This window comes from Capra hircus, chromosome 5 (assembly GCF_001704415.2).
Source record: "Capra hircus breed San Clemente chromosome 5, ASM170441v1, whole genome shotgun sequence".
Taxonomy (NCBI): Eukaryota; Metazoa; Chordata; class Mammalia; order Artiodactyla; family Bovidae; genus Capra; species Capra hircus.
The window spans coordinates 95,501,437-95,573,163 of NC_030812.1; the positions used below are offsets into that span (position 1 = coordinate 95,501,437).

Genomic DNA, 71,727 nt, shown 5'->3' on the forward strand with positions numbered 1-71,727 from the left:
AATAAAGTTAATATGTTACCATAAAACTGGAGACCATTAGTATCACCGTTATTGATTCCCACTGCCCTGCTCAGGTTCAAGGTCTTCCATCCCAAGATACAGGCACAGCAAGAGGTTCCTCAGTTTTGGTTCAGAAAAGCCTGCACAAAGGAGGCAAACAATCAGGCTGACAATCCCAGATGACAGTGTAACCAGTGGGCAAATATGCAAAAAGCATAATTATGTTGAACTTCGGGTTCGTCCTTTGTAAAATGACTATAAAAGACGTTTAGCGGTGTGATAAGGAGAGATAATGTTTGTAAAATATTTGATAGGGACAGCAGACACTCGATAAGTGGTAATAAAATTGGTTAGACTGTTTTGAATAGAAGTAAATCCGAAAAGCTGTGCTTTAGGAAATTAACGTAGAATCTGTGACTAAAATGGGTTGGATAAAGAAAATGATAAGTAGAAATCTAGTTAATATGCTTTTTCAATCGTGTGCATGGAAGGTGGAAGGGCAGGGGGCAGGTGAGGGGCAAACTAGGACCTCCATCGGTGGAGATGCGGCAGTCGGGGGTCCCTAGGGGCGAGGGCTACAAAGACTGCGAACCTGGTACAGTACCTGCCTGGGTACAGAGCCTGGTGGGTGGCGGCCCCGCAAAGCACGCGAGGAATCCGGGGGGTCTGCAGCCCAAGTACCAGAGGGAGGCCGCGGAGGGGGACAGATTGGGGGTGTGGGGAGAAGGTGTTCCCCACTGCTACCTAAGTCCCGCCCTGGGGCGCATCTGTATCCAGGAAAAGAAGTCTGTCAGTACTGGAGGCTTAGACTGGCAGAAACCGGTTCCCCTGCGGGATACTGGCGGGCAGCCGGGATACTGGCGGGCAGCCGGGCTGAGGCGGAGCCCGCAGTCCTTGCTACACTTCTCCGAGCGCGTTCCGAGGGGTGGAGGCTAAGACGCCCGCCCATCTTGGCCACTCCCACTAGTCGCGCCCCGCCCTCCCGCCACCCCGATTGCGTTCTGAGGGGCGGAGCCCAGTGCGCGACGCCTATAGGGGCCATGCCCATCCTCCGCGCCCCACCCTCCCTCGCTAGACCCGGAGCTCTGCTCGCGCCTGCTGCGCCAGCCCGTTTCCCCTACCCCGCGTTTCCCCGCGCGTCCTGCGCACCGCGGCGGCACCATGTTGGGCATGATCAAGAACTCGCTGTTCGGGAGCGTGGAGACTTGGCCTTGGCAGGTCCTGAGCAAAGGGGGCAAGGTAGGCCCACAGGGCTGTTGAGGACCGGAAAGGGGGCTCTGCTGGGAGGAGGGGGGACAGAGAGACAGGATGGGTTTGAGGGGAGAATCCCAGTTTAACGAGATGGGCTGCGCCTGTTGAATGCACTGGTCCATTTATACATTACAAACATTCTGAATATTCGTGTACTGCGAGGTCTTCGGTTGCAGGAAGGACTGAAAAAGTGCTTATCCTTAAGAAGCTCCCAAACCGTCCTCGGTGGAGAGCGGAGTTTAAAAGAACAAGATCCGCGCCGCGTGGAGGTAACTGTGGAAGGCCAGGAGCACCTGGCAAGGAGCAGTCCAGTTCTGCCAGTGGGTGACGGTGAGGCCTTCGCAGAGGAAGTGCCTTCAGCTGGGCCTCGGGAATATGCAGGAATGCTCAGAACCGAGAAGAGCCTGTGCAAAGGCTCAGAGCTGTGAAATGTCTTGTTGATCAATGGAACTCCCAGAACTGGGCGCCTAGAATACAGGATGAGTGAGGCATCATCGCAGTTTTCCCCCAAATTGACATCAGTGCTCACCCAGGCAGATTGGACTGCTCCCTGAAAACCAGGAATCTGCCACTGGGTGATAAGCTCCTTGCAGACAGGTACTTTGTGCTCCTCCTGGCTGGATACTCAGCTCCCCACTCAGTGCTTTTTTTGTTAAAAAACTGTGTTGCCTAGGCGGCCAAGGCCAGGTACCCATTACAACGATGATCACACAAAACCCTCAACTAGAGTCTGGACTGTTAAAGCAGCTAATAGCCAGAGGCCTGTGCCTTTGTTTTTATCTGTCTCCTTGCTCATATGTAGAATGAGCAGTTTAGATCTATCAAAGGTGACCTTTTCAGATGCCTACAGGCAGCCAGGCATGTGATGAAAATGGGTGACAGACTGAGGCAAGCTGAGGCTAACTGGAGTGAGAACTCAAGTGCTCATCTGCAAAGAGTGATTCCAAGCAGTTGTCATGCAGTGGTAAAGAATCTACCTGCCAGGGCAGGTGATGCAGGAGACGTGGGTTCGATCCCTGGGTCAGGAAGGTTCCCTGGAGGAGGAAATGGCAACCCACTCTAGCATTCTTGCCTGGAGAGAATCCCATGGACAGAAGAGCCTCGTGGGCTACAGTCCATGGGGCTGGAGAGTCGGACACAACTAAGTGACTGGGCACACACGTCATGCATTGATGTGAACCAGGGTTGCCAGGTTTTTAAGGAAAACCAGCAACACAGACTTTTGTGTGAAATCTCTAGATACACAATTCATTCATTCAACAAATAACTGTTAAGTGCCAAGTGAGGGTCAGGTACTCTTATAGGCAGTGGGGTAAAATAGTGAACAAAACTGGAAAAAAATCCCTGTCCTCGTGGAGCTTCCGTTTTAGTGACTAATGAACAATTAAATGTCAAATATTTCATGTATTGGGTGGTGATCAATACTGTGATTTAAAAAACAAAAAAAAGCAGGAAAGGGGAGTAAGGACCAGAGAGTGTTAGGCTGAGGCTGTAGTTGGAGTAGGGCAACTGTGTCAGTTTTAACTGTTAAAATGTTTGTAAACATTGCAGATCAGGTGGGCAGGAGGAAGTGTCTGTGATGGGATGTCGCCCGTGTGCACACCCATCTGTGGACTCAGCCCAGTGACTCGCCCGTGTGCACACCCATCTGTGGACTCAGCCCAGTGACCTCCAGGGTCTTTGTTGGCCTTGACACTGAATAATCCACCTGTTACTTAAACCTTGCAGAGATCTTTCCTTTCTGTAATAGAATTGGGCTCACTTTGTCTTTGGGGTACAGGATTATTTGCAATGCAGGTTGAGGGTTTGGTCTCCTAGGAGAAAGCACTAGATGGAGACAGGAGGATGGGAACAAGGGAGAGACCAGGGTATTTCTCATCTCCTTCTCCACCCTATGAGGTCTCTGGAACCGGGAGCTTCTCTGGGGCTCCAACTCTTGCTGGCCAGGTTACCATGGTTCTAGGTTTCACCACATGACCCAGGTATCTGAGCTCAGGTAGCAGATCACCCTCCCTCCATAGCCCTGTAGGGCTCTTGCAAACCTCTGGATTGCTTCACTCTTCCCTGGTGGGCTTCTCAGCTCTTTTGCTAAGTTGTTCAGTCGTGTCTGACACTGCAACCCCATGGACTGTAGCCCACCAGCCTCATCTTTCCGTGGGATTCTCCAGACAAGAATACTGGAGTGGGTTGCCATGCCCTCCTCCAGAGGATCTTCCCTATCCAGGGCTCGAACCTGCATCTTACATGTCCTGCATTGGCAGGCTGGTTTTCTTCACCACTAGCGCCACCTGGGAAGCCCCTTTCAGCTTTTTTAGTATCTGTGAAATCAATTCCTTGAGTCAAGGTGCCTCTGTTCAAAACTCTTTTTCCTTATTAGCCGCTCATCAGTACAGTCACCTACCACGGATTTGTGGTCTCCAGGCATAAGTGCACCTCCCTGATAAGCATCTTTCCTCAACATTTGGTAAGAATATGGGGCCAGTTTACAGCAACATGGGTGGACCTAGAGATTACCACATTGAGTGAAGTAAGTCAGACAGAGAAGGAGAAATATTCTATGACATCGCTTATATGTAGAATCTAAAACGATACAAATGAACTTACAAAACAGAAAGAGACTCACAGACTTAGAGAACAAACATGGTTGCCTGCGAGAAGGATGAGGAGGAGGAATAGTTAGTCCCTGATGGATATGTACAGACTGCCATATTTAAAATAGATAACCAACAAGGGCCTACTGTATAGCACGGGGAACTCTGCTCAATGTTACGTGGCAGCCTGGAGGGGAGTTTGGGGGAGAATGGATACATGTATATTGTTGGCTGAGTCCCTTCCCGTTCACCTGAAACTATCACAGTGTTGTTAATCTGCTATACCCCAATAGAAAATAAAAAGTTTAAATTAAAAAAACAAAAAAAAAAGAATATGGGGCCATACAGGGTGTTATTAACAAGCCAAAGCAAATCATTTAACCCGAATGAACCTCAGTTCGTGCAGCTTAGAAGGGGTATGAAAATATCTCCTCCATCCACTCCCAGAGTTGACAGAAATTTTACATTTGTTTGAGAAACATGAAAATGATTTATAAACTAAAACACCCTGCAAGTGTAGTGATATTGTTATGTCAGAATTCAGCTCAACTCCACTCTCACTAGCTTCATGGTCCTGGGTAGCTTAACCTCTCTGATGCTGTGAGGGGGGAAAAATACTTCACATCTTATAAGATTGTATTGAAATTTAAATGAGACCCAATTATAAATTGTGCGACAGAATACCTACCACTTGATTGTTAACTTTCCTTCTCTTACAGGTAATTTGGGGTAAGTTACTTAACCTCTCAGGCTCAGCTGGTAAAGAATCCATCTGCAATGCAGGAGACCTGTGTTCGATCCCTGGGTTGGGAAGATCCCCTGGAGAAGGGAAAGGCTACCCACTCCAGTGTTCCGGCCTGGAGAATTCCGTGGACTATATAGTCAATGGGGTTGCAAAGAGCTGGACATAGCTGAGCGACTTTCACTTCACTTTGCTTAACCTCTCAAACTCTCTGAACCCTGAAATTCCTCAACTGTAAGATGAGACAGTGCCTTGTGTGACAATTAAACATTCAAAGACTCTTATAACCCTTTTAAAAAATATATACACTTTCAGGGTGTTATCATTGTGAAGAGAATCTTTTTTTTGAAATGATCTCTCCTTAGAAAGAGTCTTAAGTCAGAAACTGTTGTCCACTGTCCTGGGTCAATGGATGGAGCACACGGTATGCCCCATGTAGCTTGAGGTTAGGTTCAACCAGATGTTCAGGGCTGATTCCAGGTACCTGCTGGGGGCCCAGGCTGCTGCAGACCTTATCAGGTGCCTTCTGCCTTGCCTGGAGGGGGAGAAGGGCATAGAGCTCTCTGTGTGGGTTTGGGCGGGACTTGTGGGTGCTCAGTGCAGGACTGATATTACTAACCGCACTACCTGGCTTGCAATCCTGGCTCCCCTTCTTGCCAGTGTATCTTGGGCATGTTGCTTAACCTTGTGTGTTCCAGCTTCATCTGAAAATGAAGATGAGAACGCTTCACTGGGTTGTTGGAGGGTTGAATGAATGGATCCACATAAAATGTTTAAAATAATACAGGACACATAGAAAGTACTCAGCTTGATCATCATTATTGTTATTCTCTTATAATGAGAAAGCTGTCTTCTAAAATCAGTGTGTGTACCCACCACATCAGGTGGTGTTGGGGTCCCTTAATGGACCGGAACCTGGTGGTCCAGAGTTGACGATAAGAAAGTGAAAGAGAGAGAGCCAGAGGGAGGGAGAGAGAGAAAGAGAGAGGAAGAAAGACAGACACGGGGACCCAAACTCTGATGGAGCAAAGATGCTTTAATGATCTTTCTGTGAGTGTATATAGGCTGTTGTTCAAGAAATTTCTTTCGACAATGATAAAGATCAGAAAACCAAACATATAGCAACCGTTACCAAGGGAATAAGGGATTAATAATGGTTACAAGGTCAGGAGACAATCCATATCTCAAGAAAGGGGATAGAGACTAAGCAGTTTTGTTGTAAAGTGAATGTTTACTGAAGGAGATTCAAGCCTGTCTCACATAATGACCTCAGTCCTGGGAGCAGCTTTCTGTTCCACTAGTATCTGACAACGGAAACTGATAGGGAGCAGAGGATTTATGAGAAACAGCACGTAGGAATCCTCCTGTTAAACATTCCCTGACAATTTCCCCTTATTTATTTATAATATTTCTAAAAAGGGTTCTGACCATTAGAGTTTGTTTAGTTTTAACAATTTTTGCATGAAGGCAATGGTAGATGACAAATATAATTGTTAAGACAATCACCAAAATTACAGTTCTAGACCTGATGTTGTGAGTAATGCTTTGAAACCATCCATGTGGGTCTAGCCCAGATGATTGATCAGCTAGTTCAGCTAAAGTTTTCAAATTAGTGAAAGAGGGCAGATTTTTAGAAAAGGTTTCAAAGATTTCTTTTTTTAATAATTGTACATTCAGAGAGGCATTATCATGTATGTTTTGTAAATGAAATTTGATTTGTTCCCAGTTGTAGGCCCTATTATTGAATTGAATAGGAGTAACACAAAATTGAGTAGAATTCCAATTACATTTTAGCATCACCTGTTTTTGTACATCTATTAATTGATCTCTAACCCATCTGATGGCTGTTTTTAGTTCCTGTATTTCATCTTGAATGTCCTCATCTATCTGAGCCTACTGCTAAGTCACTTCAGTCGTGTCCGACTCTGTATGACCCCATAGACGGCAGCCCACCAGGCTCCCCTGTCCCTGGGATTCTCCAGGCAAGAACACTGGAGTGGGTTGCCATTTCCTTCCCCAACGCATGCAAGTAAAAAGTGGAAGGGAGGTCGCTCAGTCGTGTCCAACTCTTTGCGACCCCACGGACTGCAGCCTACCAGGCTCCTGAGTCCATGGGATTTGCCAGGCAGGAGTACTGGAGTGGGGTGCCATCGTCTTCTCCGATCTGAACCTCAGTGGCCCACATATGAGGGCCACTTATATGAGCATCTTTAGTCCAATTTTGGATAAAATTATGTGTTTGAATTGAAGTTTGTAAAGTAACACCAGTGACGGCAGCAGTGGTGCAAATAACTATTAATCCCAAAATGCCAAAATTCAGCCATCCAATGAATTGCTTAGATTGCCAGAGCAATTTAGTAAGTAACCAGGAAGCAAGTCCAGCCATGGGATCTTCCCAGGCTTCCCAGGGCCGCTGGAGATTTATTGGTAACCACAGATTATGTTGAGATTAAAGAATCAAAAGGGATTCATTTCTTAAGGAAACAGAGGAGTTAAGACAAGTATATAATTTGCAATTTATACAAGTTACAGAATGTAAAGTCTTATTGAATTGTTAATTTTGTATAGCTGCAACAAAAGGGAGTGGAACATAGGCTTGTATGAAATATGATTGATTATACCAAAAGAAATAATTACTATGACTATGGTTGGTCCCTGTGAAATGTCCAGTCTAAGTCCTAAGTCCTTCGGTGCTCTCAGCAAGTTTCCAGATGTCCCATTGTTTAGGCCCAATCTGTTTATCGAGGACAATTTGAGGGCGAAAAGGTGTCATTTCGCCATCAAGCCAGCCAAGGAATCCTTTTCATGGAAGTGTTTCATTGAACTGTTGGTAATCTTCTATGCTACTTGAGTAGCATAGTCGCACATAGTGCTGTTAATATCATCTGAGCAGTTCAGTTCAGTTCAGTTCAGTCACTCAGTCGTGTCCGACTCTTTGTGACCCCATGAATCGCAGCACGCCAGGCCTCCCTGTCTATCACCAACTCCCGAAGTTCACCCAGACTCGCATCCATCGAGTCAGTGATGCCATCCAGCCATCTCATCCTCTGTCGTCCCCTTCTTCTCCTGCCCCCAATCCTTCCCAGCATCAAAGTCTTTTCCAATGAGTCAACTCTTCGCATGGGGTGGCCAAAGTACTGGAGTTTCAGCTTTAGCATCATTCCTTCCAAAGAAATCCCAGGGCTGATCTCCAGAATGGACTGGTTGGATCTCCTTGCAGTCCAGGGGCCTCTCAAGAGTCTTCTCCAACACCACAGTTCAAAAGCATCAATTCTTTGGTGCTCAGCCTTCTTCACAGTCCAACTCTCACATGCATACATGACCACTGGAAAAACCATAGCCTTGACTAGACAGACCTTAGTCGGCAAAGTAATGTCTCTGCTTTTGAATATGCTATCTAGGTTGGTCATAACTTTTCTTCCAAGGAGTAAGCGTCTTTTAATTTCATGGCTGCAGTCACCATCTGCAGTGATTTTGGAGTCCAAAAAAATAAAGTCTGGCACTGTTTCCACTGTTTCCCCATCTATTTCCCATGAAGTGATGGGACCGGATGCCATGATCTTCGTTTTCTGAATGTTGAGCTTTAAGCGAACTTTTTAACTCTCCTCTTTTACTTTCATCAAGAGGCTTTTTAGTTCCTCTTCACTTTTTGCCATAAGGGTGATGTCATCTGCATATCTGAGGCTATTGATACTTCTCCCGGCAATCTTGATTCCAGCTTGTGTTTCTTCCAGTACAGCGTTTCTCATGATGTACTCTGCAGAGAAGTTAAATAAGCAGGGTGACAATATACAGCCTTGACGTACTCCTTTTCCTATCTGGAACCCATCTGTTGTTCCACGTCCAGTTCTAACTGTTGCTTCCTGACCTGCATACAGATTTCTCAAGAGGCAGGTCAGGTGGTCTGGTATTCCCATCTCTTTCAGAATTTTCCACAGTTGATTGTGATCCACACAGTCAAAGGCTTTGGCATAGTCAAGAAAGCAGAAATAGATGTTTTTCTGGAACTCTCTTGCTTCTTCCATGATCCAGCGGATGTTGGCATTTGATCTCTGGTTCCTCTGCCTTTTCTAAAACCAACTTGAACATCTGGAAGTTCATGGTTCACGTATTGCTGAAGCCTGGCTTGGAGAATTTTGAGCATCACTTTACTAGCATGTGAGATGAGTGCAATTGTGCGGTAGTTTGAGCATTCTTTGGCATTGCCTTTCTTTGGGATTGGAATGAAAACTGACCTTTTCCAGCCCTGTGGCCACTACTGAGTTTTGCAAATTTGCTGGTATATTGAGTGCAGCACTTTCACAGCATCATCTTTCAAGATTTGAAATAGCCCAACTGGAATTCCATCACCTCCCCTAGTTTTGTTCGTAGTGATGCTTCCTAAGGCCCACTTGACTTCACATTCCAGGATGTCTGGCTCCAGATGAGTGATCACACCATCGTGATTATCTGGGTCATGAAGATCCTTTTTGTATAGTTCTTCTGTGTATTCTTGCCATCCGTTCTTAATATCCTCTGCTTCTGTTAGGTCCATACCATTTCTGTCCTTTATTGAGCCCATCTTTGCATGAAATGTTCCCTTGATATCTCTAATTTTCTTGAAGAGATTTCTAGTCTTTCCCATTCTGTTGTTTTCCTCTATTTCTTTGCATTGATCGCTGAAGAAGGCTTTCTCATCTCTTCTTGCTATTTTTTGGAACTCTGCATTCAGATGCTTTTATCTTTCCTTTTCTCCTTGGCTTTTCGCTTCTCTTCTTTTCACAGCTATTTGTAAGACCTCCCCAGACAGCCATTTTGCTTTTTTGCATTTCTTTTCCATGGGGATGGTCTTGATCCCTGTCTCCTGTACAATGTCACAAACCTCTGTCCATAGTTCATCCAGGCACTCTATCTATCAGATCTACGCCCTTGAATCTATTTCTCACTTCCACTGTATAATCATAAGGGATTTGATCGAGGTCATACCTGAATGGTCTAGCGGTTTTCCCTGCTTTCTTCAATTTCGGTCTGAATTTTTAGATACCCACATACCATGGGGTCCCCAATGAACAATGGTGTAATTGGCCATAAACATTAATTTCTCTGATTTAGCTTGACATTTACCTCAATAAACAGGAGTATATTTAAAGTCTTTATAAGTAAACCCCTTACATTTTAACTTTTGTCCTTTTCCTAGAGTTTTGGTAGTATTGACATGGTTTTTATAAAAGGATAGGGCAGTAAACAGTCCAAGCAATGTGTGGAAGTTCCTTTTTCGGAGGCAGGACAAAAGCCCATGTTTGTCAATTAACATTAATACATAATTTTATTGGGCCCATGCATAAAGGAAGGATTTCATAGCCTAGAGAAATGTTAATTAGTCTTCCTTCTTCCTCAGGATGAGAGGGCTCCTCCAAGCTCCAAGGAGGGGGCATATGTGTTGAGTCATTAGTGGACGGTTGGTCCCATGTCTGTCCATTCTATAACCTATAATAAAAGGGGGGGTTAGATATATAAGCCCAATAAGTGTGATCAATCAAGTCAGCCTGAGCGGGGGAAGCAAAAGCAAGCATAGCGACAAAAATATTTTCAGGATTCCGAGGCATTCCCTGTTGAGAAATCAGATTTTCAGTTTGATTAGGAAGGGGTTTTAGTCTGTCCCCAAGTAGGGAGATCATGAGGTCGATGACGTTGAGTGTGGCATTTTTTGGAAACTTTAATTTTTTTTTTTATTTTTTTTATTTCACTTTACAATACTGTATTGGTTTTGCCACACATCAAGATGAATCCGCCACAGGTGTATACGTGTTCCCAATCCTGAACGCCCCTCCCACCTCCCTCCCCATACCATCTCTCTGGGTCATCCCAATGCACCAGCCCCAGGCCTCCTGAAGGTGAAAGTGAAGTAGCTCAGTCATGTCTCTTTGCAACCCCGTGGACTGTAGTTTACCAGACTCCTCCCTCCATGGGATTCTTCAGGCAAGAATACTGGAGTGGGTTGCCATTTCCTTTCCTGCATCAAACCTAGACTGGCGATTCATTTCTTATATGATATTATACCTGTATCAATGCCATTCTTTTAAAGCCGCCATGGCTTGTATTGGAATTTCTTCTTCTTGGGGTTTTTGTTGTTTCGCCTCTAGTTTGAATGCTGGGGGCCCCCTTAGTTGAATCTTCTGAGGAGGAAGCCATGTGAGTTTGTTGGATCCATCTGGAGAAATAGAAGCATACCCTTTTCCCTGTAAGATTAGTTTCTTAGATTTCCATTGATTAGTTAACCCGTCTTGATACCAAATGGGCAAAGGAAGGTAGGTGTCCTTCAATGTCTCGAAATATTTTTCTGCTTTTGTCAAAATACCTCCTTGTGGTACATTTAAAAAATTTAAAACAAATAAAGCTATATTAACAATAGTTATAGAAAGAAAGGAACGCAATAATGATGAAAACATTCCTAGGAAGTATTTCAGTCCAAAAAAGAAAATCATCTAGAGATCTGTTTGAGGACTGGTGTTTGGCTGTGGTTTTGAAGTAATGAGTCGATTTTCTCCTCATTCAGTATATACACTTTTCCTGATATGAAAAGAAATGGGATCTGACTGTGTTTTGAGTGGTTTGTGTTATTTGGGGTAAAGGATTAGGAGCAAACACTCAAACGTTTTTCCTAAGTGAAATTACTGAAAAGCCGATGCAGAACAGCTTGACACATGAAACGCTGCTCACATCCAAATACCTGACCGTGTCCCCGGAAAAGAAAGGCAGCCTGGCAGCTGCTGAATCTCTCTGTTCAGTGTGTCAAGGAAGATGATTATACTTTCAAGACAGACCTGAAAAGAAGGTGAATATTTTGCACTTTCGTACTCTTAGGAACAAATGACTTATTTGGCGAATGGTGCATTTTTCATGTTGTTTTGTTTTGTGTTGTGAAACAGGCACTGAAGTTGGTGTTATTTTAAGAATCTTACAGACTGGAAATAGAAATAAAGCTATATTAACAATAGTTATAGGCTTAAAGAATATATTGTGTTGGAATCTAGTAAAGTCTCCTCTGGATAAGGAAGATAAAAGTATTCCTGTGTATTCCCTTTATTTAATTTTTTATTTGTAGTTTTAGTGTGTAATGTGTTTGTTTAATTATGTCTTGTGTTTGTGGATTATAAGGAATGTTTATAATCTGTTTAATAGAGAATGAATGTAAAAATTGTTTGAATCGTTTATAAATATAGGCAGGGCCATTGTCTGTTTTTATAGAATTAGGTGTTCTCATTATTGTAAAGTAAGCTATCAGGTGGGTTATAACATGTCCTGTAGTTTCACCTCGGAGAGGTGTGGCCCCTATAAAAGAAGAATTTGTATCGATCGAGACCATGTAAGAAGGAAGAGGAAGAAAGTTCAGGGGAATGAGTTACATCCATTTGCCATATAATTTTCTTTCATTTGTCATAAACCTTTTTTATATTTTTGTATTCATCATTTTATTTGCCATTTCTTATATCTTTTTATTAAAAGCATATATCTTACTTTTCTTTAGCAACTATGAAGTGTCTTGTATGTTAGCATTTTATAGATTGGTGAATATATTTATTATATTATACATTATATATATTTATTTTTATATAAATATATTTATATTTATTTATTAATAGTTTAAAATCTCTAGTTTTTCTGTAAAAAAAACTTTTTATAAGAGGAAGTTAGTGTTCAGTAATTAATGTTTTAAAATCTTACTTTATTTGGAAATGACCTAGCTATTTAATAAACTTTTATCATTTAGTTTATCATTTCTAAAATATAATTATTTTTAATAGAGTTTATCTAAAAGTTTTATCTTATTTATATATTTACGTATATATAAAGAGTTACCTTTTTGTTGACAAATTTAGTTTACCTTAAATCTAGGCATAATGAAAGTATTACATAATGTTGATGACTTAAGACATGTCTTAATTAGATTAGCAAACAATTATATTTAAATTATATTTATATTTAAATAAACATATTAATACTGAATATTTTTCAGTTCACATGAACTTGAATTTAAATAGAGCTCATTAATTTCATATTATCCAAAAACAAAGACATATAGTGAGACATAGATAATTTTAGATAGACAGGCATAGTTTTCTGCTTGAATTTTAAAATATCCTTTTTTATTTTTTGAGTTCCACCAATTTGTTTATGGCTGGAGTCCTAGATAGAGTGGGCTTTGTATTCCAAGGACATGATAAGAGTTAACTTTAGGTTTTTTCTTAGGCCTGTTTTTGTTTCCCAGGCAGAACTGGAGTTCCAAAAAAGTATTTTAACAAGTTAACCTTTTCCTAACTGCATGTGTAAGAAGAATCAGTTTTGCAATTTCAAAAAAGATCTTATTTTAATCAGTTTTCTCTGGAGTCTAAAGAATATCATGGCCACTCAGTGTCAAAAATACCATTTCTCCTGTTTGCAGTTACAGTATATTATTAATGATACATTGCATGAGGGAATTGCTGTCACATTGGATGTTAAGTCTTGGCTACAAAATTCTGGCAAATAGTAGGACTGTTAAGCATACCTGAGGTAACACTGTCTATTGAAATCTTTTATGAGGCCCGATATGATTAGGAGAAGGAAGAGAAAAAGTGAATCTCTCCCGGTCTAAAGGGTATAAAGGTATATTAAAAAGCAATCTTGTAAATCAGTAAAAATAATGTGCCAATTTTGAGGAACAGTAGAAGGTGGTGGGATCCCTGGTTGTAATGCACCCATAGGTTTCATAGATGCATTAAGTTTTCTAAGGTCTGTTAAGAGATACCATTTGTTAGATTTCTTTTTTATGACAAAAATAGGAGAATTCCAAGGAGAGCAAGATTCCTCAATATGTTTTAATTCTAATTGTGTGTCTATAACCAGGAATGCTGAAGAAGCTGAAGTTGAACAGTTCAGTGAAGACCTACAAGAACCTTTTAGAACCTTTTAGAACTAACACCCAAAAAAGATGTTCTTTTCATTATAGGGGACTGGAATGCAAACCTAGGAAGTCAAGAAACACCTGGGGTAACAGGCAAATTTGGCCTTGGAATACAGAATGAAGCAGGGCAAGGTTAATAGAGTTTTGCCAAGAGAACACACTGGTCATAGCAAACACCCTCTTCCAACAACACAAGAGAAGAATCTACACATGGACATCACCAGATGGTCAACACCAAAATCAGATTGATTATATTCTTTGCAGCCAAAGATGGAGAAGCTCTATACAGTCAGCAAAAACAAGACGGGGAGCTGACTGTGCTCAGATCGTGAACACCTTATTGCCAAATTCAGACTTAAATTGAAGAAAGTAGGGAAAACCACTAGACCATTCAGGTATGACCTAAATCAAATCCCTATGATTATACAGTGGAAGTGAGAAATAGATTTAAGGGACTAGATCTGATAGATAGAGTGCCTGATGAACTATGAACGGAGGTTTGTGACATTGTACAGGAGGCAGGGATCAAGACCATCCCCATGGAAAAGAAATGCAAAAAAGCAAAATGGCTGTCTGGGGAGGCCTTACAAATAAATAGCTGTGAAAAGAAGAGAAGTGAAAAGCAAAGAAGAAAAGGAAAGATATAAGCATCTGAATGCAGAGTTCCAAAGAATAGCAAGGAGAGATAAGAAAGCCTTCCTCAGCCATCAATGCAAAGAAATAGAGGAAAACAATCAAATGGGAAAGATTAGAGACACCAAGGGAACATTTCATGCAAAGATGGGCTCCATAAAGGACAGAAATGGTATGGACCTAACAGAAGCAGAGGATATTAAGAGGTGGCAAGAATACACAGAAGAACTGTACAAAAAAGATCTTCATGACCCAGATAATCATGATGGTGTGATCACTCACCTAGAGCCAGACATCCTGGAATGTGAAGTCAAGTGAGCCTTAGGAAGCATCACTATGAACAAAACTAGGGGAGGTGATGGAATTCCAGTTGAGCTATTTCAAATCTTGAAAGATGATGCCGTGAAAGTGCTGCACTCAATATGCCAGCAAATTTGGAAAACTCGGCAGTGGCCACAGGACTGGAAAAGGTTAGTTTTCATTCCAATCCCAAAGAAAGCCAATGCCAAAGAATGCTCAAACTACTGCACAGTTGCACTCATCTCACATGCTAGTAAAGTAATGCTCAAAATTCTCCAAGTCAGGCTTCAGCAATACGTGAACCGTGAACTTCCAGATGGTCAAGCTGGTTTTAGAAAAGGCAGAGGAACCAGAGATCAAATGCCAACATCTGCTGGATCATGGAAAAACCAAGAGAGTTCCAGAAAACATCGATTTCTGCTTTCTTGACTATGCCAAAGCCTTTGACTGTGTGGATCACAATAAACTGTGGAAAATTCTGAAAGAGATGGAATACCAGACCAGCTGACCTGCCTCTTAAGAAACCTGTGTGCAGGTCAGGAAGCAACAGTTAGAACTAGACATGGAACAACAGACTGGTTCCAAATAGGAAAAGGAGTACGTCAAGGCTGTATATTGTCACCCTGCTTATTTAACTTATATGCAGAGTACATCATGAGAAACGCTGAGCTGGAAGAAGCACAAGCTGGAATCAAGATTGCCGGGAGAAATATCAATAACCTCAGATATGCAGATGACACCACCCTTATGGCAGAGAGTGAAGAGGAGCTAAAAAGCCTCTTGATGAAAGTGAAAGAGGAGAGTGAAAAAGTTGGATTAAAACTCAACATTCAGAAAACAAAGATCATAGCATCTGGTCCCATCACTTCATGGGCAATAGATGGAGAAACAGTGGGAACAGTGTCAGACTTTATTTTTCTGGGCTCCAAAATCACTGCAGATGGTGATTGCAGCCATGAAATTAAAAGACACTTACTCCTTGGAAGGAAAGTTATGACCAACGTAGACAGTGTATTCAAAAGCAGAGACATTACTTTGCCGACTAAGGTCCATCTAGTCAAGGCTATGGTTTTTCCTGTGGCCATGTATGGATGTGAGAGTTGGACTGTGAAGAAAGCTGATCACCAAAGAATTGATGCTTTTGAACTGTGGTGTTGGAGAAACTCTTGAGAGTCCCATGGACTGCAAGGAGATCCAGCCAGTCCATCCCAAAGAAGATCTTTCCTGGGTGTTCTTTGGAAGAACTGATGCTAAAGCTGAAAATCCAATACTTTGACCACCTCATGCGAAGAGTTGACTCATTGGAAAAAGACTCTGATGCTGGGAGGGATTGGGGGCAGGAGGAGAAGGGGACGACAGATGATGAGATGGCTGGATGGCATCACTGACTTGATGGATGTGAGTTTGAGTGAACTCCGGGAGTTGGTGATAGGGAGGCCTGGTGTGCTGCAATTCATGGGGTCACAAAGAGTCAGACACGACTGAGCGACTGAACTGAATTGAACTGAACTGAACTGATTCAGATACCAGTGATGTCCATAAGGATTTTTTGATCTGTATTGCCGAATCTGCCTGTCCGTACATTATTAGAGGAGTTAACAGAAATGTAAGGTAAAAGAAATAATTGAGCAATTTTGTCCCCCTTTTTGAATTGTCATAGAATCTGCGATGACGTCTGAATTTGAATCTCTCCTTTGTAATCTGAGTCAGTTATTCCAGGGTGAATAGTCATTCCTTTAGAAGTCAAACTAGACTGGCCAAGTAAAAGACCAAAGGTTTATGGGGGCAGGGGTCCAGAAAGTCCAGTAGGTATTTTAGAAGGGGCTGCTCGAGGGTAAAGGAAAAAATCATTTAAGGCTGGTATATTGACAGCAGGGAAAAGATACAGTTTGCCCCTGGTTTTTGTTGAAGGGGACCCTGGGGTGGGGCGTCCCCCGCTTGAAGTTTCCTGGAATAGGTTTTCTTTCAATATCAAATTTAGATTTACAGTCTTCGGCCCAATGCATTCCGCTATGGCAGCAAGGGCAAATTTTTGTAGGTTTTTTATTAGCCTTCTTAGGGCAGTCCCTTTCTAAATGGTATTTATCTCCACACGTAAAGCATCGTTCATTTTCCTTTCTAAAGGTAGCAGCCATTGTCTCAGCTAGCATTTGCATCTTTTGAGTTTCTGAATTTAGATTGCAATAAGCCTTCAAATAATCAGTAGTAGTCCCAGTCTCATGAATCGGAAAGATAGCTTTTTGACATTTCTGATTTGTATTTTCATAAGCAAGTAATTTCTCTAGCTGTTTTTTTGGTTTCTTCTCCAATTACAATACGGGAAATAGCGGTTTCTAATCTAGCTAAAAAATCAGCATAACTTTCATTAAGTCCTTGTAATATTTTAGTGTAGCTACCTGTAGGCTCTTCTTGAGGAGTAATTCGATCCCAAGCTTCAAGGGCTACTGTTTTTCATTGTTCATGCAATAAGGGAGGCCATTGTGTTTGAGCTTCTATGGTATCAAATTGTCTGGTGCCAGTTAACATTTCAAAAATAATTTGGTTTTGGGGACTGCCAGCTCGAGCATTGCCAGTTTTGCCAGTTTTGTTGTCAAAGAACATCTTAGGAGAGTCGTTATTAGAATCATTAGGGTCTAACAAAGGAAGACTTCTGGATTCGTGCCTGCTGGCAGAGGAGGAGCATTTGGAGCAGCCGGGGCAGGGCTAGTAGGAAAATTTTAAAATATTTTATGTTGTTCTAATTGGGCCTTTTGTAAAGTTTCATCATCTAATTCATATTCATATTCACTTATTCATAATAAGTGTTCTGTCTGTTGTCAAATATCATGAAGGCTTGAATTTACCTTGAAATGGCAGAATTACAGCTTTAATGAGAGCCCATAGGGGCCAGAAATCAACTGGAATATTTTTTCCCTGCCTGGTGGCTCGTTCAACATTTTCTTTGACCTGGTGCCAGATTTGTAAGTCAAAATTCCTCCATCAGGGAACCAAGGATTACATTTTAACCACTGTTTGAAAGCAAGCCTCTATTCATTGGTGCAAAACCAAAAGTCTGTGACCTTTAAACAAATGGTGAAGTAAAGTAGAGAAACGATGGGGCTTTCTAGCCATTTGATCCGTGTCTTAGTACTTACCGACCTCAATAGGTCCTGACCTCAGTAAGCCTGGAGTCACTCTGTCTGAAATGCCACATATGCCAGTGTCCCTGTTCTGGGCGCCACTTATTGGGATCCTTAAATGGACTAGAACCTGGTGGTCCAGAGTTGACGATAAGAAAGTGAAAGAGAGCCAGAGGGAGGGGGAGAGAGAGAGAGAGGAAGAAAGAAAGAAAGACGGGGACCCAAACTCTGATGGAGCAAAGGTGCTTTAATGATCTTTCTGTGAGTACGTATAGGCTGTTGTTCAAGAAATTTCTTTCGACAGTGATAAAGATCAGAAAACCAAACATATAGCAACTGTTACCAAGGGAACAAGGGGTTAATAATGGTCACAAGGGCAGGAGACAATCCATATCTCAAGAAAGGGGATCGGGACTAAGCAGTTTTGTTGTAAAGAGAATGTTTACTGAAGGAGATTCAAGCCTGTCTCACATAATGACCTCAGTCCTGGGAGCAGCTTGCTGTTCCACTAGTTTCTGACGACAGAAACTGATAGGGAACAGAGGATTTATGAGAAACAGCACGTAGGAATCCTGTTAAACATTCCCTGACAAGGTGGCAAGGGGAAAAACCAGCCTTGCAAAGGGTCTTGCAGATCTTATTACAAAAGGCATTCTTTCAACATCTCTGTCTGGGACTTGACTGTGGTTCCCACTGAATGTTGAAAACTGGTGTTTGTGGCCACTGGCTGGAATCCTCATCTAGTAACTGGGAGCATGAGCTAGCTGAATGCCCCCAGGAAGGGGCATTATTTTGTTCAATGTAGCAAGGAAAGGCACTGAAGGTGTTAAATTTGAAGAACCAAATGTGCTAACAGTGTTAACTTAGATGCTTTATTTTCTGCAGAAATAGAACCTATTTAAATTCAGCTCGCTGGAGAACCAGAGTAGTTGGATAATATCCATCTCTCAAACCTGAATTTTCATAGTGATCCAGCGGTTCCAGTGAGAAGTTGTAGACATAGATGCTGTGAAAACAGGGGGTACGTGTTGGAGAACCTCCTTCAGACAGTGTGATGCAGCCTTCCTCCAAGACACATAGAGTTAGGCTAAGTGCTCATTCTCCAGCCATCTATGGTTGCCGAATTCCTTATCATTAGAGTAAAGCCAGGTTTCACCCCCACAGCCTCCTTTTCCACGTATCCTTATAGAGACCCTGCTATATATATTAAAGACATGGTCCTCAATGCTGAGAAATAACAGTGGTAAACAATTCAGACAGTCCCTGACCCCATGGGGCTTATGGTTGCCAGTAGAAATTAAACATGTTATTATTCCATTACAATTTCCATTCTAATTATATTCCAATGCTGCTCAGTTGCTAAGTCATGTTGGATTCTTTGTGACCCCACGGACTGCAGCACACCAGGCTTCCCTGTCCTTCACCATCTCCCAGAGTTTGGTCAAATTCATGTCCGTTGAGTCAGTGATGCTATCTAATCATCTCATCTTCTGTCGCCGCCTTCTGCTTTTGCCTTCAATCTTTCGCAACATCAGGGTCTTTTTCAGTGAGTCAAATCCCCTTCAGGGATTAGAGCCTTGTCGTGGCGAAGGGACTTGCCTAACTCAGTGAAGCTATGAGCCATGCTGTACAGGGCCACCCAAGACAGACAAGTCATAATGAAGAGTTCTGACAAAACACGGCCCACTGGAGGTGTAAAAGGTGAACCACTCCAGTATTCTTGCCATGAGAACTCAAAGAACAAAAGGCAGAATATCATGGGGCATCTGTTTTAAACTGGGATCCTCTCTGAGGAAGTGACTTTTTAGGTTGAGACCTGTTGGATGAGTAGGAGTTCATCACGCAGAGAAAGGAAGGGAATCCCCCAGGCAGAGGGAGAGGCGGATACAGAGGCTCTGCAGGAATGACCTGCATGGACAAAAATAGCAGAAGGCCAATGAGGAGGTGCTCTAGCGTGGCTGGCGAGATAGGTAGACACTCGGTGGTGCCTGAGCCATCATAGGAAAGAGCTTGGTGAATGACAGCTTTTAGGTGGGGGATTCATGAACAGGATCAATTTATATAGAATGCTCTGTATACATTCCCAGGTGGTGCAGGTGGCGAAGAATCCGCCTGCCATGCAGGAGACTCAGGAGACTTGCCAGGGTTCAATTTCTGGGTCAGGAAGATCTGGAGGAGCACGTGGCAACCCACTCCAGTGTTCTTGCCTGGAGAACCCCATGGACAGAGGAGCCTGGCGGGCTGCAGTCCTTGGGGTTGCATAGCGTCAGACACGACTGAGCACACAGCAGCACAAGTATCGTTCCCTGGGCAACACAGCCTCATTCACAGCTGTGGTTACCCCGCCCTGGCTGAGCTCCGGACCTGTTTGTCCAACTATACAGTGGACTGCTTGCTTGTCATAAGAGGCAAATGAACTGATGGATTTGTAAGCACCCTTCCAGCTCTTACTGGAGAGAGCTGGTCATTGGTTTCTCCATTTGCAAGAGAAGGAACCGCACTGAATGACTTTTGATGCCCTTGATCTGAGTTTGACGTGGGCCTACAGATGTCAGTCAGAAATACCTACCTCTGTACCTAAACAGAGAGGCTGAAAAACACTCACTTCATCCCCCATGGAGCATACAGCCTTGTGACAAGTGTTAAACCACTGAGTGAAAGTCGCTCAGTCATGTCTGACTCTTTGTGACGCCATGGACTATACAATCCATGGACTTCTCTAGGCCAGAATACTGGAGAGGGTAGCCTTTCCCTTCTCCAGTTGATCTTCCTGACCCAGGAATTGTGCTGGGGTCTCCTGCATTGCAGGCAGATTCTTTACCAACTGAGCTATCGGGAAAGCCCCTAGACCAGAGTCTGGGGCTTTAAATTCTGGTTCCTAGTTTCAAATGCTTAACAGCTGTATGTTGTTGTTCAGTCACTAAATCATGTCTGACTCTTTGCGACCCCATGAACGGCAGCCTGCCAGGCCTCCCTGACCATCACCAACTCCCGGAGTCCATCCAAAGCCATGTCCATCAAGTCAGTGATGCTCCACTCATCTCATCCTCTGTCATCCCCTTCTCCTCCTGCCCTCAATCTTTCCCAGCATCAGGGTCTTTTCAGATGAGTCAGTTCTTCACATGAGGTGGCCAAAGTACTGGAGTTTCAGCTTCAACATCAGTCCTTCCAAAGAACACCCAGGAAAGATCTCCTTTAGAATGGACTGGTTGGATCTCCTTGCAGTCCAAGGGACTCTCAAGAGTCTTCTCCAACACCACAGTTCAGAAGCATCAATTCTTTGGCATTCATCTTTGTTTATAGTCCAACTCTCACATCCATACATGACCACTGGAAAAACCATAGCCTTGACTAGACGGACCTTTGTTGGCAAAGTAACATCTCTGCTTTTGAATATGCTGTCTAGGTTGGTCATAACTTTCCTTCCAAGGAGTAAGCGTTTTTTAATTTCATGGCTGCAATCACCATCTGCAGTGATTTTGGAGCCCAGAAAAATAAAGTCTGACACTGTTTCCACTGTTTCTCCATCTATTTGCCATGAGGTGATGGGACCGGATGCCATCATCTTAGTTTTCTGAATGTTGAGCTTTAAGCCAACATTTTCACTCTCCTCTTCCACTTTCATCAAGAGGCTCTTGAGTTCTTCACTTTCTGCTATAAGGGTGGTGTCATCTGCATATCTGAGGTTATTGATGTTTCTCCCGGCAATCTTGATTCCAGCTTGTGCTTTCTCCAGCCCAGTGTTTCTCATGATGTACTCTGCATATAAGTTAAATAATCAGGGTACAATATATAGCTTTGACGTACTCCTTTTCCTATTTGGAACCAGTCTGTTGTTCCATGTCCAGTTCTAACTGTTGCTTCCTGACCTGCATACAGATTTCTCAAGAGGCGGGTCAGGTGGTCTGGTATTCCCATCTCTTTCAGAATTTTCCACAGCTGATTGTGATCCACACAGTCAAAGGCTTTGGCATAGTCAATAAAGCAGAAATAGATGTTTTTCTGGAACTCCCCTGCTTTTTCGATGATCCAGCAGATGTTGGCAATTTGATCTCTGGTTCTTCTACCTTTTCTAAAACCAGCTTGACCATCTGGAAGTTCACGGTTCACGTACTGCTGAAGCCTGACTTGGAGAATTTTAAGCATCACTTTACTAGCGTGTGAGATGAGTGCAATTGTGTGGTAGTTTGAGCATTCTTTGGCATTGCCTTTCTTTGGGATTGGAATGAAAACTGACCTTTTCCAGTCCTGTGGCCACTGCTGAGTTTTCCAAATTTGCTGGCATATTGAGTGCAGCACTTTCACAGTATCATCTTTCAGGATTTGAAATAGCTCAACTGGAATTTCATCACCTCTACTAGCTTTGTTCATAGTGATACTTCCTAAGGCCCACTTGACTTCACATTCCAGGATGTCTGGCTCTAGGTGAGTGATCACACCATCGTGATTATCTAGGCTGTGAAGATCTTTTTTGTACAGTTCTTCTGTGTATTCTTGCCACCTCTTCTTAATATCTTCTGCTTCTGTTAGGTCCCTACCATTTCTGTCCTTTATTGTGCCAATCTTTACATGAAATGTTCCCTTGGTATCTCTAATTTTCTTGAAGAGATCTCTAGTGTTTCCCATTCTATTGTTTTCCTCTATTTCTTTGCATTGATCGCTGAGGAAGGCTTTCTTATCTCTCCTTGCTATTCTTTGGAACTCTGCAGTCAAATGGGTATAATATCTTTCCTTTTCTCCTTTGCTTTTGGCTTCCCTTCTTTTCACAGCTATTTGTAAGGCCTCCTCAGACAGCCATTTTGCTTTTTTGCATTTCTTTTTCTTGGGTATGATCTTGATTCCTATCTCCTGTACAATGTCACGAACCTCCATCCATAGTTCATCAGGCACTCTGTCTATCAGATCTAGTCCCTTAAATCTATTTCTCATTTCCACTGTATAGTCATAAGAGATTTGATTTAGGTCATACCTGAATGGTCTAGTGGTTTTCCCTACTTTCTTCAACTTAAGTCTGAATTTAGCAATAAGGCATTCATGATCTGAGCCACAGTCAGCTGCCCATCTTATTTTTGCTGACTGTATAGAGCTTCTCCATCTTTGTCTGCAAAGAATATAATCAATATGATTTCAGTGTTGAAAAAGAATATATATATATATATGTCTGAATCATTATGCTGTACACTTGAAACTAACACAACATTGTAAATTGACTATACTCCATAAAAAAAGAAAAGGCATGTATCATCATGCATCCAGTCCATAAGGGTAAAGTGTTATTTTGTGAAACTTTGCTTCAGACACATATGTCCATGATAGGGCATGATGTAAAAATGGATTTCTTGTTCTGGATTCTGGGGTTTTTTTTTAGTTTGGAAGCACTGCTCTACTGTATGTTTGGGAATGCAAAATTATATCGTGTTTGTGTGTGTGTGCTCGGTCTTGTCTGACTCTTTGCATCCCCATGGACTGTAGTCCTCCAGGCTCTTCTGTCCATGGGATTCTGCAGGCAAGAATACTGGAGTGGGTTGTCATTTTCTTCTCCAGGGGATCTTCCCAAGCCAGGGGTTGAACCGATGTCTTAGGTCTCCTGCATTGCCAGGCACGTTCTTTACCAGTTGAGCCACCAGGGAAGCCCAATATCATAGTGAGACGTCAAAGGGCAAGGAGGAGGAAGAAGGCTGGAGGAGAGCTGTGTGGGTCTGTAGGGTAAAGATAATGACTTGAGCACAGAGACTCAATGCAGGAAGAGATCACTGCCAAGGAGGAAGTTTTGAAGGGGAAATGACAGTGCAGCTGATTTCTCAGGGGATGTGCTTAGTGAGCCGGGCTGGGAAGAGGAGTCGTGACTGGGAGTACAGTGCGAACAGAGCTACTCTGATTCTTCTTGAAAGGCAGTCCTGCTACTAGTTTGAGGCCACTCTTGGGGCCTCAGAGTTTTGTGGGATTGTCATTGTAGTTGTTTGTTTCCTCCTTTGCCATTTTGCTTTCTCTTTTCCTGTGTGCATGCGTGCTCAATCGCAAAGTCATATCCAACTATTGGCGACCCCCGTGGACTGTTGCATGCCAGGCTCCTCTGTTCCTGGAATTGTCCCAGCAAGAAAACTGGAGTGGGTTGCCATTTCCTCCTCCAGGGGTCTTCCCAACCCAGAGATCAAACCCTGGTCTCCTGTGTCTCCTGCACTGGTCGGCAGATTCTTTACCCTTGAGCCACCTGGGAAGTCCTCTCTTTCCCTAGACCTCTTATTATTCAGATGTTGGATCTCTTGGCGTGATCCTTTTCCTTTTCTGTTTTCTACATCTTTGCCTTTTTACTTGACTTTCTAAAATATTTCCTTCAATTTTATCTTCCAACCTTTCTACCGAATTTTTTCACCTCTGTTATATTTTTAATTTCCCAGAGCTCTTTGATCTCAGACCATTCTGTTTTTACAGCATTCTGGGGCTGTTCTGGGTGGTTTGGGATGTAATATCTTCTATTATTTCTCTGAGAATGTTGATTATATGAGGTTTCATGTTCTTGATAAGGCATGATGTAAAAATATTTCTTGTTATGGATTGTGATTTTCTTTTTAAGTTTGAAGGCACTGCTTTACAATATGGCAAAGGGTGAAACCAATACAACGCCAATCCCACAAAACTCTGAGGCCCCAAGACTAGACTCAATCTAGTAGCAGGTGTGTAATTCAAGAAGAATCAGAGTAATTCAGTTCACAGTGCACTCCCAGACGTGACTCCTCTTCCCAGCCTGTCTCACTAAGCGACACCCCCGTGCCCCTGAGAAATCAGCTGCCCTGTCACTTCCTCCCAAATGCTTCCTCGTTGGCAGCAATCCCCTCTCTGCTGTCTCTAGGTCTGTAAGAACTCTCAGAGTCCATTTCTTATGGTCCTTCATACTCCGGCCTGTCTCTTCCACTGTCACCAGAGTTGGGCTCATTATGGAAAGTTCCTTAGCAGCTTGTGCCTCTTGTAACTGGACTTTTACTGCTTGTAGGGGCTTCCCTGGTGACTCAGATGGTAAAGAATCTGCCTGCAATGTGGGAGACCTAGGATCGATCTCTGAGTCAGGAAGATCCCCTGGAGAAAGGAATAGCTACCCATACCAGTTTTCTTGTCTGGAGAATTCCCTGGACAGAGGCTACAGTCCCCTGGGTCACAAAGAGTCGGACACGACTGAGTGACTAACACTCTGAGAGTCATCACAGGTTGCTCCCCTACACCTCTTCAGTGCTGTGCCTTCTCTGCCTCCAGGGAGATGTCTGCTACGAGGAGAGGGCCTGTGAAGGCGGGAAGTTTGCCACAGTGGAAGTGACAGATAAGCCTGTGGATGAGGCTCTGAGGGAGGCAATGCCGAAAGTCATGAAGTATGTGGGAGGCTCCAACGATAAGGGTGAGTGTCCCTGAAGGATGGGCTCCGGTCACGCGGGCCAGTGCTGCAGCCTCACGTCATCGATGGAAAACACAGGAAGGGCCCCCAAGACGCCTGTCACTTCCTGTTTCGGTGTCATGTGACCTTGCTGCACTGTGTGGGCAGGGGGGCTCTGGGGAGACCTGCTGACTTCATGCCCGCCCAGTAGCCCTGAGTTCATGCTTCTCTCCCCTGTATGAAGACACACGCTTTGTTTGTTTGTTCATTTGTTATTTTTTTAACATTACAGTGCTTTTCTTTGGATTGGTGAACTGGGTAAGGTGTGTCCGTGGTAAGCCAGGCCACAGAACAAAGCCAACCTCTGACTTGAGACCCGGCCGAAAATCTCATCAGCCCCCTAGTAGCTCAGATTCTGTGGGGTTCTGAAGATCAGTGAGTGATGAGCGTGGCTGGTCCCCAGCTCTGTTCTGGAAAATGAAGAGCCTGAGAGTTCTTAGTCCCCTTCTGAAACACTTGACAGTCCATGGGGATTCCCTGGCGGTCCAGTGGTTAATACTTAGTGGTTAATACTTAGTGCTCTCACTGCTGGGGTCCAGGATTTGATCCTGGGTCAGGGAACTAAGATCCTGCAAGCCACATGGCATGGTCTAATAATAATAATAAGACCTGGTAGTCCATGCTGGCTGCCTCCCTGTTTTTATGATAAAATGAGAGGCCTGAAGTTTCAGTGTACCTGTTTGCAAGTAAACCATATTTAAACAGGAATTTAACACTTAAGGGCTTCCCTTGTGGCTCAGCTGGTAAAGAATACACCCACAATGTGGGAGACCTAAGTTTGATCCCTGGGTTGGGAAGATCCCCTGGAGAACGAAAAGGCTCCCTGCTCAAGTATTCTGGCCTGGAGAATTCCATGGACTGTATAGTCCAGGGGTCAAAAAGAGTCAGACACGACTGAGCAACTTTCATTTAACTCTTAAGCTCTCTAACTTGGCCTGCACTTTAGAATCAGTACAAACCCAAAATGGTTCCGAGTACAAGATGAAAAAAAAATGTGTTTAATATTTAGGATATATCTCAAGTTGATAAATGAGAAAGAAGCTCGTATTAAGCTTAGTAATATTTGCTAGAACCAAAGAAATCAGGCTTTGGACATAAGTTGACCAGTAGGACACGAAGAAGTCTTTTTCTTCTTAGCACTGTCATAAGTTTTCTTCAGAAGAAAATATGTGTAAAAATTATAAATTCATCAAACATTTTTGAAAATAACAAAACAGCACCCCAGTCCATCTTTTCTAATGTAATCATTGTCATCTTTGAATGTATTTTCAGGGCTTTTTAATAGGTTTTTAAAATGTAATCATCTTGGTGGCTCAGATGGTAAAGAATCTGCCCACAATGCAGGAGACCCAGTTTCAATCCCTAGGTCAGGAAGATCCCCTGGAGTAGCAAATAGCAACCCACTCCAGTATGCTTGTCTGGAGAATTCCATAGACAGAGGAGCCTGATGGGCTACAGTGCATGGAGTTGCAGAGTTGGGCATGACTGAGCGACTCACACACAATATGTAATCATAGTGTTTGTGCAATATATCCTGTTTCTGTTCCTTATTTCATAATTATTTTCCACTGTAGCTAACTAGTCCTAAGCATGACTGTTCATAGCTAAATTGTATTGCATCATGTGCCTATGATTTACTTAGACATATTCCTCTTTTGAACATATCTCAGTTTTTCACAATTATAATTCTGCTGCAAGGAAAATCCTATTCCCTAAATAGCCTTTTACATATTTTAGATTATTTCATTAAAATCAACAATTATGACTTCTCTGGTAGTATAGTGGTTAAGAATGCAACTTGCCAGTACAGGCAAGTGGGGTGCCATGGGGCGGCTAAGCCCGTGCACAACAGCTACTGCAGCTCGTGTGCCCAGAGCCCGTGCTCTGCAACAAGACAAGCCCCTACAATGAGAAGCCTGAGCATCGCCACTAGAGAGCAGCCCCCACTCTCTGCAACTAGAGAAAGCCCGTGCACAGCAGTGAAGACCCAACACAGCCAAAAATGGAAAATAGAAAATCAGCAATTAGACAGGAAGTACTCCGTTGTTGTTTAGTCGCTCGGTTGTTGTTTAGTCGCTAAGTTGTGTCCGATTCTTTTGCAACCCCGTGGACTGTAGCCCACGAGGATCCTCTGTCCATGGAATTTCCCAGGCAAGAATATTGGACTGGGCTGCTGGGGCATCTTCTCCAGGTACCTTCTCCAGGGGATCTTCCCGACCCAGGGGTCAAACATGCATCTCCTGCATTGGCAGGTGGATTCTTTACCACTGTACCACCTGGGAAGTAATTGGGTACTGATATATTTATAGTCTTGATATATATTGTGAAATAATTTTTTTCCAGACAAGTTTGAATCACTACCTTCCTACCTCTAGTATGTACAATTAAGAGGTACTTTATATGTGTGTGTTGATACTAATCCCTGAAATGCCTATTATAAATTTCAAGAACAACAAATATTGTCTTGAAAGAAGAATGAGACCAGCAGATGGTCCATGGGCCTGAGTAGGTTCTATCTCTAAAACCCATGTCTCTCTGTGGGGGTTTTGTGTTTCCAGGACTCGGAATGGGGATGACAGTTCCTATTTCCTTTGCTGTGTTCCCCAGTGACGATGGGAACCTACAGAATAGATTAAAAGTCTGGTTCCGGATTCCAAACAAGTTTCAAAGCGACCCGCCGGCTCCCAGCGATGACAGCATTAAGATCGAAGACAGGGAAGGCATCACTGTCTATTCCACGTAAGGAGACAATTCTTCGGTCATCTAAGGGTAGCACTTGATTTCCATAATCACTTCTTGAATAATCTTCCATGAACATTTGCATTTAAATTATTTTTTTCCAGTTTTGAGCTATGACTGATATATAATATTGCATTAAAGTGTACAACATAATGCTTTGATTACATATTTATGAAATGATTACCAATGGAAGTTAGCATCTTTCATTTGACAAAATTCCAAATCTTTTTCCTGAGATGAGAAATCTTAAGATCTACTCTCTTAAAAAAAAAAAGATCCACTCTCTTAGTAACTCTCAAACATGTAGCGCAACATACAGTATGGTTAACTCGAGTCACTTTGCTATACCTTATATCCTCAGAGCTAATTTATTTTATAGCAGGATGTTTCTACCTTTTGACCACCTTTACCCGTATCTCCCACCCCCTCACCTCCCCACCCTATGGCAACCACCAGTCTGTTCTGTGTGTATATGAGTTCAAACTTTTTTTTTAATTCCACATATAAGTGAGATAATACAGTATTCCCCTATCTCTGTCTGTCCTATTTCATTTAGCATGATGCCTTCAAAGTTAATCCATATCATCACAAAAGGCAAGATTTCCTTCTTTATATGGCTGCATAATATTTCATTGTACATATATTCCACATCTTCTTTATCCATTCATCTGTCTGTTCAGTTCAGTTCAGTTCAGTCGCTCAATCGTGTCCGACTCTTTGGACCCCATGAATCGCAGCACGCCAGGCCTTCCTGTCCATCACCAGCTCCCGGAATTCACTCAGACTCGCATCCATCGAGTCCGTGATGCCATCCAGCCATCTCATCCTCTATTGTCCCCTTCTCCTCCTGCCCCCAATCCCTCCCAGCATCAGAGTCTTTTCCAATGAGTCAACACTTCGCATGAGGTGGCCAAAGTACTGGAGTTTCAGCTTTAGCATCATTCCTTCCAAAGAACACCCAGGGATGATCTCCTTTAGAATGGACTGGTTGGATCCCCTTGCAGTCCAAGGGACTCTCAAAAGTCTTGGCTGTTGGTAAATTGGCACTCCTTTGAACATAGGGGAGCCACTATCTCTTCAAGTTAGTGGTTTCATTTCCTTCAAATATATACCCAGAAGTGGAATTGCTCAATCATGTGGTTCTATTTTTAATTTTTTTGAGGAACTTCCATACTGTTTTCCATAATGGCTGCACTAATTTACATTCCCACCAGCTTTACACAAGGATTCCCTTTTCTCTACACTTGTTACTTCTTGTCTTTTTCATAGTAGCCATTCTAACAAATGTGAAGTGACGTTTCGTTGTGGCTTTGATTTGCATTCCCCTGCTGACGAGTGATGTTGAACACCTTATTATATACCTTTTGCCCATTTGTATGTCTTCTTTGGAAAAACGTCTATTCAGATCCTCTGCCCATTTTTTTAGTTAGATTGTTTGGAGTTTTTTAGTCTCAAGTTATAGGAGTTTTTACCATATACTGGATATTAACCCATTACATATATATGATTTGCAAACAGTTTCTCCTGCTTAACAGTTTGCCTTTTTCCTTTGCTGTGCAGAAGCTTATTAGTTTGATGTAGTCTCACTTGTTTAGTTTTGCTTTTGTTGCCTGTGTTTTCGGTGTCAAATACCAAAAAAAAAAAAAAAATCATTGTCAAGACTCGTGTCAAGGAGGCTACCCTCTATGGCTTCTTCTAGGAATTTTACAGTTTCAGGTCTTATGTTCAAGTCTTTTATGTACTTTGAGTTGATTTTTGTGTATGGTATAAAATAGTGGTCCAGGGCCTTGCCTGGTGGTCCATTGGTTAAGTCTTGATGCTTCCATTGCAGGGAACATGAGTTTGATCCCTGGTGGGGGAACTAAGATTCCACACGCCACACAGTGTGGGCAAAAGTTAAAAAAAAAAAAGTGGTCCATTTTCAGTATTTTGTATTTGACTGTCCAGTTTTCCTAACACCATTTACTGAAGAGACTGTCCTTTCCCTGTTGTACATTCTCAGCTCTTTTGTTAAAAATTAGTTGGCCATATATGCATAGGTTTATTTTGGGGTGTTCTATTCTGGTCCATTGATCTATGAATGTGTTTTTATGTCAATATCATACTGTTTTGATAATGATAGCTTTGTAATATAGCCTTGAAAGCAGGAAATGTTATGGCTTCAGCTTGGTTCTTGTTTCTCCAGATTCAGGGTCTTTTGTGGTTCCATACAAATTTTAAGATTTATTTCTGTTTAAAAAGAAAATTCCATTGGGATTTTGATAGGGATTGCATTTGATCTGTAGATTGCTTTGAGTTGTATGGACACTTGAACAATATTAGTTCTAACCCATGAGCCTGGAATCTTTTCATTTATTTTTGTCTTCTCCAGATTTTCCACTAATGTTTTATAGTTTTGGGTGTGAAAATCTTTCACTTCCTTGGTGAAATTTATTCCTGGGTATTTTGTTCTTTTTGATGCAATTGTAAATGGGACTGTTTCTTAACTTCTCTTTCGAAACTCATTGATGAATTAAGTAAGAAATACTGAGTACTAACAGTTTCTCTCAGAATTTCCTCAGCCTACAGCACACAAACATTTGCATTGTATCTAAGTAAACACCTTTATGTGCTGTGTGTGTGCTCAGTTGCTCAGTTGTGTCTGACTGTTTATAACCCCATGGACTATATAGCCCACAAGGCTTCTCTGTTCATGGAATTTCCCAGGCAAGAATACTGGAGTGGGTTGCCATTTTCTTCTCCAGGGGATCTTCCTGACCCAGGGATCAAAGCCACGTCTCTTGTGTCTCTTGCATCAGCAGCCAGATTCTTTACCACTATGCCACCTGGGAAGCCCACGTGAATGCCTTTGCCTGTTGCCAAATTGATGTGGATATAGAGAATATCCTCCCAACCCCAGCTGAAGCTGGACACCTACAGTAGCCACAGCAGAATTCTGGGAGAATCAGAATATCTAGGTCAGTCTGTAGTTTGGGGTCGTGAACACCTGGGGAGCATAAGGGGCTGGAGATATCTCTAGCCCCCCTTGAACTCCCCACATTGCCCTTGAATGCCAGACGGGCAGGGAGTGTTATTCACGGTCTGTGGGCTTTTAGCAGGCCACACATGCATCCTATTGTTCTGGTCTTATTTCCAGGGCCTCACATGGGGTCCAGGTCCCTTGACTATAGAGAACAACAGGTACGCGTGTTTTCGTAATTTTATTCTTTAGGCCTCAGCCTCTCCTCAGAGGTCAAGTCTCTTCGGGATAATCAGTGACTTCCCATTTGCTAAAATCCTCCTATGTGACAGGTGTGAAACCATGGACAGACGAGTGAGACCAGGAGCTTCACCAGGGTTCTGCTCTAGAACAACCTCGTGAAAAATATACAAATAATCTCCCACTGGACAGTTTTTGTCCACTCCTCAGGTCTCCAAACTTAGTTATTTATCTGCCCTGCTCCAGCTCCACCCACAAGGGTGTAGCTTTCAACACTGCTGCTGCTGCTAAGTCGCTTCAGTTGTGTCTGACTCTGTGTAACCCCATAGACGGCAGCCCACAAGGCTCCCCCATCCCTGGGATCCTCCAGGCAAGAACACTGGAGTGGGTTGCCAATTCCTTCCTGATGCGTGAAAGTGAAAAGTGAAAGTGAAGTCGCTCAGTCCTGTCCGACTCTTCATGACCCCATGGACTGCAGCCCACCAGGCTCCTCCGTACACTAATGCTGAGAATGTAAGCTGGCTGCTCTAGACTGCGTGATGCAGAGCCCCCCAGAGGATGATGTGTGCACTGCAGCTGGACAGCTGGAACTGGAACCTCCAACTCCCACCGCAGTCCTCATTCAGACTTTGCAGCCTTCACTGCAGAGGCTGCAGAGAAAGCAAACTCTACTTAGAGAATGGCAAGACTATCTTTTCACATGGCAGGAAGTAAGGTGGGGAAGCGGGGTGCCTGTTGTGCAAAATTTAGGGAGGCGCTTACTCTCACCGTTGTCTAGTACATATTAGGCCCTGAGAGTGAAAGAAAAGTGAAAGTGTTAAGTCACTCAGTCGTGTCTGACTCCTTGTGACCCTGTGGACTGTAGCCCTCCAGGCTCCTCTGACCATGGAATTTCCCAGGCAAGAATACTAGAGTGGGTTGCCATTTCCTACTCCAGGGGATCTTCCCAACCCAGGGATCAAAACCAAGTCTCCTGCATTGCAAGCTGATTCCTTATCAACTGAGCCAGCAGGAAAGCCCTTCTTAGCCAGAACACTTTGGTAAAGAGAACCTTCCCACATCTACTGTTTGGTTTCCCTAAGACAGAGTCACAGAGAGAAGGCCAGATATTTTCTCTTTAGCTTGATGCCTTCTCTTTATCAGTTTCCAGAATAATGACTTCTTTTCTTAACATCCTCCAAAGAGGAGATAGTGTTGATCTGTGCTTTCTGAGTATCAATATAAAGGTATGAATTCAAACATAATTGATGTGTTTTAATTGTTTGCAGTTATTATTTTCATTGATGCTCAACTTGTCCCATCTTTGGCCAGTGAGAGCCTCTTCAAGTTGGTTTCTTGGTCCTTTTGGCATGACCCTGGTAATCTCCAGTAGCTTCCTTGGTTATTGGTAGGACAAGATATTTTAAGCACATCTTAATGTTTCTTGCTCTAGAGCTGAAATTAGCCATTTTGCCAAGAAACCCTGCTACCCTATGGTGGAAAAGGGACTCTTCAAAAGGTAATTTTCAAGGCAAGTCTGTGGAAGTTTCCTTTACTGCAATTTAAAGGAATTTCTCTCTTCTCTTAAACAGAGGAGAGTGTCTAGCATAGCTTGGTGAATTTTTTTTTTTAACCTGTTTATTATCTCTGATGGGCTTTCTTGGATTTCAGTCCCTGGGTCGGGAAGATGCCCTGAAGAAGGGAATGGCACCCCACTGCAGTATTTTTGCCTGGAAAATTCCGTGGACAGAGGAACCTGGCAGGCTATAGTCTATGGGGTCGCAAAGAGTCGGACACGGCTGAGCCACTAACACTGACTTTATCTTTGATGCTTTTAGTATTTGATCGTTCCTCCACTTGCCACTTGGTGTCACTGCATAGTCGAGTGTGCATTTAAAAGTGCCTTTCTGTGGAAGGCAGTTAAAGACAGCCGAAGGCACAAGCACTGTTCCGAATACAGTGGGTGCCAACTCACTTCAGTCATGTCAGCTTCTCTACCACCCTGTGAACTATAGCCTGCCACGCTCCTCTGTCCATGGGATTCTCTAGGCAAGAATGCTGAAGTGGATTGCCATGCCCTCCTCATGGGAGGGATTGAACCTGTGTCTCCTTCAGCTCCTGCATTGGGCAGGCGGGTTCTATTCCACCAGTGCCACCCAGGAAACCCTTCAGGTACATAGCGCATCCTTAACTCAGTCTTCCTGTTTTGTGACCTTGTGATGTCCATTGATTAGTAGTATGTACTAAAAAACAAATGCTGCTTTTTAAATGAATAGAAGTCTATGAGGAATTAAGAGTTAACAGCTGTTCCTCTGGTCTTTTACAAACTGGTGCTTACAGGGGGCTTTCGGTCATTCATTTCCAGGTGGATGAACCCAAATCAGCAGGGCTAGTGCTGCTGCCTTTTGTCCCAAGTTTCCTGGGAGGTATCGCCAGGTAAACCTCCTGTGCGCTGTGTGTGCCGTGTTCAGTTGCTTCCGTCGCTTCTGGCTCTTTTCGACCCAGAGGACTATAGCCTGCCAGGCTCCTCTATCCATTGATTCTCCAGACAAGAGTACTGGGGTGGGTTGCCGTGCTCTCCTCCACGGGATCTTCTCCACCCAGGGATCGAACCTGTGTCTCTTACTTCTCCTGCATTGGCAGCCAGGTTCTTTACCACTAGCGCCACCTGGGAAGCCCCCAAATCCCCATGCCCTAGTGCAACTCAGATTCCCTCCCACTGTGTTCTGAGCTCTGCCTTCCTAGAGGCCCCCTCCACCCTCCCCATCCTGTTCAGATCCATCCTGACTCCTCTGTCCTCCACATCAGTTGCTGGCCGAGTCCTCATCACCCCCTGCTGTGCATTCCCCTCCATCCTTAAGACCACAGTCTTCATCATCTCTTGCCTGAACTGTTGCAAGGCCTCTTGAGCATTTCTAGTTCTTCCACTTCTGCCCCTTCTGACTCGTCCCTTTGTCTCCTCCAGCCCTAAAGCTAAGGACCACCGAGGGCGCTACCGCCCACTTCTGTTCGACTCTGGTTGTGGGCCTCGCCTGCCTCTGCCTGAGGCACACCCCGAGGTTGGGACCAAGCCCAGGGTAGTAGTAAAACCAGACGGGAGAGGGATAGGCTTTGGGTTGGGTCCCCAAAGGTTCCACCAGGCAGTGAATCCTACCAAGTAAAGAGCCTTGTCGTGGCACATGCTGTCCTCTACAACACAGCCCCACTCCAGGGTTCCACCTGGCGTCAGAGCATCCCATCTCCACCTCCCAAAGCCCACTTACACCCACATGTACAGCATCGACGACCAGACCTTCACTCACTCACCCAGCGCCTCTCAGCCCCTCCCCAGTCTCTGCTCATTGGCAGGAATTTTGGTCCTGTTCGTTGCCAGCAACACAAGAGATGCTCCAGCAATAACAGCTTGATGTCACGTCCTCCTTAGCCTCCTCCCTTCACGTTCTAAGTCGGAGCCAATCATTCCTTGTTCCTTGCCCCGAGAGCGTTCTGTAGGTGCCTCCATTCTAATCTTTTCTCCTGTCCTGCACAATTTTTGTATTTCTGTCCTGACCACTACAGTTGGACCTTTTACGGCTCTCTGTTGTCAAGCGCGTGTTTCCTGCTCAGTGATGCTCAACTGTTAAGCCTGACTCCGTCCGATCAAATGGAATGCCATATGGTGTTACGCATCCTTCCCATTGACATGGAATTATCAGCTCTTTGTCTTAGGCTTCTCTTGCCTAGCACGGGAGCTTCCTGCGTAGCAGACTCTCCACAAATCTGTGCTGACCTGTAGACTGCGAAAGTTCTAGACCGAATGGTCAGGCTCAGAGTCATTCCATTTCTTCTCTCCCTCACTGCACTCCCTGAAAAATAACACTTGATCATTTTTTGAACTTTGGACCAGAGCTTCCATCTGCTAGCCCACCTTCATCATCCCCCTCCACCCCAACTCTTCCGGACCTTTTAGTCAGTTCCTTTTGTATTTCTGGAATCCAGGGTGTGTGTTTTCTTTCTCGGTTCCCATGGCAACCAAATTCTCAGGAATACTGAACTCTGACGTTGAATAAGATAAAAAAGACAGCCCTGGAGGTGAGCAGCTTTGAAGATGGAGACTTAGACTCTTAACAGACTTGTATACAGTCTAATCTATAGACTTCTCATTCATTTCTTTTGAGGAGCTCAACGAGCTTACGAGCATTCCTCAACAGGTGCAAACATGCCTGTGGACTTGGAGAATGGGGCACCACACGGTTATCTTCCAGGTGCAGCGTGGAAGCTGAGCCCTGAGGAGTGAAGCAGCCAGAGCTGCTCCTTCACATCTTAGGGCCCCGGGCCTGGAAGGGTTTGGTGTCCTGGCTTATTTGTGCGGTTCTGTGGTGGAGGTTTGGGAGGGATGGTCAGACTGAAGGCAGGGAACACACATGGATCTTTCTGCAGCTCACCCAGCTTTGTTTGTTTCCTTGATGAAGCAATAGGGGAATTTTCATGCTCGTTACGAGTGTCTCAGTCGGCCTGGGAATAAATATCAAGAGTCAAGGATTTTTATTCCGGTAATGAATGAAAGCGGAGAAGGCAATGGCACCCCACTCCAGTACTCTTGCCTGGAAAATCCCATGGACAGAGGAGCCTAGAAGGCTGCAGTCCATGGGGTCGCTGAGGGTCAGACACGACTGAGCGACTTCACTTTCACTTTTCTCTTTCATGCACTGGAAAAGGAAATGGCAACCCACTCCAGTGTTCTTGCCTGGAGAATCCCAGGGACGGGGGAGCCTGGTGGGCTGCCGTCTATGGGGTGGCACAGAGTCGGACACGACTGAAACGACTTAGCAATGAATGAAAGAATCCCTGAATGATGATGTTCTCCACATGACTCTGCTGAGTCTCCCTGGACTCAGACGGCTCCTTCTCAGTGGCCTTTTCTGAGTCCTCACCCTCCTCCCACCACCTGGGGATTAGGATTCCCGAGAACGGCGCGCCTGTTTGCTCATCACCTGGCCTTGTCTGCCTCTTGGCCATGACCGTAGCCAGCACTCCCTCACGGGTGACGCCCGGGTGTCTGTCACTGGACTCGTCTTTTTCCCCAGTTGTTTCTCTGACTCTAGTTCTTCCCAGAGGCTGAGATTTCACAATGCCCTCCATGTGCTTAGGGGCACAGTGACTATTGCATGAATGTGGTTCATTCCTAAGAGACACCTTCATATCAACATGTCCCAAACCAGATGATGAACCCACCCACCCTTCCTCTCCAAAGGGACCCTTCAGAATCCCTCTTCTGGTTGGCGGCATCCGTTTCCACTCAGAGACTTAACTGGAAGCCCTCGAGAATCCTCCCTTCTCTCCACCCCTCGCCCTGGCCTCCCCACCCTCCAACTCACATCCCAAACTTGCCTTGGTCCAGGCTTTCATTGTCTCACGTTTGGCAGTTCCTAGCCTCCATGTCTCCCTTCCCCATCCCTGTACCACCTCCAGAGGGGTCTCTTCAAGCTGCAGTCTGATAATGGCGGTCCCTTAACCTTTTTTACGGGGGTGGGTGGGGAGGGCCACATCTTGTGGCATGCAGGAGTTTAGTTCACTGACCAGGGATCGAACCCGTGCCCCTGCAGTGGAGGCACAATTCTTAACCACTGGACCATCAGGGAAGTCCCTAGTCCCTTAACTTTAAAACCCCTTCCATCTTGGTGTCTAAGGTCAGGCTCAGAGTCCTTAGCATGACCTTTGACATGACCCTAGTCAGTCCACTTCCTTTGAATTCCCACCACTGTGCCCTTAGTAGGTGCTTCAGATTTTATTCTACAAGTTAGTGAATGTGGAGGCCAGCAGATTCAGTGCCCTCATCTTTAGGTCTATCAGCCTAAAGACAACAACTTTGATTGTTTATCACAAAATTGTTCATTTAGCCAAGGGGTCTAATATGTGTGTTAGGTCAGAATATGCCGGTGGACAAAGAGTGACCAGGATCACTGCCCTCATGGGGCGTGAGTCTCCCTACCATGGAACTCAGACCGTAAACAATGAATAATTTATACAGCATGTTAGAATAAATTATATAGTATTCAACATGTTAGAAGGTGAGAAGTGCTGAATAAAGAAAAGGAAGAAAGAAACAGAGGTAGGAAGGGTAAGGGAAGAATGGGGAAGGGGAGTGCTATTAGACGATAAAAAGCATTTTGAGAGGAGGCCTCGCTGAGAAAATGAGATTGTCATTTGAGCCAGGTCTTCGTTATTAGGCCCTGGGTTCTGGATCTTACTCTCAGTTGCCATCCTGTCCCTCACCTTGGGAGTCAGGGAACGGAGCAGCTGTTGTGAGCAGACTGTAAAGCACAGTGACAACAACACCTGCTGTTTGCTGTGAGCTTCTTCTGTGATGGGCATGAGGCTGAGTCGTTTGCAGGGTCTTCTCGTCTGTCATCTTCACAACAGTTTTCTGAGATTGACACCCTCATCCCTACTGAGCAGATGAAGGACCAGAAGGCTAGAGACATTAAAGCACTTCCCCAAGACCAGGAGCTAGACAGACAATAGCAGAGCTAAGATGTGAGCCCACAACTATCCGTTTTGCCTCCAGCTGATGAGTGAAGAAGGTTGAGGACCAACCACTACTTTGAGTGTTTCTAGAAACCAGTAGCTTAAAGAGCCAACATCGTCCATTTTCACAGAAAACAGCTCAATATCAATATATGAGAGGGGGCCGCAGAGGCACCAAATTCCTGCCCCTCGCCCCGTTCAGCATTTGATTGGTTGCAGACAGGTGGTCCTCATCTATAGACATTCTTTGAAAATAAGCACAGCATCTTACGGGCTTTTATTGCCAAACTAGTACCTCCTTAATGTTCACCCTCTGTCTCCTCATCCAGTTTTATCTCACTGGAGCCTCAGTGAAGCTAGAACTCACCTTTCTCCATCAGCCTTACACTCTTTCTTGCATAGACTTGAAGAACTAACCGTCACGTCTCCCAAATTGGTCTCAGCCCTGTGTTCCATAGCTGTTACCTAGACACTGGAATAACCAGCTCCTTCAAGATGAAATCCTGGGTATTTGCAGATCAGTAGCCCTGTGATGTACGTGCTGAATGCTCAGCAAGCCTGACTAACCGCTCATAAAAGAGCAAAGCGTGAGTCAGAGAACCCCACCAAAAATAATGCATTTGGCCGAATCTTGGCTTGGTGTGGATTGAGTCATAAAGCTCATTAGAAATGGGGATGTCCGTTGACTCTAATAAAGATTTTAGTGCAGCCCAGATTTAGAGTGGTATATTTAGGGGAGGTCGCAGGATGAATCTTTGGAGTAGAGGCAATGACGTAAGGAGAGAGTCATAGTCTTGAAAAGACGAGCTTTATTGTTTCTCTGTCTCCACCTTCTGCCATCAAGAGAAATGCCTGATTTAGAAAAATTCTCTTTACTTACTAGAAAATGAAGGCTTTCCTGATTTGAGCAACAGAAGGGGTTTGTTGAATCTTCCCTGGTAGCTCAGATGGCAAAGAATCTGCCCACAATGCAAGAGACCCAGGTTCGATCTCTGGGTGGGGAAGATCCCCTGGAGTAGGAAATGGCAACCCACTTCAGTATGCTTGCCTGGAAAATTCTGTAGACAGAGGAGCCTGGTGGGCTACAGTCCATGGAGTCACAAAGAGCCAGACATGACTGAGCAACTAACACAAACACACACACAAGGATTTATTGGGCTTCCCAGGTGGCGCTAGTGGTAAAGAACCCACCTGCCAATTCAAGAGACGTAAAAGACAGGGGTGTCAGAAATGGCAACCCATTTCAGTATTCTTGCCTGGAGAATCTCATGGACAGAGGAGCCTGGTGGGCTGCAGTCCATGAGGTCGCAAAGAGTCAGACATGACTGAGCAACTTAGCATGCATGCATGCAGGGATTTATTCCAAGTGATTTCTTGGCGCATGCTTCAAGCTTGCCTTGGAGCCCTCCCAGGGCTTCCTCGGGTCCCTGTCTTTGGCTTCTCTGTATTTTAACAAAGCTGCTACTTGTCCCAGCTAGGATGTGTGAGAATCCAGTGCCCCATCTCCACCCTAACAACCCTGGTCCTCCCCCATCCCCTCCACCTCTCCCCCTACCCCCACCCCAGCTGGAGACAGAGAGGCAGCTGGGGCAGCAGAGGGAGCTAGAGAAAACAATGAAGACTTGGCCTTGGGAAAATTTGGCCTCCCATCTCTTGGGGAAATTTCAGGAAAGGAAAGGAAGCTCACCTTTAGTATAGTACTGGTTCCAGGAACCCCGCCATTACCAAAATCCAAGGATGCTCAAGTCCCTTGTATAAAATGGCATATAATCCTTCTGTATACTTTAAATCATCTCTAGATTACTTATAATACCTATCACTATAAATGCTATGTAAATAGTTGATATGTGTCATTGTGCTCAGTCACCCAGTCATGTCTGACTCTTTGTGAACCTATGGGCAGACTGTAGCCCACCACGCTCCTCTGTCCATGGGATTCTCCAGGCAAGAATACTGGAGTGGATTGCTGCTTCCTCCTCTAGGGGATCTTCCTGGCCCAGGGATCAAACCCTTGTCTCCTGGGTCTCCTGCATTGCAGGGGGATTCTTTACCACTGAACCACCAAATAGTTGGTGGCAGGTGGCAAGTTGAAAGTTTTGCTTTTTGAAACTTTCTGGAAGGTTTATTTTCCCCCTAAATATTTTCAGTCTGCCATTGATTGAGTCTGCAAGCCCAGAACCCACCAATACAGAGGGCCGATGATACTGTGTTTCAGGTTCCGCATTAGTTTTTTTATACCCGTGCTTGTAGTTAATGTTCATAATTAATTGGAAGGAAAGGGAAGCATACTCCAATTTTGGGTTCTCAGGTGGTGTTAGTGGTAAAGAACACACCTGCCAACGCAGGAGACATAAGAGACTCAGGTTCAGTCCCTGGGTCTGGAAGATTTCCCCTGGAGGAACAAATAGCAACCACTGCAGTATTCTTGCTGGGAAATCCCGTGGACAAAGGAGCCTGGCAGGCTACAGTCCGTGGGGTTGCAGAGAGTTCGACATGACTAAAGTGACTTAGCACGCATGTACCCGGATTTTACACAGGATGCTCTGAGGCTCAGTGAGCTTCAGTCCACCCCAGTAGGAAGGGGCAGATGTGAAATCTTACCACTATAGCCTACTTGTTGTAAATAAGAGTGATGAGTGACTTTTTTGGAAAAAAAATCCCCCCTCTCTCCGAGACTCTGCCCTTTCTTAACCTGCAACTTGCTCTGTGTCCCCAGGCAGTTTGGTGGTTATGCTAAGGCAGCTGATTACGCTGCCCAAGCCGCCCAGCTGCGGTCCGCCCTGGAGAGCACAGCCACGTACCAGACGGACTTCTACTTCTGCACTGGGTATGACCCTCCCATGAAGCCCTACGGACGTCGCAACGAGGTCTGGCTGGTGAAGAGCAGTGAATGAGTCATTGGCTGAACCCCGAGCTCCGAGGGTGTCTGCATCTGTGCCTACTTCCCCTGGGAGGAAGCAGCGCCCCCGTGCCGCTCCAGCAGAACCAACTTCCCTTCAGAGCCAGTCACTGCCAATTTCCTGAGATAAGCACGGTCCAGATGCTGAGGCTCTGTTTCTCTTGGTGGGAAATAATGTACCCACGATACACGTGCATTCTTCTAACGCATGTGTCTATAATTGACTTATAGACAATTCAGTGGTAGGCCAGAAAAACCCAGCAGCATTTTTCCAGCTCTCTGGATCCCCTAAAAACAGATTTTTTAAAATCATGAAAACTGTATTTTTGTCAGTCCACAAAGAAGTGTGATTTATGCGTGATCTTTCGTATGTAATTCTTAGAAGAGCTTTCTTTAAAAAGAAACCAAAAATAAAGATCTTTGCCTTGAAACAGCCAAAACAAATCCTGTTGTTGTTTAGTCACTTTCTCTTCTATCCCCAAAAACCCCAAACAGTGGAGCATCCTCAGATGACGAAAGGAGGACTTTCAGTCTCCTGCCCCATGGTGAGGACACAGGTAATGGGGTGGCAAACAGTGAATGAAGAAAAGACAGGGACAGCAGCCAGGGAAATATCAATAGGTTGTGTATCTTCATTCTGGATTAAATAGTGAAAAATGGAACAGAGACCAAGGTGACTGATTGTCAAGCTGTGGCCTAGTAAAGCAGTCTTTTTTCCCAACTTCAGCCCCCTTGCTTGTCTGCATATTTCCCAAAATAAAGGCTGATGAGAAGACCTGCTCATCCCTCTCCTCCTCTTACCAGGGCCTAGAGTAGAACATGTGGCCAGTATTTTAGATTTAGATTGTTGTGTGATTAAGTTGCAAAACAGTAGACAGTAGAGATATTAGCAAATATTCAAACTGTGCTCTAGATGGAACGCTTGGGTTCACAGCCTTAAGGCTGCAGGCTCTCTGGAGCTGCACATACAAGGATGCTCTGCATTCCACCACAAACCCTCTTCCCATGCCATTAATATTCTTGTATGCAACTCAACAACAAAGAGCAAACAACCCAATCGAAAAATGGATGGAAGACCTATAGACATTTCTCCAAAGAAGAAATACAGATGGCCAATAGGCACATGAGAAGATGTCCAACATCACTAATTATTAGAGAAATGCAAGTCAAAACTACAATGAGGTACCACCTCACACTGGTCAGAATGGCCATCATTAAAAAGTCTATAAATAACAAAGGCTGGAGAGGGTGTGGAGAAAAGGGAACCCTCCTACACTGTTGGTGGGAATGTAAGTTTGTGCACCCACCTTGGAGAACAGTAAGGAGGTTGCTCGGAAAGCTAAAAGTAGAATTATCGTATGATCCAGCAATCCCTCTCCTTGGCATATATCCAGACAAAACTAAAATTTAAAAGCCCCTATGTTCATAGCAGCACTGTTTACAAAAGCTAAAACAGAAACAGCCTAAACGTCCATCAATAGATGAATGGATAAACGAGATGTGGTAAGGTTTCCCCGGTGGCTTAGTGGTAAAGAATCCTCCGCCAGTGCAGGAGACACGGGTTTGACTCCCAGTCCAGGAAGATCCCACCCTCTGTGGAGCAACTAAGCCCGTGAGCCACAACTATTGAGCCAGTGCTCTGGAGCCCAGAGGACACAACTGTTGAGCCCATGTGCTGCAACTGCTGAAGTCCTCACATCCGAGAGCACGTGCTTCACAAGAGAAGCCACTGCAATGGGAAGCCCAGGCAGCGCAACCAGAGAGTAGCCCCCACTCACCACAGCTAGGAAGAAAGCCTGAGCAACGATGAGGAACCAGCACAGCAAAACTGAGTAAAATTATTTTTTTTAACTGCAAAACTAGTGTTTAAAAAAACATGTGATGTGTATACACACACACACACACACACACACACAGGAATATTAGCCATAAAAAAGGAAATAATGCCATTTGCACCAACATGGATGCAACTAGAGATTATCATAGTAAGTGAAGCAAATCAAAAAGAGAAAGACAAATACCATATGGTATCGCTTATATATGGTATATAAAATATGACACAAATGAGCCTATCTATGAAACAAGCAATCACTAACAGAACAGACTGGTAGTTGCCAAGGAGGAGAAAGTTGAGGGAGGCATGGAGTGGGAAGATTGAGGTTAACAGATATAAGCTAAAGACTGGATAAACAACAAGGTCCTAATGTATAACACAGAGAACTATATTCAATATCCTATGATAAACCATAATGGAAATGAATATTTTTTAAAGTATACATTTACATATACATACATATATATGTTGGAGAAGGCAGTGGCAACCCACTCCAGTGTTCTTGCCTGGAGAATTCCATGGACAGGAGCCTGGTGGGCTGTAGTCCACGGGGTTGCAAAGAGTCAGATACAACTGAGCCACTAACACATACACACACACATATATATGTATAAATGAATAACTTTGCTGTACAGCAGAAATTAATATTTCTGTAAATCAACTATACTTCAATAAAAAATGATTAGAAAAATAAAACATCCCTCAAGAAAAAAAAATTATCCTTGTATGTTTTGTAATCACACCCAATAAACTTTGTCCTGCATATACCACAACATAATTCCACACTCTCCTGCTTACACAAATACTTAGGGGCCATCAGGTGATTGTCTATACTGTGCAATGCTTGGCGGAGCTCAGGGTCATCACATTTTTAAGACCTCCTTCATTTACATTTGGCTTCTCCACTCTTGAGTAATGTTACTTTGATCTTGAGCACTGTAATTAAAGGTTCATAGCATGCCACACAGATGGGTATTTATTTGATTGAATGCCATAGAGTTTGCCTTCGAATTTATATTCTTGACAAGCTCTAGGTTTTCCTTTAAAGTATTTGGTTTCTATAGCAACTATAATCCTCTAGGAATAAGAAGATAGACTGAAGCAGTATCTACACATGCAGAATCAGAAACCAATCCATATAAGGTGGAAAATGGCCAGGGTAGACTGAAGGTGTGGGCTGCATAGAGTCATCTCATAATCAAACATGGAGTAAAATCTGAATCACCCTTTCTTGGCAATGAGTTAATTCAGTTGCTTCAGTCATGTCTGACTGCGATCCCATGGATTGTAGCCTATCAGTCTCCACTGTCAATGGAATTCTCCAGGGAAGAATACTGGAGTGGGTTGCCATGCCCTCCTCCAGGGGATCTTCCTGACCCAGGGATTGAACCTGTCTTTTATATCTCCTGCATTGGCAGGCAGATTCTTTCCAATTAGAGCCACCTGGGAAGCCCAGACTTTCATCAAAAAGTCATTTTATGTGCTGGCTCAAACACAGCCTTTTCTTACATCATGCCTCTTCCTCTCTCCTGGGTTCCCTTCCCTCTAGCAGAACCAGAATAAATGCTGGTTCCCCTGCAATGTCAATGTCCCCCACTTTCATGCTCCATGACTTTGCTTACCTTGCCTCGCACACCTGGAATCCACCCCCCACCTCCGTATCTGTCCTTTACCCATCTTTCAAGTCCCAGCTCAAGAGTCTTTGAATCTGTTAGACTAGGACAAAGGAGTCCAGAATGGGGGTGGCTAAAAGACAAGGAAGGGGAAAGCCCGACCAGAGTGAGGACCTCAGGTAGAAGAAACAGCTGTCCCGGCTAGCCCAATTTACATAGGGAAGGCCCAGGGTGGGGAGAAAAAAACATATAAAAAGAGGAGCCAAAGGGCCAGGGGTCTCTCTCTCTCTCTCTTCTATTGGGTTGGCATGCCATCATGCCTTGAGGATGTATTTTCCTTTATTTTCTAAATAAAACTGAGCTGTAACACTATCACTGTGACACGGTCTCCAGGTACATCCCTCTTCCTTAGTGACTTACAGTCCCCGGTCACCCCGCAGAGTAAGGGCAAGAAAGGGGATACTGCCTGCCATGTCAGTAAACAGAGGCTGTCGTGGTCATCAGCCAGTGAGCCCTGGGGGAACTCAGGAAGGAGGAGAATACCTGCCATCTAGTAGCCATCAGTGGAGAAGGCAATGGCACCCGACTCCAGTACTCTTGCCTGGAAAATCCCATGGATGGAGGAGCCTGGTGGGCTGTAGTCCATGGGGTTGCTAAGAGTCGGACACGACTGAGCGACTTCACTTTCACTTTTCACTTTCATGCATTGGAGAAGGAAATGGCAACCCACTCCAGTATTCTTGCCTGGAGAATCCCAGGGATGGGGGAGCCTGGTGGGCTGCCGTCTATGGGGTCGCACAGAGTCGGACACGACTGAAGCGACTTAGCAGCAGCAGCAGCAGCAGCAGCCATCAGACTGCAGCCTCCCCCTACGGTGAGCCCTGAGGACACTCCGGATGTGAAAAGACAGGCCGATGGCCCCAGATGGCTGAGGTGCATATCAAGTAAATGATTTTAGTGAGCCCAGACTCTTGCATCTTCCCATACAAAGAACAATGCTAAATTCCTTAACTTATTTTCCTTTTAATTCACAATAATCTCTTGACGACCTGCCCTTTGTTCAGACTACCAGCTCTTTGTTGCAAAACTTTTGTGTAACCTAGCTCCTCTGCCTCCTCAGACCAGTTCTCTCAGGGTTACTTGAGATACTGCCTCCTGGGTTTGAAGTCCTAAAAATTCCTGCCGAATAAAACATAACTCAGCATTTAGGTTGTGAATACTTTTTAAGTCTACAAGGGTATGTGTACAATAGATGCTCGGTCTTAATGTAGATCAGCTGAGTTTTTTAAAATCAGAGTTATTGATCGCTAACATTAAGCATTCACCATTACGCAAACTTGTTACATGAATTCCCTTTTTATTAGACCCCACAATCCTATGAGGGAGTCAGAGGCAATACCCCATTTACAGATAAACTAGGGCAGCCCAGAGAGATTCATTAACATGCTCTAGGCTACACAGATGATACTCAACAGAGCCAGAATTTGAACTTAGGCAGTTTAACTCCAAGACCAAATGCACTGAACTCTCAGTTTAGTGTCTGTTTCCCTTGTCTGGCAAGAAAGGTAATGAGGCAGAATGTGACTCTACAAGTGAGTGTACGAGGTGGATGCTTCCTCCTCCCTGTATCATTTATTCTGAGGCTCAGCCAGTGTGGCAGTGCTATGATCCCTGTGTCTCTAGAGCATAAGCCGCTGCCTGGAGTGTAGATGAACAAATTCCATGAGGTTATTACTCTAGAAACAGCACAGAGAACAGCAGCAACCTATTTACCACCTGTCAAATCAGCAACCCTGTCTATCCTCTCTCTTGATTAAAAGTCAGATAAAAGAAGTTCTTGTGACCCCAATACTAACAGAGGACCATCATCCCTCCTTAAACAATGTCTACAACATAGGGACTTTTCCTTCCAGTTTTAATGAGATATAATTGACATAATGGACTTCCCTGGTGGCTCAGACGGTAAAGCGTCTGTCTACAATGCGGGAGACCTGGGTTCAATCCCTGGGTTGGGAAGATCCCTTGGAGAAGGAAATGGCAATCCACTCCAGTACTCTTGCCTGGAAAATCCCATGAACAGAGGAAGCTGGTAGGCTACAGTCCATGGGGTCACAAAGAGTCAGACACGACTGGCGACTTCACTTCACTTCACTTCATAATTGACATACAGCGCTGTATAACTTTAAGGTGTATAGTATAATGATTTGACTTCCATATGTCATTAAATCATTACCACAATAAGTTTAGTGAACATCAATCATCTCATATAGAAACAACTTTAAATGGGAGTTCCCTGGTGGCATAGTGGTTAGGACTCTGGGCTTTCACTGCCAGGGCCTGGGTTCTGTCCCTGGTTGGGGAATGTCCCACACAGAGTGTGACAAAAAAAAAAAAAAAAAAAAAACAAAGACAGGAAGGAAGAAAAAAGAAACAACATTAAACAAATAGAAAATATTTTTTCCTTTTGATGATAACTGTTCAGTTCAGTTTAGTTCAGTCGCTCAGTCATGTCCGACTCTTTGCGACCCCATGAACTGCAGCACGTCAGGCCTCCCTGTTCATCACCAACTCCCAGAGTTCACTCAGACTCACGTCCATTGAGTCGGTGATGCCATCCAGCCATCTCATCCTCGGTCGTCCCCTTCTCCTCCTGCCCCCCAATCCCTCCCAGCATCAGAGTCTTTTCCAATGAGCCAACTCTTCGCATGAGGTGGCCAAAGTACTGGAGTTTCAGCTTTAGCATCATTCCTTCCAAAGATATCCCAGGGCTGATCTCCTTCAGAATGGACTGGTTGGATCTCCTTGCAGTCCAAGGGACTCTCAAGGGTCTTCTCCAACACCACAGTTCAAAAGCATCAGTTCTTCGGTGCTCAGCCCTCTTCACAGTCCAACTCTCACATCCATACATGACCACTGGAAAAACACTCAACTGATAACTGTTAGGATTTCCTGTATAACAGACGTCAGTGTGAGTTATATTTATCCTTTTGTAGGGCTTCCCTGGTGGCTCAATGGTAAAGAATCTGCCTGTTAGTGCAGGAGACACGGGTTCTCCCCGTTGGATCCTGATCCTTCAAAGCGGGTAGGGAAGACACCCTGAAAAAGAAAATGGCAACTCACTCCAGTATTATTGACTGGGAAATCCCGTGGACAGAAAAGCCTGGCGGGCTGGGGTTGCAAAAGTCAGGCACAACCTAGCGACTAAACAACAACAACATGATTGCTTTACTGTTTGCGTTAGTTTCAGGCGTGCAGCAAAGTGATTTGGTTATACACAAACACATATATCTATTCTTTTTCAAACTCTTTTTCCCATTTACAGAAAACACTACTCATTTCTGTACCCTCAGCTCCCAGCAAAAGCTCAGTGTATGAATGTGGGATGAATTAATGTGTTTCCCAATTCATGCAGCAGCTGAAAGCAAGCTGGAAAATGAGGGATGGAGAGAGGTAGCCAGTCCACCTGTTTGCCATCCAGCTTGGTATGCGTCTACAATGACAACAGGAAGTTAAACGTTTTTTAAAAGTACAAAGAGGCAGAAATAAATCTATAAGCTCCAGATGTATGGATCCAATGACTTGCTTGACGTTTTCACATAAGTAACTCAGATTTCTCAGATGACACAACCAGAATGGAACTTTTGGTTCCGATTCTTTAATCCCCCCAAATCTTTTTCTTCCTCCATCTTCCTGGACTCTCTGAACAGCACCGCTATTCACAAACTCACTCTAGTCAAAAAGCCAGAAATCATCCTGAGATCAAGACATTTGCCTAAGACCAGAGAGCTAGTTCATAGCAAACAGCCAGACTCAAGTTGGAGTGCAAGCAAGAACTCATTTAATAAGGCTAGTATTTTTCAAGTTTTTTCTTACCCCGATCCACAATCAGAATGATATTTTGCCTTTCAGCCCAGTACAAGCACTCACGCATGTGTAACACATGTTTTATGAAGCAATACTTTCCATTACTACCAATGGCAAAGTAAAAGCAGTAGAGAGAAGGAGGGGTGAATAGATGGAGTATAGGTGATTTTTAGAGTAGTGGAACAATAAATACTATATGACCCTGTAATGATGGATATATGTTATTATACATTTGTCAAAATCCATAGAATTTACAACAGAAAGAACAAGTGTGAACACCATAGACTTCAGAAGATAATTCCATGGACAGAGGAGACTTCGCTGGTAGCTCAGAAGGCAGAGTCCACTCCTCTGTCCATGGAATTCTCCAGGCAAGAATACTGGAGTGGGTTGCCATTTCCTTTCCCATGGGATAGTCCCAACCCAGGAATCGAACTCAGGTCTTCTGCATTGCAGGCAAATTCTTTACCATCTGAGCCACCAGGGAAGCCCTTAGAAAATAATAATATATCAATATTAGTTCATCAATAGTACAAATGTACCACGCTAATTCAAGATATTAATACTACGGGAAACAAGGGTAGGGAGAAAGAAAGGGGGAGAATGGGAAATCTGTATGTTATACTCAATTTTTCTGTAAAACTAAAACTGCTCCTGAAAAAAAAGTCTATTGGGAATTCCCTGACTGCCCAGTGGTTAGGACTCCGTGTCTTCACTGCCTGCCTAGGGCACAGGTTCAGTCCCACAAGCCACACAGCCTAGTCAAAATAAACAAATAAATAATTTTTTAAATTTAAGTCTACTTAAAAAGAACATGACAGAGACAACACTGCATAGTATTTTATTGCTATTCATAGAGAATATAAAAATTCTAAATAAATAACTCAAACAAAAATTTAGACATGATTGTTATTGAGTGAACGGATGTGTTTACCTGTGTGTAAAATTCATTCCAGTGGACTACCCGAAGACACAATAGCATATACATCTGGTACACCATTGGACCTGGTTCTTTCTCTTTTTAAATCCAACCAAGCTCTCTCTCTGCAGTTCACTTCAGCTCCCTGCCACCCTCCTGTCTTCAACATGCCTGGCCCGGCCCCCAGTGGCACTAACGTGGGCTCCTCAGGGCGCTCTCCCAGCAAAGCAGTGGCGGCCCGGGCGGCGGGATCCACCGTCCGGCAGAGGAAGAACGCCAGCTGTGGAGCAAGGAGCCCAGGCCGTAAGACCTCAGCAGGCACTGGGGGGATGTGGCGATTCTACACAGAGGATTCACCAGGGCTCAAAGTGGGCCCTGTTCCAGTATTGGTTAGGAGACTTCTGCTCGTCGCTTCTGTATTTATGTTGCACGTTTGGGGCAAGTACACTCACTCATAGATTTGGCTACATCCACCTGTCTGTCATCTGAAGAAGAAAGGAAAAAAATCCCAACATATTTTGGACCAAAAACATAGTGATTTTCTGTTCATGAGGAAGAAATTTTCTGCAAGCTTACTGTTTTATAGGGAACTTAATGAGAATTAAAGAATCAATTTTTTTCCATGGCTAATAAACTTTTTAATTCATTTATACCAAGTCTCATTGTTGATGCCTGACTGCTAGGGCACTTAGTCACTCTTTAGATTTACAAGTAAATGAGTAGAAATCGTTTTGTGTAGTTTTTTTTTTTTGGTTGGATTGACAGTTTCTTACATGACCATGTAGTCATTCAAATCCAAGATGCTGTAATTGACCTTGGCTTGTTTTCTTCTAGGTATCTCCATCCTGATGATTGTCATTTTGAGTGTTCTGTGGTTTTCAAGGAGTGTGCCTATGACTCCATCAGGCAGATCTGTGTTCAGAGGCAGCTGGTACCCAACGGAATCATCATAGAAATCATCCAGAAATCTTGGGTGAAATGTTTGCTCATTCTGTTCTTTGTCTCTAAAACCACAGATAATATTTTTGCCTTTTCTTTCTTTCAGGTCTTAATCCTGTGAGTCTAGATGAGGGGTTTCAATCTATTTTATCACTTGTCGATAAACCCCTTTTGAAGTAATTCATTTGATAAATTAGATTTCTTATATAAAATTTTGTTTCATTTTGAAAATTAAAGACCTTAATAATCAGTGTGAGATACCAGAATTTCTAAACTGAGTTGTTATAATTCTAACCAAAAATAAAAATTTTGGAAGTGTCAAAAATAAATAAATAAATCCAACCAAAATTGAAAACCCTAAAAATTCACCCAAATAGGTTGTTGTGATTGGTAATATAGTAATCTTTAATATTTAGCACTGGAAATTTTTCTTTAATCTTAATCTACATGATAAACATAATATCAGTATAAGAATTAAATGAAGTCACTTATTCTCTTCCTTGTTCAATTATTGATTTACAGTTTTGAAAAGCAAGTATCTTTTATTCACGTTTTTCATTCAAGCTTCATATTTTCCTCTAAAAAGTGTGACTGTGACCACGAGAGAAAAGTGCGATGTAAAAATGCATATCTCTAACTTTATTTCATTCAAACTGACTTTATAACATTCCATTCTATGTATTGCAATCATGTTGAAAATATGCATCAGCTAGAATTACTCCAATTCTAAAGAAAATTTAAAGATTTTAGAATGAAGGTCCTTTTCGATGGAATGCTGGTGCCTCTGAGATTACCTGATCCTTCAGGGATACATGCCTTTGGATTCAACTAGACTGTTTTAGAACTCTTTGGAAATAAACTTGAACTTGGAGAAAACTCATAGGAAAGCAAGTATGTCTTGCATTTGACAAATACATAAATTCTGTTCAGCGAAGATTTGATTGAACTGCTGAAACAAGAGAATCCATTTCCCAGCAAACTTCCATTCCCATGTCTGGTCCTTCGACCATGATTGCTGGGAGGCCAGGGTCAGCTGGTGAGGTTGACCAGAGAACCTACATGTAGTCGCTTGTCTGGCTTGGGCTTCTGAGAACAAGGAAGCTGTGTCTCAGGAGAAAGAATCCAGAGTATTCCAAGGGACCAAAACTGAAGCTGGAAGGCACATTTTGACCTAGCCTTGGCAGAAATCGCATATCATCACCTCCACCCCATTTTATTGGTTACAAGCGAATCACTAAGGCCAGCCAGAGCTTCAAGTGGAGGGGAATTAGACCCCATCTCTTGATGAATTACAGCCCTTTTTTAAAACTGCCGCATTTCTTGGAATCTTCAAATGTGTTTGACATATTAAACTATACCATGGTTTTCTTCCAAAACTGTTCTCAAGAATGTTCAAAAAAGCATTTAAAAGTCCACTTTATTATCCAAATATCATGTAAATATCTGCCAAGTGAGATAGTTTTTCAACTCAAGAAATTGACATCTTATTTCTGAGTTTATATATTATGCTCAGCTTAGTACCTTCTGGCAACCAGGATTTCCACCATGTGCAGTAAGCGGATATAGTCAGTTCCAACATGTGAACAAAATATGTCTAAAAGTTTTGCTCACTGGCATTTCTTTTGATTTCAAGAAATTCATGAGGTTCAAGTAAAATATCTTTAGGTTGCAAAGCTTCATGATGAATAAACCAGGGTTGTTAGCCATTTTCAACCATTTTTTATAACTCTGCCATATTTTTGGTCATATTTGTTGTCTAAGTTTATAACTCCTTTTCAGTTTTTCTAGTTTAAACAGTTGAATTAACAATATATTTTTCCAACTCAGAGATCATATCTAATCCAGTGTGAGTGAAATTAAACAGCACAAGAAATCCTCTATAAAAATTGTTTTTTTTCACTCATTTTGAATCTTACCAAAAGTGCTGGTAATTTTCAACAGTGCTTTTATCAAGCTGAATCACAGACTCTACATCATACCGTAATTGCGTTAAAACGTTGCTTCCCTGTATTCTGTAGTAATGCAGATTTGATGAACTGTTATGGGATACTAAGAGGTATAATTTTTCACTGTTAGCTGATTTATCATTTTTATCCTCAAAAATCATATCTACTATTCCATGGGGCTTCCCTGGTAGCTCAGTTGGTACAGAATCTGCCCGCATTCCAGGAGACACGAGTTTGATCCCTGGGTTGGGGAGATCCCCCGGAGAAGAAAAGGGTAAACCATGCCAGTATCTTTGCCTGGAAAATCCCATGGACAGAGGAGCCTGGTGTGATCCCATGGGGTCACAAAGACTTGGGCGCAACTGAGCAACTAATACAAAAACAACATATATCCTAAAAGAATGAATTTTTAGCAGCTATGTGTCCCACTTTGGTTTTTTGTCTTTTTTGCCACCTAATATATTATTGAGCTCCCCTGAGGGTTCAAGTGGGCTTTAGGAAGCATCACTACAAACAAAGCTAGTGGAGGTGATGGAATTCAAGTTGAGCTATTTCAAATCTTGAAAGATGATGCTGTGAAAGTGCTGCACTCAATATGTCAGCAAATTTGGAAAACTCAGCAGTGGCCACAGAACTGGAAAAGGTCAGTTTTCATTCCAATCCCAAAGAAAGACAATGCCAAAGAATGCTCAAACGACCACACAATTGCACTCATCTCACATGCTAGTAAAGTAATGCTCAAAATTCTCCAAGTCAGGCTTCAGCAATGCATGAACCATGAACTTCCAGATGTTCAAGCTGGTTTTAGAAAAGGCAGAGGAACCAGAGATCAAATTGCCAACATCCTCTGGATCATGGAAAAAGCAAGAGAGTTCCAGAAGAACATCTATTTCTGCTTTATTGACAATGCCAAAGCCTTTGACTGTGTGGATCACAATAAACTGTGGAAAATTCTGAAAGAGATAGGAATACCAGACCACCTGACCTGCCTCTTGAGAAATCTGTGTGCAGGCCAGGAGGCAACAGAACTGGACATGGAACAACAGACTGGTTCCAAATAGGAACAGGAGTACGTCAAGGCTGTATATTGTCACTCTGCTTATTTAACTTATATGCAGAGTGCATCATGAGAAACGCTGGACTGGAAGAAACACAAGCTGGAATCAAGATTGCCAGGAGAAATATCAATAACCTCAGATATGCAGATGACACCACCCTTATGGCAGAAAGTGAAGAAGAGCTAAAAAGCCTCTTGATGAAAGTGAAAGAGGAGAGTGAAAAAGTTGGCTTAAAGCTCAACATTCAGAAAACGAAGATCATGGCATCCAGTCCCATCACTTCATGGGAAATAGATGGGAAAACAGTGGAAACAGTGTCAGACTTTAATTTTTGGGGCTCCAAAATCACTGCAGATGGTGACTGCAGCCATGAAATTAAAAGACGCCTACTCCTTAGAAGAAAAGTTATGACCAACCTAGATAGTATATTCAAAAGCAGAGACATTACTTTGCTGACTAAGGTCTGTCTAGTCAAGGCTATGGTTCTTCCTGTGGTCATGTATGGATGTGAGAGATGGACTGTGAAGAAGGCTGAGCGCCGAAGAATTGATGCTTTTGAACTGTGGTGTTGGAGAAGACTCTTGAGAGTCCCATGGACTGCAAGGAGATCAGCCCTGGGATTTCTTTGAAAGGAATGATGCTAAAGCTGAAACTCCAGTACTTTGGCCACCTCATGAGAAGAGTTGACTCATTGGAAAAGACTCTGATTCTGGGAGGGATTGGAGGCAGGAGGAGAAGGGGATGACCGAGGATGAGATGGCTGGATGGCATCACGGACTCGATGGACGTGAGTCTGAGTGAACTCCGGGAGTTGGTGATGAACAGGGAGGCCTGGCATGCTGCAATTCATGGGGTCGCAGAGAGTCGGACACAACTGAGTGACTGAACTGAACTGAACAGTGTAGACACAGGTTTGATTTCTGGGTCGGGCAGATCCCCTGGAGAAGAAAATGGCAATCCATTCCAGTGTTCTTGCCTGGAGAACCCCATGGACAGAAGAGCCTGATGGACTACAGTCCGTGGAGTCTGCAAAGAGTCGGCCCCAAATTAACCACTGAACACACACACACACAGTATATTGCTAAATAGATGATTAGAAGCTTATTTCATTAATAGTAGATAACTTAGAAATCATTGATAAATTCATGTACTTTACCTTTGGAAATATGAGTGGGATTTAGTGACAAGATACCATGTTGTTTCCCTGGATGTGTTTTTAATTTTGAAGATTTTAAGTTTTCATTTATAAAGATTTTGTTATAAATTATATGTTGAGTCTCACTTCTGTTAAGTTTTGCATATTTTTAAAATCACATTTAAATAATCTTCATTATAAAATGTTGCATCTACTTCTTCCTTTTCAGAATACAGCTCAAATAAAATAAATTTTTTTATTAATCAACATTTTTCTCAGTATTGTCATGTTTACACTTCCAGATCCAGAAGTTGAACTGGAACATACCTCTATATTTTTCCCATCATCTGCTTTCTTATAATAATGATAAAACAACCCACTATAATAGCAATGTATATTAATTAGGGCTTCTCTGGTGGCTTGGTGGTAAAGAATCCGCCTGCCAATGCAAGAGACCCAGATTTGATCCCTGGGTCTGGAAGATCCCCTGGAGAAGAAAATGTCAACCCTCTACAGCGTTATTGCCTGGGAAATTCCATGGACAGAGGAGCCTGACAGGGGTTGCAAAGAGTTGGACACAACTTAGTGACTCAACAACAACATATTCATTCCATTAAAACGTTATAATATGCAAAAACTGGAGAAAAATGTCAGATAAATTCCCTCCCCCAAAGTGAATGAAGTCACTCAGTCGTGTCCAACTCTTTGTGACCCCGTGGACTGTAGCCCACCAGGCTCCTCTGTCCATGGGATTCTCCAGGCAAGAGTACTGGAGTGGGTTGCCATTTCCTTCTCCAGGGGATCTTCCCGACCCAGGGATTGAACCCAGGTCTCCTGCTTTGCAGGCAGACGCTTTAACCTCTGAGCCACCAAATACCCCTATTAATTAAATAAGGCTTGGTTGAGAGTTTTCACAGTTTCCTGACCCAAATAATATACTGCAATTGTTCACAACTATTAATAACTTCACATTATAAAATGCAATTAAACTCTACAATATTAATATCCTGATAAGAAATTGATCAAGTTAGCTATCATATGCCAGAAAATTGAAGATGACCAGGGCTAGTTACATAATTTGCATCAGTCAGTTTAGTCGCTCAGTTGTGTCCAACTCTTTACAACCCCATGGACTCTAGTACACCAGGCTTCCCTGTCAATCACCAACTCCCAGAGCCTGTTCAAGCTCATGTCCATTGAGTCAGTAATGCCATCCTACCATCTCATCCTCTGTCATCCCCTTCTCCTCCTGCCTTCAATCTTTCCCAGCATCAGGGTCCTTTCCAATGAATCAGTTATTTGCATCAGGTGGCCAAGGTACTGGAGTTTCAGCTTCAGCATCAGTCCTTCCAATGAATATTCTGGACTTATTTCCTTTAGGATTGACTGGTTGGATCTCCTTGCAGTCCAAGGGACTCTCAAGAGTCTTCTCCAACACCACAGTTCAAAAGCATAATTTGCATGACCCAGTGCAAAATGAAAATGTAGTATCCTGCCTGGACATAAATCAATCTCCCCTTTACAAGGGTCTATCACCCCAACCCATGTCAGACAGGTGAGCCCAGGCGGAGTGTGGAGGGAGTCTAGGGACAGGGGCAGAAATGGGGAAACCAGGGCCCCTAGGGCCCCAAGGGGTGGCAGAGAGAGGGTGGCCAAGAACCTGTCCCAGGGAGACAGGCAGGTAATGAGACACAAAAGAGAAGGGAGACAGGATCATGCATGAGCCGAGGCTCCAAGCACCATCTGACTTCACTCATAAAACAAATTCAGGGACTTCCTGGTGGTTCAAGGGCTAAGACTCCACCTTTCCACTGCAGGAGACACCAGTTCAAGCCCACATTGGGGACTTAAAATCTCGAATGTAATAAATATATTTCTTTAAAAAAAATTTTTTTAAGCCAATAGCTTTTTCATTAAAAATAAATAAATAAAACACAAATTCAAGATTAAATTATTAAGAATTTCAAGATGGTGATGGCGGGACATTAGACTCTAAGCACAGGAGCCCTCTGTGTATTGTGTCCTAAACAACTACACTGGTGACAATCCCATGAAGCCAGACCTGGAAAGGCCAGTGAGCAAAAGAATCAGTGAGGTTCCTCCCAGCCAGATCAACCCATCATATATAGCTGGTCCTCACATGTTTACCATGACAGCTGAAGCTCCAATAGTTTGGCCTCCTGACTCAAAGAGCTGACTCATTGGAAAAGATCCTGATGCTGGGAAAGATTGAAGGCAGGAAGCGAAGGGGACGACAGAGAATGAGATGGCTGGATGGCATCACCGACTCGATGGACATAGGTTTGAACAAACTCCGGGAGATAGTGAAGGACAGGGAAGGCTGGTATGTTGCAGTTCATGGGGTCACAAAGAGTTGGACACCACCGAGCAACTGAACAACAATAACAGCTGTTTTGGGATAAAGGGTATATGATGCATTCTCCTAATCAACATTTTTCTTTCTTTCTGATACTGACCCATTTGCCACATCTAAGGGCTTATTCCTCTTAGGGCTTGTCCTCATAATATGAAGCATATCAGGAAAGTAACCTGGTATAGCAGCAAGAATGGGACCAGGAGTCAGACAATGCTGGCTGTCTCCCCTAACACCCCACCCCCTGGGTACCTCCCTTCATCTCTCGGTCTCTGCCTCCCTGTTGTTAAAATCCTCCTATTATCATAGTGGCTTCCTTATTCTTATTAATGAAAGGGTTAGATTAGGTCATCTCTAACATTCCCTCCAGCTTGTTTCTAGGAGAAGGGAACAACACAAAGATGTTTGGCAAAAGGCGTTTGGCCTCTTGACAGTTTTATCTCCATTTTTAATGGACTTGTTGTAATCAATATACTTTGATTCATCAAAGCCTGAGCTGTTTGGTGTGATGTTGTCACAGCATAAAAGACGAAAGGAAGGAGATGTGAGTAATTTGAATGTATGTAGGCAAAGGGAGCCCTCTTTCCTTAGGGCCTAAAGGAGATGGGCTAACTTTATTACCCTAGATTTTAAAATAAGGATAATTAGTACTTGAGACAGTTCTTTTATCTAAGGTGCTCAAAGGGCTTTGTGGTCATTAACCCATTAATTCACCTGCCTCAAGCCATCAAGGGGTCAGGAGGAATCTCCTTAGAAGACAAGTATGCCAGGAACTCTAACCTCACAACAGTGAGGAATGCCCGTGACTAAAGCCAAAGGGGTTGACCTTCTCTGTCTCTCCTCCAAAGGTCACCAAAATGGTCATCTTGGAAGAATTCAATGGGAAATCCTCTCCTGCTGGTCTAATAGCAACTTCGCCATTCACACGTGTCTTTGGGTGAATCCTCCCAGATGTCATATTTCAGCATCTGGAAAATCCCTGTACCCTTAATGTAAACTTTATAGAAAAGCTTTTACAGCTTCAGACAGACTGTGATTGTGCCCAAAGTGAGTAAAGGGGAGGACACTTCTCCCTAAAATAGTCTTCTCTTAAAGGCAGGGGCTGAGGGGTAGACACGGCTTTTTAAAGTTAAAGAGATTCTAGATGATAGAATACCACTTCAGAATGAATTTGTCCAGGGCTTGTTAAGATTCTTATCTCAGGCGGCTTCCATTTAAAAGCATGGGTTGGAAAAATACACTACTAAAAAGTAACTCCATGCGGCCTGGAATTCTACCCTTAGAACCCTTCCATTAGTCAGCTCATCCATCACCGAGGAGGTGCTCCCTGCAGGGCCAGGTGCTATGAGGACATAAAGGTGGGGCCTAACCCCCAAGCAGCTATAAATCTAACCAAAGGGATGAATTACAAATAAAAGAAATTAATAAATGTACTGTTTTTATTGGAAAAGACCCTAATGTTGGGAAAGATTGAGGGCTAGAAAGGGGGATGATAGAGGATGAGATGGTTGGATGGCATCACCAACTCAACGGACATGAGTTTGAACTCCAGGAGACGGTGAGCGACAGGGAAGCCTGGCATGCTGCAGTCCATGGGATTGCAGAGTCACACATGATTTAATAACTGAACAACGACAATGGTTTTTATTTATGATTTTTTAACTTTTTATTTTGTGTCGGGGTATAGCTGATTAACAATGTTATGATAGTTTCAAGTGGAATGCAAAGGGACCCAGCCCCACATGGCCCAGATCACGAGGGAACTTGAAACCACGCTATACATGTATCCATTATCACTAAACTCCCCTCCCATCCAGGCTGCCACACAGCACTGAGCAGAATTCCCTGTGCTCTACAGTAGGACGTTGTTGGTTATCCGTCTTAAATCTAGCCGTGCGCACATGTCGATCCCAGACTCCCTGATTATCCCTTCCCTTCACCCGTCTCCCCTGGTAACCATAAGTTCCTTCACTAAGGCTGTGAGTCTGTTTCTGTTTTATTATTATTTACTTAAATTCATTTTATTTCTCATGGTTATTCATAAATCGACTAATACAAATAAAATGGGCAGAAAACATTATTTCCATAACTTTGGACAGTACGGACTGTGAAGTTCCCTGAGGGAATGATCAGTGAGGGCCAGAGTGGTGAGGGCAGGAAGGAGTGCTCACAGAGAAGGTAAGACGCACTAGATCTCCAAGGCAGAGAAAGTACCTGGGGAAGAAGCAGGATCAATGAGAATCGAGCACAGAGGATAAATGGGAATAGAATGAAAGGCAGTTCAGGACAGGGACAACCTCTAAGAAAAGGTGAGCAGATGGGAGGGAGAAAACTGACCTGGATGAAGAACAAGGCCTGGAGAGGAGAAAGAAATATGGTTGGACAGTGGAAAGAGGGGCCGGACCATGGGGAGACTTGAAGCCACACTATAAAGTACTGCATGGGTCTTCAGAAGCCCTCTGTTGGAGCCTCCCTGGTGGCTCATCAGTTAATACTCCATGCTTCCACTGCAGGGGTGCAGGTTCAATTCCTGGCCAAGGAATTAAGATACCACGTGCCAAAAAATAAATAGGTAAATAATAGTTTAGGAGCAAATATCCATATATTCAATAACTCATAATAAACCATAATGGAAAAGAATATGAAAAATAATATATATATACAAAGTCAAGTGGTTCAGACATGAAATAACACAACATTGTAAATCAACTATATTTTCAATTTTTTAAAATGAATTTTAGATAAGTACTACTGTACAGTATAGGGAACTCTACTCAATACTCTATAATGGCCTATACAGGAAAAGAATCCAAAGAAAGAGAAGATGTAGGTATCTGTATAACTGATTCACTTTGCTACACACATAAAACCAACATTGTAAATCAAGTATAGCCCAATAAAATTTTTTTGACTAAATTAAAATTTTAAAAATTATTAATTTTAACAATGAAACTAAAAGCTCCAAACATTTTTTTAATGCAAATATCCAGGAAAAGAACCAAAGAGTAAGTAAATTTGAAGGGGGGATTAGGGGTGGCCTGTGGTCAGATAGCCTGGACCCTGTCCTGCATGCTGTATTATACATCACCACAAGAGAAAAAGAATATGTTATACCAATATGAGCTGGAACTGTTAATTGCTCATTCTTCTGTCCTGGGCCCTGGGAAATCCTCAATGGAATGAGACCCAATAAGAGTGCATTCTGATAAGGGTGAGGGGAGCAAGGAGAGACGGAAGTTATACCAAAGGCCTTGGCAATCCCGGAAGAGCTGGTCCAGGTAGAGCCCCCACCTTATAGGCAGCCAAAGCTTGAGGAAGGACCTCCAAGGAGAGGCAGAGTAGGAAAGTCACATTTCCCTGAAGTCATAGAGATGGCAGCCAGTGGACCTTTGAATGTGCATGATCCTTCTAATCCTTTATGGCTCAGCCAACCTTTGATTCCTTTGGAAAGGATGCTCCTTTGGATCTTAAGATCAAAATCAAGATGTGGGAAAGACTCTGGAGATGGCTTTGTAGGGAGTGGTGGTGGTTTAGTCACTAAGTCGTGTCCAGCTCTTGCAACCTCATGAACTATATCCCTCCAGTCTTCTCTGTCCATGGAATTTTCCAGGTAAGAACACTGGAGTGGGTTGCCATTTCCTTTTCCAGGGGATCTTCTTGACCCAGGGATAGAACCCGAGTCTCCTGCATTGCAGGCAGATTCTTTACCACCGAGCCACTTGAGAAGCTCTTTGTAGGGAGTAGGTCAGAAGAAGAATGATGTGTCCTCATGTGGCTAAAGGAAGGCCTTTTGCAGGCCCCCATCACATCGGCACCTGTGGGGAAGAGGTGGTCTTTCCTAAAGCCACACCCCCTTCAGGATCTCCCTAAGGTCAAGGTGCCTCTAGTGAGCAGTAAAATGAAAAACAGTTGTTCTCACCAAAGAAATCTCTGTAGACAAGCTGCTGGGAAACTTGAATAGGTGTGTCTTTCTGACCTTCCGGTTCTTTTTATAGGCGCTATAGGAACCCCAGTGGGTGCCTCCATCCTTCCGCCCATTTGGGGAGAGATTAAAGACGCTGAGGTTGTCTCTTTCTTACTCATTGGCAGTTACAACTTCGCAGCCAGTACAGCCTCAGCCTCCAGCGTGGACACAGAGGAGGTAAGTGGGAAGGAAGGGACCATGCCTTCAGCTGTCAGCCTGGGTCACTCAAGCCAGCTGGCTCAGGAATACCCAGAAGGGAGTGGAACTAGGGGTATTCAGCTGCTAGGTACTTGTTTCCAAATGAATATATGTGATTTTCCTAGACAATGCTACTCAAGACAGAGTTTGGTGCTACACTCTCCAAAAAATTAATTGAGGGCAGAGACCACTTTGTAATATTCTTTGACAAATGAACAGTGGATATTTAAGCATAATGTATTGGATTGACTTGAATTAAAAGAAGGAACAGTCATTAAAATGACTGGGAAGAGCCTGTCTCCTTTGAGGAGCACCTCATGTCTTGAATGATCAAATGGTCCATTAATGTTGACAACCCTTGTTCTGGAGCCTGCTATAGCTGGATTCCAGCAATCATACACATGTTGTCACACAGCCCATCTTTATGAAAAAATTCTGCCTTAGGCTTCAAAAAGCCTTGGTAGAAATTACGACATGAAATTCATGAATGATCCAGAGTCCTCAAGTGAAGATGGTTCTCCTTTCCTAGCAGGACAGAGCTAGGAAAGTTTTGAGGGGTGGATAGTTCTGAGCTATGTCATTCAATGTATCCAGGCATCTTCATCTGGGAATCAGAGATATTACAGTGTCCTGTCCAGGACTACCCAAGAGACAAGACATTCTTGTGGGTGAAGGTAAAGTCGTGTTTGTTTCATCTTGGGTTTTTTTGTTTTTTGTTTTGCAGGGGAACAGAAGATCGTTCTAGTGAGGTACCAAGTCAACATGTATGAGGACTGCAAGGAGTCCACTGGGGACTATTACTTCCTCTGTGACACTGAGGGGGCATGGGGCATTGTTCTGGAGTCCCTGGCAGCAGTTGGCATAGTGGTTACAGTTATGCTGCTCCTGGCGTTTCTCTTCCTCATGAGAAGGGTCCACGACTGCGCCCACTGGAGTGTCCTCCCCACCCAGTTCCTCTTCCTCCTGGGTGTGCTGGGGCTCTTTGGCCTTGCTTTTGCCTTCATCATCCAGCTGAATGAGCAGACTGCCCCCATCCGCTACTTTCTCTTTGGGGTCCTCTTTGCTCTCTGCTTCTCGTGCCTCTTGGCTCACGCCTCCAACCTGGTGAAGCTGGTCCGGGGTCGAGTCTCCTTCTCTTGGACGACAATTCTGTGCATTGCTATTGGGGTCAGCCTGTTGCAGACCATCATTGCCATTGAGTACGTGACTCTCATCATGACCAGGGGTGGCATGTTTGTGCACATGACACCCTATCAGCTCAACGTGGACTTCGTGGTCCTCCTGGTCTACGTCCTCTTCCTGATGGCCCTCACGTTCTTTGTCTCCAAGACCACCTTCTGTGGCCCTTGTGAGAACTGGAAGCAGCACGGCAGGCTCATCTTTGCCACTGTGCTCGTCTCCATCATCATCTGGGTGGTGTGGATCTCCATGCTCATGAGGGGCAACACACAGCTCCAGCGGCAGCCCCAGTGGGACGACCCCGTCATCTGCATCGCCCTGGTCACCAACGCCTGGGTCTTCCTGCTGCTGTACATTGTCCCGGAGCTGTGCATTCTCTACCGATCATGTCAGCAGGGTTGCCCCCTGCCAGGCAATGCCTGCCCACTCCCGACTTACGAACGCAGCTTCAGAGCAGAGAACCAGGAGCTCTCAAGAGGTACTCTCTGGGGAACTCGGGGAGGCTCTCTTGTGAGCAAAGCAAGAGGGAAAACAGGGCCAGAGGATAAAGCAGGAAAGACAAAAAGGGAATGGTCAGGATCTAGTGTTAGTTGCGCAGTTGTGTCTGACTCTTTGCGACCCCATGGACTGTAGCCCACCAGGCTCCTCTGTCCGCGGGATTCTCCAGGCAAGAACGCTGGAGTGTGTTGCCATTTCCTCCTCCAGGGGATCTTCCTGACACAGGGATTGAACCCAGGTCTTCCGCATTGGAGGCAGACTCTTTACTGATTGGACCACTAGGGAAGACCCATGGAGGTGACTAAATAGCTCAAGCCTAGAGAGGCAGAGTCAAGGGTAAACTTTTCTGAAAAATCAGTTCATCCAGAATACAGAGATTCATGAGCAGAGGCCAAGACAGAAATGACTCAGAGGTCTCAAATAAAGAGGGTGTAGCTCTGAGGATTCTTACTGGATAAAGAAAGGCACCCACTATAAAATGAGTTTACCAGCCCCAAATTAGGCTTTGGTTGTGCCCTTGTATGACATAGCATGCTAAGTCCAGATGCTCTGGCCATTAAGAGCAAAAGTCACCCCTGGCAGCAGTGACTGACAGTTTCAAATTTTAAGTCTAAAAACTAACTTCCCCAAACATCATAGTAGACTGATACATACGACTCATCATCTCATTAGAGTCACAGAGCCCAATAACTTCTGGATGTCTGCTTCACAAACCATTCACTTCTTGAGAGCCTTCAAGATTTACAAAGAGTGACAGGAAGTGCCTTTAAGTGCGAATTCTGAGCAGAGGTTCAGATGTGTAATCATTAATAGAAATAAAGAACTTGCTTATGTGACATTTTCATAATAATTTCTGGGTCAGTTTTGAATCCTTATGTAAGACCAAGTCACCTGACTATACATCCTTAAAGAATAAAATGTATTATCCATGATAACAATTGACTTGGACCCCAATAACCTGGGGGAATAAATGGCTAATATCAGTGATCTGGAAATACGTCAAAACTCATTAATTCCTTTCTGAAACATCTGGCCCATTATTCACAACCCAATATCACAGTTTTGCATCCATTTCTGTGTCTTAATAGGCATCTGATTTCTCACAATGTATTTCTAATGTGCAAAGAGGATGTTATTTTACATATTGCATAGGGCACATTATGTTCACCAGGCTCAAAAAAATTAATAGAAGCTTTCCTGTTAAGTCATACACTTTTTGAGCTGTAATCTATGGCTAATTACACATTCAAATTAATTCCTGTTCAGATAGCTGCATCTATTAATTCTGTTCAGTTCAGTTGACCATGAATAGGAAATTGACATTACACATCCTTCCTAAAGGAGTTTCTCATTGCTTTTGATGACGTGAGGTTCATGGCAGAATTGCAGAGTCAGTCTTTCTTGAAATGACTTCTCATAGTTCTCACCAAAAAATAGGATAACACTTCTATGTCTGCTTTGTTTGCTGTCATATGTCTCTAGGAAACAAAATCAGAGAGTGAGTTCTTAGTGTTTCATAATACCCAAAACACACTGGGGCTTGTAACGATCAATTTTCCATACCCCCCAAAGATTAGGCAGGTATTTAAAGTGTTCTAAGAAATGTCCTATGGAAAAACAAGAGCTTTCAAAAGCACAACGTTTCCTTATAACTATCTTTATTACTAGAGCATTGATAGAAAATCCATTTCTGCCAGAGATAGTCACTGTCAATGTAATTTGATATTTTGTGGGAAGAAAATTCGGTGGTGTAGAAAAGAACGTGTAGATTGCTCTCCAAAACTGGGCAGAATAACCAGAAACTTAACCTTAGAGAAGGGAATCAGGATGGAGGTTACCTGGAAAAAAGTACAGATGTCAAAAATTAGAAGAATGATTCAAACTTAGGAAAATGTACAATATGACACCTAGCTTGGAAAAAACATACAAAGAGATGCAAAAGAGATAAGAATCAGAGCAGTACAATGTAATAACAATAATGCAAAAGATTCTAAGTGTTGCTGTAGGTCAAGAGCTGGCAGTGGGAAAGCAGCTCACAGCTGTGTTTGTTTGTGTCTGCTCAAGAAACAATCGCAGTGCTGTGCGGACAGATGTGTGGTCAGCAAGAACAGTCAGGCCTTTGTTCTCAGCAAGATAAGATAAGGGATCCACTGAGGAGAAGTGTGGGGATCTGGAGAGGTTTGGTGGAAAACCTCAAAAATGATGAAGGGGTTATATCATTAGACCTACATGGGAAGGTTAAGAAGATGAAAGTGAGATGGTAGTTCTTAAGCTTTAGCTGGCTTTCTCACCGACATTCAGGTTCTCTCTAAATTCTGTACCCAAACACATTTTGTTCCAGTCTGTGACTCTTCTGATTTATAGCTGTGATTGCAGTCACATAATTATTTGATTTACCACTGGGTTCTGAGACCAGAATTAATCAGTTAAAAGAAGAGTAAAGACAAGAGGGGATTAGCAAGGAATTTCACACATATGACAACTTCTCCCCAAGAGGCTGTTGTCCTGTTTTCTGTCTCCAGCGAAAGATGAAGGGTAGAAATAGACCCAAATGGAAGCGCGAAGCATTCAGATTAAATGCAAAGAGTTGGTACACTGAAATAAATCAGCAAAGGGGATTAAGGATTTCATTTCCCTGGAAGTCTTTCAAAACATTAGTCTTTAAAGATTCTCTCTAAAGTGATGTATGGATTTAGTTCAAAGATATAAAAACATCTAGATGAAGAATAAAAATCCAGTCAGGCATATTCCTACAAAACACCAAGCAAATGGGTATAAAAAGTCTGTACCCTGAGATATAAACATGTTCCTGAAAAACTGCATATCAACTGAATTTTTAAAATCAATTGCTCTTTTAACTGAGAATTTTTAGTTTGATATCATTTGCAAAGATCCTAAACCTAGACTATCAGGGGGACTTCCTGGTGGTCCAGTGGTTAAGACTCCATGCTTCCACAGCAGGGAGCTGGGGTTCGATCCCTGGTCAGGGAACTAAGATCCCACATGCCTCGGGATGTGGCAAAAAAAGCAATAAAAATCTAGAATATCAGCCATGAACCTTTTTTTATGAAAGGAAAGCTCCTGTTCTAGTAGTGCCTACTTTATCTGTTTTAGATTGCTTAGAATATTGTTTTATCAAGTTCGCTAAAACCAAGACCCATGTGCATTTTAAAGAATCACCTTATTGTGGGCATTTTTTCTATCTCTTGTTTAAACATCTACAGGCAAATCTAGTATGATTTTTTGGAAGGTATTAAGACAGAAACGAGGCTATGCAATGTGAAAAATGAGTCAATGAATAGCAAATGATGGAAAACAGGAGAAAAACGTTCTTGCCAACACAAGCCCTTCAGATTATTTTCCTTACCGCAAATACCAGCTTTTGCTCAGCATAGAAAGTGATGAGGCTTCAGCCCCTTCAATTACTAAGCACAGAGGTACTTCTGCGTACACAACTGTGATCTGTATGCAACCTTCCTCCGAAGCTTTAACAATGCTCTTTTTTAAATCACGAATTGAAAAAAAAAAAAATGTAGCCTCAGTGGAGAATTTATTTTTAAAGGAAGGAGCCTCTTTGCAAGCCACTGAGCCCCACCCTCCTCAGGTGCTGTTTCCAGGTGAACCTCTGACACTAACCCAGACCTTCCCTCCTTTGGCTTTCAGCCCGAGACAGTGATGGCACTGAGGAGGATGTGGCATTAACTGCGTATGGTAGCCCCCACTCAGCTGCAGGTAAATGTGCTCATCTGCATTCTCCAAGGAGGGACGGAGGAAGCCCGCCTTCCTCAGGCGAGCTGTCAGGCTTCCTCTCCAGTGGCTTTCCTGACCCAAGAGAGGACAGATAGGGCAGGTCATTCCTCCAGACATGCGGAGCCTGAGCCATCCAGACCGAATCCATACCAGGGCAGTGCGATGAAGCTAAATCGTGCCTTTTGCTTCTTCCCAAACCATTCCCAAGCCCCCTCTGCCGCTGCCATTGACAATAAATTCTGATGCAGGTGAATGTCCCTGAAAGAAAAGGCAGCTTGAAGGGTTCATGTTGAGAGTGAAGAGGAGCAAGCTCAGTGCTTTTCGCCTTGGGAACAAAGAGGAGGGAGGTTAGAAATATGCATGAGTGTAGGAACTGTTTTTAGCATCAGTTGTCTAAACGCATCTCCTGGACCATGCTGGCTGCCTCTCTGAGTCACTGTCTGGGCCACCCCAAGAACTGGGCCGGGTCTGTCAGGATCATCTGGACGCCCAGATGGGTGCACCCATTTTATGCTTGCAAAAACAGGGACACCGCTGAGTAGAACCAGAGGTAACTTACATTGGTGCCATGATGACTTGAAGACAACAAAGCCAAACAGCCAAAAATACCACTTTGGGACACATTTGGATTATGGGGTCAGAAGTCATTAAGATCCAAGAGAGAAAGCCATGCCCAGACTGCTCATTCAATGAACTGTACTAGGCAACTGTAACTAGGTTAATCCCTCTGGTCTGTTATCTGACGTTGCCTTTTCCTGGAATGACACACAGGCCAGGACATAGCTATATCATTTGCTGTAATTAAGCCTCCAGAGGGTATTTACACGATGAGAAAATCTTCACTATCTCCGCCAAGAACTTCTTGGGTTACTTTCAACTTCCAGTAATTTTGCAAACAGATTCTTATTAATGGCTAAGAGCAAAAATGATGTGGGTAGACTCAACATTTTTTTTCTTTTTTGTTTAATTAACAAAGGATTAAATGATGGTGAAATGATAATATTTCGGGCATAGTTTTGCAGAGTATCATCTCCTATGTTGGCTGAAAAAGCTATTAATGGCATTTCTTCTGTTGCAGATTGTTGATGCCACACAGAAATATCTCATTCCACGGGCTAAAGGAAGCCCCCAGCAAGATGCAGAATTATAAAGTCCACAGAAAACATGAGTCCTGAAAACCCAGAAGATCATCCTAATGTTGTCCCGATGGGCAAGTGGAAAGCCTGTCTGCCAACAAAGCATCCTTCCTTCCCTGCCTCCTGGTCCTCTCCATCCATCTGGGGCCCTGCATCAGGACATTGCCCTTCAAGCACAATTACAATCTTTCTGGCCACCCTACCGTGACTATGTGTCTCTTTCTTCATTCATGTAACTGAAAGATTCTCTTCCCCAGCAATGCCAGGACAAATTGGCACCTCTTACTAATGAGACCAAAAGACCTCAGTTTGATGAACTTAGAGTCATGCTAACGTGACAAAATACAGATGGCAGTAGCAACTTACTATTGGATTACTCCTCTAGCCACTTTTTTCAAAAGGGGCCCCTAAATATGATTGACCAAAAATTTGCAACAAATGTCATAGCAGAACCCTCAGGATCTCCACAATTGTACATTTCGTGGGCTTGCAATCCCGCAGGTTTCTCCCACAGCTTAAGAACTCCCATGACAGCAAGTATGGCGTAGACATGACTGAGGTCAGTGACCTGCTTTGATGAACCAGTAACAGAAAGGTAAGAGCCACCCAAGTTGATGCTCATAAAGGATTTCAGCATCGTCACCCATCCTCCTAGTTTTTATCCCCAAAATGATGACAACAACACCTTCAACATAATTTTGGTTTGTTTAGTTTCAAAGGTGAGAGGTGTTTGAGTTAGCTAACAAATTTCAGTAAACCCATTAAAGACATATAGGATGGCTAATGCTGTTTCCCAAGATGTTTCCCCTAAAATTAGTAAAGGTAAAATTAAACCTCTTTGTACCAAATTGCCTCTGAGGTTTATCCTCATTTTATCAAAATTTGGACCATGTGTTAGTTAGATTTGCGGGTTTGAAAAGCTGCAAAGTGTCTCCTTCAGGCTGTCTGAGGAAAGGAATTGTAAGGTTACACCTTTCAGGAAAGAGAAAACCCTCCCTGGGAACCCTCTACAGTCCCTCAGCCAGCTTCATAGAGATGGAACACTGTCAGGTGTTGAGGGGACCCTGCTTTCTCCCACCCCATTCCCACAACCACTCCTCTCCTAACACTTTGACACTTTCCTCACTATTTCCTTTTGTGGTACTTTTACTTATCCAGCCGACTCATTTTCTCCCTGTAGGGTGTAATTCAGATTCCTGAGAGAGACTCTGATTGGTTCAGCTGATCGCCGTGTCTCTGATTGGGTGCTCTTTTGCATTGCCCACCTGTTAATTTATAATCACCCTGTGGATTGGCTGTCCTTGGGCCCAGTACTCACCCCTGGTCCCTTCAGCTGTGTTTGGCGTGATCGTGTGGTAGACTTGACTGCTTCCTCAGTGAGACACTCATGGGCAGCGATTTATGCTCTGGGCAGCTAGAGAGCAATAACATGCATCGTGAGTGACCAACTCCAGAAAGATGAATCCAGGAAAATATAATTTCATGAAAATTATAGAATATCTTTATGAAAAGATCAATTCTTTTGAGTTTATGTAGCAATTCACATAACGCTAAACACCCCAATCATCTTCTGAGTTGGGATCCATGAGGAACCACTTGAACAGATAAAACTATTAATGATTGGCTTGTGTTCTTAGTTGTTCAGTTGCGTCCAACTCTTTGTGGCCCCATGGACTGTAGCCTGCCAGGCTCCTCTGTCCATGGGATTTCCCAGGCAAGAATACTGGAGTGGGTCGCCATTTCCTCCTCCAGGGGATCTTCCTGGATCGGGGATTGAACCCACATCTCTTGTGGCTCCTGCATTGGCAGGTGGATTCTTTACCACTAGCACCACCTGGGAAGCCCATGATTAGCATGTTGCAGTCAATTAATCAATTCAATAAGTAGTATTTGAAAATCTAAACACACTTACTGAGACTTCCGTGGTGGTCCAATGGTTAGGAATCTGCCTTGCAATGCAGGGGATGGGAGAAAGTTTCCATCCTTGGTGGGGGAACTAAGATCCCTACATGCCAAGGAGCAACTAAGCCAGAGAGCTGCAGCTACTGAGCCTGTGCACTCCAGACCCCGGGCACCACAACTAGAGAGTCCGTGAGGCACAGTGAAAGGTCCTGCATGACGCACAAATGTCCTATGTGCCGCAACTAAGACTTGTCACAGCCAAATAAAGAAAATATGTGTGTGCGTGCTAAGTCGTGTCCGACTCTTTTCGACTCCATGGACTATGATGCACCAGGCTTCTCTGTCCATGGGATTTCCCAAGCAAGAATACTGGAGTGGGTTTTCATTTCCTCCTCCAGGGGATATTCCTGACCCAGGGACCAAACCCACATCTCCTGTGTCTCCTGCGTTACAAGGGAATTCTTTATCTGCTGAGCCATCGAGGAAGCCCATACACAAAATAAATAAACTCACTTACTGGATGTGAAAGCTATCTATTCTCTTAAATATTTTAGATCATCTTCTGATTTTATTTATTTACCAAAAGAAAGTGTATCAGTGAAAAAATTCATTATAAAACATCTTTCTGGTGGAGCATGGCTGATATACTCAAGCTAATGAAATATCTTCCCAGGTAAAATTGATATCTTTCATCTTGATGCTTTTTTTTCCTGATCCAGAGCATCAGAGATTTGTTTCCCTCCACATTACATTTCATGAACTCCTCATAAGCTGAAAAGTCCTTGTTGTTGCTGTTCAGTCACCCAGTTGTGTCCAACTCTGCAACCCCATGGACTGGAGCACGGCAGGCCTCCCTGTCCCTCACCATCTCCCAGAGTTTTCCCAAGTTCATCTTCATTGCATTGGTGATGTCGTTTAGCCATCTCATCCTCTGATGCCCTCTTCTCCTTCTGCCCTCCATCTTTCCCAGCCTCAGGACTTTTCCAATGAGTTGTCAGTTCGCATCAGATGACCAAAATCCTGGCACTTCAGCTTCAACATCAGTCCTCCTAGTGAGTATTCAGGGTTGATCTCCCTTAAGATTGACTGGCTTGATCTCCTCGCTGACCAAGGGACTTTCAGGAGTCTTCTCCAGCACCACAGTTCGAAGGCATCAATTCTTTGGCGTTCTGCCTTCTTTATGGTCCAGCTGTCACAACTGTATGTGACCACTGGGAAGACTATAGCCCTGACTATACAGACCTTTGTTGGCAGAGTGTCTCTGCATTTCGATACAGAAATGTATTGAAAGTTTTGTCTAGTTTTGTCATTGCTTTCCTTCCAAGAAGTAATCATCTTCTGATTTCATGGCTGCAGTCACCATCTGCAGTGATTTTGGAGCCCAAGAAGAGGAAATCTGTCACTATTTCCACCTTTCCCCCTTCCATTTGCCATGCAGTAATGGGGCCAGAGGCCATGATCTTAGTTTTTTTTTTTACTATTTAGTCTTAAGCCGGCTCTTTAAAAAGGTCTTATGCCTTATTTTAGCCTGTGGTCAGGTCTGGAATAAGATCCCACATGCTGTGGAGCAACTAAGCCTGCGAGCTGCAACTACTGAGTCTGGAGCCCAAGCACCACAACATTGATGAAGTTTCCTCATTTGCTATAGCCATTATTCTTTCTTCTTTTAAAAAATGCTCCCTTTTCTTGGAATTCTATTTACTTCATATTGGCCAGATTCATGACTTCGCAGCCTTCTTTTCCTCCTTCCACCACCAGTTCTAAATCTACCTTTTCCCAGAAACTCTCTGAAGACATGGGACCAACAGGACAGTCTCACACGAAGCCTTACTTAACTTGTGGCAGAATGAAAGTCTCTTTTTTCCTTCAAACTCAGATGGTATATAAAATCGTTCTGTAGCCTCTTCCTCAGAATAAGCCTAATCATGTATTTCAAAAGTGCGCAATTCATGAGAAATAAACTAGAAAGTCTTTTTCTGCTTCCTTGATACAAAAGCCTCTGTATTTTGCATATGAAGGAATGCTTCTCAATTAACATTGAATGGGAGTGAATATCCTTAACTTCTAAAAAGTCATGCTTGACATCTGAATAAAGAAAGACTTTCTCTTGGAGTTGTTTAAAATGTTCTAATCAGACATGACCTAATGACTGAACAGCAACAAAATGGCTCAGACCAGTTTCAAACTGCTGGCTTCCAGTGGGAGATCTTGTTTGCCTATCTGTCTTTAAAGATAGACTAGTTATAATTAAGTTTGCATTTTCACATATATCGGAACTTAGTTATTCAAAGAACTTCCAAGGCATAAACATGCACCTTTACTTAAAACATTATTAGGACCTTTCAGGGACTGTCTTCAAGAATATCTCTGGAGTCTTCCCTGGTGATTCAGAGTTAAAGAACCCATCTGCCAACGCAGGAGATACAGATTTGATCCCTGATCCTGGAAGATCCCACAAGCCTCGGAGCAACTAGGCCCGTGAGACACAACTATTGAGTCTGTGCTCTAGAGAGACACAACTATTGAGTCTGTGCTCTAGAGCCTGGGAGCCACAACTACTGAGTTCACCTGCTGCAACTCCCGAAGCCCTTGCACTCTGGAGCCTGTGTTCCACAGCAGGATAAGCTATTGCAATGATGAACTTGTGCACCACAACTAGAGAGTAACCCCCACTAACCACAACCAGAGAAAGCCCTCCCCGCAATGAAGACTCAGCACAGCCGAAATAAATAAATACAATTAAAATTTTTAAAAGTAACCTATAAAAAAAGAATATCTCAGGAAAATCAGAAGGATTGGGTTGCTAGGATGGTCAAACTGTCAGATCAGAGAGGTGAGTTCAGGGGTGAAATTTCTTTAATGGAATGCAGCCAATTTTCTTCAAATTCTCCAGAATTTGAAGCTCCAATACTTTGACCACCTGATACGAAGAGCCAACTCATTAGAAAATACCTTGATGCTGGGAAAGATTGAAGGCAGGAGGAGAAGGGGACGACAGAGGATGAGATGGTTGGGTGGCATCATCAACTAAATGGACGTGAATTTGAACAAACTCCAGGAGACAGTGAAGGACAGGGAAGCCTGGCATTTTGCAGTCATGGGGTCACAAAGAC

The 71,727-nt window shown here is 43.6% G+C and overlaps 2 protein-coding genes, 1 long non-coding RNA gene and 2 pseudogenes across 5 annotated transcripts; 3 read left to right on the forward strand and 2 right to left on the reverse strand.

Moving 5' to 3' along the window:
- Positions 1,026 to 40,749, forward strand: HEBP1 (heme binding protein 1). Its single transcript, XM_005680810.3, has 4 exons — positions 1,026 to 1,239; positions 24,808 to 24,946; positions 27,541 to 27,721; positions 40,123 to 40,749. The coding sequence occupies exons 1-4, from the start codon at positions 1,162 to 1,164 to the stop codon at positions 40,298 to 40,300; spliced, it is 576 nt and encodes a 191-aa protein (XP_005680867.2). The 5' UTR covers positions 1,026 to 1,161; the 3' UTR covers positions 40,301 to 40,749.
- On the forward strand, positions 48,653 to 49,184 carry LOC102191312 (annotated as a pseudogene). Its single transcript, XR_001295731.2, has one exon. The product of XR_001295731.2 is annotated as a protein transport protein Sec61 subunit beta pseudogene (transcript).
- GPRC5D (G protein-coupled receptor class C group 5 member D) lies at positions 60,024 to 66,913 on the forward strand. Of its 2 annotated transcripts, XM_005680811.3 has the most exons (4): positions 60,024 to 60,128; positions 60,874 to 61,806; positions 65,490 to 65,558; positions 66,655 to 66,739. In XM_005680811.3, exons 2-4 carry the CDS (start codon positions 60,912 to 60,914, stop codon positions 66,660 to 66,662), a joined length of 972 nt encoding a protein of 323 aa, XP_005680868.2. In that variant the 5' UTR covers positions 60,024 to 60,128; positions 60,874 to 60,911; the 3' UTR covers positions 66,663 to 66,739.
- On the reverse strand, positions 63,182 to 68,420 carry LOC108636057. The gene is made up of 2 exons (XR_001918105.1): positions 68,031 to 68,420; positions 63,182 to 63,664 (listed from the first exon to the last, which is right to left on the reverse strand). It is a non-coding gene; the product is annotated as an uncharacterized LOC108636057 (long non-coding RNA).
- The window catches only part of LOC102191592, a 1,609-nt pseudogene continuing 1,308 nt past the window's right edge, over positions 71,427 to 71,727 (reverse strand).

Coding starts and splice junctions, on each gene's coding strand:
- HEBP1 (XM_005680810.3), top strand. CDS start 1,162: ATGTTGGGCATGATCAAGAACTCGCTGTTCGGGAGCGTGGAGACTTGG. Junction 1,240..24,807: donor TCCTGAGCAAAGGGGGCAAG/GTAGGCCCACAG, acceptor CTCTGCCTCCAG/GGAGATGTCTGCTACGAGGA. Junction 27,722..40,122: donor GGCATCACTGTCTATTCCAC/GTAAGGAGACAA, acceptor CTGTGTCCCCAG/GCAGTTTGGTGGTTATGCTA.
- GPRC5D (XM_005680811.3), top strand. CDS start 60,912: ATGTATGAGGACTGCAAGGAGTCCACTGGGGACTATTACTTCCTCTGT. Junction 61,807..65,489: donor GAACCAGGAGCTCTCAAGAG/GTACTCTCTGGG, acceptor TTTGGCTTTCAG/CCCGAGACAGTGATGGCACT.